The sequence below is a fragment of the Aegilops tauschii genome, chromosome 6 (assembly GCF_002575655.3).
Source record: "Aegilops tauschii subsp. strangulata cultivar AL8/78 chromosome 6, Aet v6.0, whole genome shotgun sequence".
NCBI classification, from domain to species: domain Eukaryota; kingdom Viridiplantae; phylum Streptophyta; class Magnoliopsida; order Poales; family Poaceae; genus Aegilops; species Aegilops tauschii.
Genome location: NC_053040.3, coordinates 6,524,073 through 6,595,525, shown reverse-complemented (window position 1 = coordinate 6,595,525; position 71,453 = coordinate 6,524,073). Strand labels below are relative to the sequence as shown.

The 71,453-nt window shown below is 46.0% G+C and overlaps 6 protein-coding genes across 6 annotated transcripts; 2 read left to right on the top strand and 4 right to left on the bottom strand.

Moving 5' to 3' along the window:
* Positions 1–13,156: 13,156 nt before the first annotated feature.
* Positions 13,157–13,859, bottom strand: LOC109737796 (flavonoid 3'-monooxygenase CYP75B4-like). The gene has a single exon (XM_020296923.3). The coding sequence runs from the start codon at positions 13,811–13,813 to the stop codon at positions 13,157–13,159; it is 657 nt and encodes a 218-aa protein (XP_020152512.3). The 5' UTR covers positions 13,814–13,859.
* A 6,889-nt stretch (positions 13,860–20,748) lies between these two features.
* LOC109737789 (flavonoid 3'-monooxygenase CYP75B4) lies at positions 20,749–22,731 on the bottom strand. The gene is given in 2 exon segments (XM_020296919.3): positions 20,749–21,539; positions 21,784–22,731. Coding segments are annotated over 2 exon segments (1,584 nt in total). The 3' UTR covers positions 20,749–20,903.
* Positions 22,732–25,343: 2,612 nt separating this feature from the next.
* On the top strand, positions 25,344–27,286 carry LOC109737788 (extradiol ring-cleavage dioxygenase). Its single transcript, XM_020296918.4, has 2 exons — positions 25,344–25,632; positions 25,982–27,286. Exons 1-2 carry the CDS (start codon positions 25,393–25,395, stop codon positions 26,615–26,617), a joined length of 876 nt encoding a protein of 291 aa, XP_020152507.1. The 5' UTR covers positions 25,344–25,392; the 3' UTR covers positions 26,618–27,286.
* Positions 27,287–39,922: 12,636 nt separating this feature from the next.
* On the top strand, positions 39,923–41,512 carry LOC141025658 (uncharacterized). Its single transcript, XM_073501572.1, has 2 exons — positions 39,923–40,287; positions 41,086–41,512. Exons 1-2 carry the CDS (start codon positions 39,923–39,925, stop codon positions 41,510–41,512), a joined length of 792 nt encoding a protein of 263 aa, XP_073357673.1.
* A 19,890-nt stretch (positions 41,513–61,402) lies between these two features.
* Positions 61,403–63,655, bottom strand: LOC109737795 (protein FAR1-RELATED SEQUENCE 5-like). The gene is made up of 3 exons (XM_020296922.3): positions 62,054–63,655; positions 61,508–61,864; positions 61,403–61,423 (listed from the first exon to the last, which is right to left on the bottom strand). Exons 1-3 carry the CDS (start codon positions 63,653–63,655, stop codon positions 61,403–61,405), a joined length of 1,980 nt encoding a protein of 659 aa, XP_020152511.3.
* Positions 63,656–64,993: 1,338 nt separating this feature from the next.
* On the bottom strand, positions 64,994–67,773 carry LOC109737787 (cytochrome P450 709B2). Its single transcript, XM_020296917.4, has 5 exons — positions 67,202–67,773; positions 66,757–66,980; positions 66,280–66,530; positions 65,781–66,192; positions 64,994–65,562 (listed from the first exon to the last, which is right to left on the bottom strand). The coding sequence occupies exons 1-5, from the start codon at positions 67,458–67,460 to the stop codon at positions 65,134–65,136; spliced, it is 1,575 nt and encodes a 524-aa protein (XP_020152506.1). The 5' UTR covers positions 67,461–67,773; the 3' UTR covers positions 64,994–65,133.
* Positions 67,774–71,453: the final 3,680 nt, after the last annotated feature.

Here is a 71,453-nt window from a genome sequence, read left to right as displayed (position 1 = left end):
CTCTTGAAGACACACTATTCTTGCACAAGAAGCAGCCACCACTTGGTATACCGAGCTCCACCGTGCCGGTGAGTTTAGCCCACGCACGTTCCACACAAGAATTTTCGGAGTTGTGACTGATAGGAATATGCAACTTGTATTTCCAGGTGGCCATAGGCCAGTATATATACATGTACAGGTGTGGAATATATGCAAGAAACCCCTTATACAATAGGGTAAATACGAAAGGTTACATGGCTATATATATAACTCTAACACCCCCCCCCTCAAACTCATGGTGGATTAACAACACTGAGTTTGGAGAGATAGAAGCCATGCTGTGCTCTAGTCTGGGCCTTCGTCAGAAAATCCACCAACCGTAACTCGGAAGGCACATACTGAAGAGCAATAACCTGATCCTGCACACCAGCGCGCACATAGAAAGCATGAACACCAATATGTGTTGAGCTCATGCTTCACAGGATCGCGCGCAATGCTAATAGCACCTGTACTGTCACACAAGAGCGGAGTAGGTGTAGTAACAGAAACACCAAAATCCTAAAGTAACCACCGTAACCAAGTCACCTCTGCCGTCAAAAGAGCCATAGCTCGTAACTCAGCCTCTGCACTCGAACGGGAAACTGTAGTCTGTTTCTTCGTCTTCAGGCAATGAGAGAACCACCAAGAAAAACATAGTAAGCAGAAAGTAAACGGCGATCGGAGGGATCACTAGCCCACATAGCATCCGAATAGGCCTGAAGCTGTAAAGAAATGGAGCGAGGAAAGAATAGACGGTGAGAGATCATGCCCCGAAGATATCTGAGAACACGAAGGAGGTGACTATAGTGAACCGAAGTGGGAGCGGAGACAAACTAACTCAAAATATGAACCGGATAAGAGATATCCGGACGAGTGACAGCTAGATAGACAAGACTCCCAACAAGATGACGATAACGCGTCAGGTAAGGCAAGGGGTCACCATCAGTATCACGGAGGTGAACATTGAGCTCCATTGGAGTCTCAACAATGCGCTCATCGCTAAGAGCAGCACGAACAAGAAGATCATGTATATACTTTTCTTGGGATATAAAAAAGCCATCAGAGGTAGAAGAGACTTCAATCCCAAGAAAGTAGCGAAGAGGTCCAAGATCGGACATTAGAAACTTCTCACTAAGACGGGGCTTTACAAAGGCAATATACTCGGGGTCGTCGCCAGTGATGATCATGTCATCAACATAGAGAAGAAGAAGAGTCCCACCACGAGGAGAAAGGTGGACAAACAATGCTGGATCATGAGCACTTGCTGAAAAACCAGCGGCAGTCACCACAGAGGCAAAACGCACAAACCAGGCGCGGGGGGCTTGCTTAAGGCCATAGAGAGAGCGACGAAGACGACACACCATGCCATCAGGAACAGAATAACCAGGTGGTGGCTGCATGTATGCCTCCTCACGCAGCTCACCGTTAAGAAAGGCATTCTTAACATCAAGCTGAGATACAGACCAGTGGCGTGCAGAGGCCACGGCAAGAAGTGTGCAGATATTGGTCATATGGGCCACAGGAGCAAATGTCTCATCATAATCACGACCATGCTCCTACTGAAAACCACGAGCCACAAGACGAGTCTTAACCTTGTAGACCCACTTACAAGTGATGGGACAGGACACCTGGAGGAAGAGAAACAAGATCCCATGTACCAGTGCGTTCAAGAGCAGCAATCTCCTCTGCCATCGCAAACTGCCATTCAGGATGAACAACAGCCTCACGATAAGAAGTCGGCTCAAGAACAACAGCACCAGCGGTTGAAAAACCAAGGCGATCAACAGGCGGAAGCGGACGAGGACGCAAGCCATAGGTAGGCTGAGACGAGGAGGAAGGCACGTCAGCAGACACATCCACATTACATGAACGACGAGTGTAATACTGAGGCAAAGATGGAAGAATACGAGGAGGAATAGCCAAGGTAGAATCAGGAGGTGGAGACGAAGAAATCACCGGGGATGAAGGTGCAGAATCTGGTGACATGCGAGGTGAGGAAACCATGGGAGATGGTGGCGGCAAATCGGCAAGCGATGGAGAAGTAGAGTGAGGAGGACGAAGAGACAAGGGCTCAACTAGAGTGATAGGTGTGTCAGGAAAAGTGAGGAAAGAGATATCCTCCACAGAAAAGGTCGAGGAAGATGGACGCGGGTAGAAGGGATGAGACTCATCAAAAGTCACATCCCGAGAAATACACATCCAACGACCGATAGGATCCCAACAACGATAGCCCTTATGCTCATCACTATAGCCTAAGAAAACACACTCAACAGACTGAGCGGTCAGTTTGGTGCGTTCCCGAGGGGCAAGAAGAACATAGCAAACACAACCAAACAAGCGAAGCGTCAAATAATCAGGAGAACGATCAAAGAGACGCTTGAAAGGAACACCACCGTGGAGAGCAGCGGATGGCTGAAGGTTCATGAGATAGGTGGAGGTGAATATAGCCTCGGCCCAAAAATGAGGTGGAAGAGGAGCGGCGATCATCAACGCACGAGCGGTCTCAAGAAGGTGGCGATGCTTTCGCTTAGCCACGCCATTCTGAGCATGAGCACCAGGACAAGAGAACTGAGGAAGACTGCCCTGCTCAGCAAGAACACCACACAACATCTTGGAAATATACTCGCCAGCGGAGTCAGCACGGAATACACGAATAGGCGAAGAGAACTGAGTGTGAACCATGACAACAAAACGCTTATAGATGGGAAGAACCTCACGGCGAGAAGTCATAAAATAAAGCCAAGTGTAACGAGAGAAATCATCTATGAAAATAATATATTATCGATGGCCCCCTTTCAAAGCGAAGGAGCCATACCCCATACATCAGAATGGACCAAATCAAAAGGTCGCTGAGACACCGACTCGCTAGTAGGGTAAGGTAACTGAATCTGTTTTCCTAGTCTACATCCCTGACACTCTAAAGAGACATATCCTGACACAGACCCCAGAAGACCTCGACGAACTAATGACGACAAGCGAGACCCACAAAGATGACCAAGTCGATGATGCCACTGCTGGAAGGAGTCGGTAGCTGAAGCGACAGAAGCGGATGGACTAGCGATAGTGGTGGCAGTGGAAGGAACATGAAGCCAGTCTAGCTCCCAAAGACCCTGAGAGTCACGGCGGCGAGGGCCAGCCCCAACCAAAGTGTGCGTTCGACGATCCTGAACAGAACAAGAGTCAACGTCAAGGATGACGCGACAACCAGAATCAGTAAGTTGACCGGTAGAAAAAAGATTCATGGTAAGTCGAGGAACATGAGCAACATCAGGAACAGAGTAAGAAGGTGTGGAAAGATTGCCTCGACTAGCAACAGAAAGAGGAGTACCATCAGCAGTGAGTACATGAACAGGAAAATCAAGCGATTTAAGAGAGGACAAATTTGAAGAATGAGAAGACATATGAAAAGAAGCTCCGGAGTCCAGAACCCACGAGGATGTACCTGACTGTGTAGAGGGTGGTTGCTCAGTGTGGGGAGCATCAGTCACAGAACCTATAGTACCCGACGAAGGAGAACCTGAAGCGGCAAGTAGACGCTTAAGTCGCAGAATATCCTGCTCAGTCAAGGCGGTGGCTGAAGATGTTGAAGTAGAAGAAGTCCCCGAACCTGATGATCGCGCCTTACGCAGGTGTTTCTTCTTCTGGAAACACTGAGACTCAACATGACCATCCATCTTGCAGTAGCCGCAGTGAGGACGAGATTGACCCTGGCCGCCCGTAGGAGTAGGCAAGAGCGGCGGAGCACTCGAGTGGGAAGGAGTCGGTGCAGCAGGCATAGTAGGAACTCGAGTAGCGAGCACAGAGGGAACCTCAAGTAAACCAGCGCCACGGAGGCGAGTCTCCTCAGCACGGATCTCAGAAAGCGCCTCCATGAGGGAGATACGACCACGAGCAAACAATTGAACGCGCCGGGGCTCAAACTCCTTAAGGAGTCGAGACAAGAACTCGGAGACACGATGAAACTCCAAATCAGCCCGCACAGCCTGGCAACACTGACAAGTACGACAACTAGCCGTGCGAAGAGAATCAAGTTGGCGCCAGATAGCAGAACTCTGTGCATAGAACTCATCAACAGTGGAGTCACCCTGCTGAATTGCATGCTCCTGACGAACCACAGACAGGTATAAGGCATCACCAGAGGGCTGATAGCGCTGACGAAGCCGAGTCCACATCTCAAATACAGTAGAGAGGCCGAGAAACTCAAAGGCAAACTGAGGCAGAACACTAGCAGTCAAAACAGCTGCGGCACGAGCATCATCATCAAGCCACTGAGTGTAAGCAAACAGAGCTGCATGATAAGTCTGAAGTGCGTCCTCATAGGTCTGAACCTGCTCATCATAAGCAAGAATGACAGCGTCATCAGCCAGCTTAGCTGCATCCTTTGCAGCCTGATCAGCGTCGGCAGCAAGAACCGGTGGCATCGGCGGAGTAGGAGCCACAGGAGGAACTGGACACGGCGGACTGGGGACCTCGCCAGAAAGAACGCCCCATGGACGGATGCCACGCATATGAGTGCGCATGAAGCCAACGAACTCGGTGTAGTTAGTGCCATCAAAAATCACCGGACAACGAGGAACAACAACATAGCCCGATGCAGCAGACAATTTTTTTGTTGGAAAGATGCACCTCTCCCGCAAAGAAGACGAACCAGAGCCGGGTCGGGCGGGAGGACGAGCGGGAGGACCTGGCGACGGGCGATCTGAGCCAGGTCGGGCGTGGTCGGATTGTGCGATCTGGCGAGCGGGATCAGGTGAGCGATCTGGCGAGCGGGATCAGGTGATCGATCTGGCGAGCGAGCTGGCGATTTGGCGACGGCAGACCTGGCGATGCGGGATGCGCCTGGCGAGCGGGATCGGGCGCTGCTTGCTCGGGCGATCGGGGCGAACGGGAGAAGCAGGCCTGGCGATGGCGAGTTGGAGGAGCGGGCCTAGTGGCGGGGAGAGAGAGGAGAAACCGGCAGCCGGACCAAAGGAAACACGGCAGCGGCGGTGAAGAGGATCAAGCACAAGTTGTAAGTGCTAAAAAAATCTATGCTCTAATACCATGATAGGAATATGCAACTTGTATTTCCAGGTGGCCATAGGCCAGTATATATACATGTACAGGTGTGAAATATATGCACGAAACCTCTTATACAATAGGGTAAATACGAAAGGTTACATGGCTTGCCTTGATGTGGCAGTCCAGCAATGGTTTGTCAAATAATTCCAGGTAGGCTTCTAGTGCCGCGTCACTGATCACATTGCCCTCATTTACAAGAAAAAGCTTTCGGATGAGGACTGCCTGCTGCTTAGATGCCCTGGACCCACGCCCAGCTTTGGCCAGCCGAACTCTACGACGCGGTGTGGTAATTTGCGGCCTCTTCTGCCTAGGCCTCCTTTGCGGCTGCGCAAGGAGTGGGGTGAAAGCTTGCCACAGTCCCGAGCATAACTGGTCCACTTGGTCCTGGAAGGACGGCTGTGCCTGTACCTGCACCACAGGGGTAGCTGGCGCGTCTGTATTTTCAGATAAACTGACCAAAAACCAGCCCTCCTTCGACGTGCATGGTTGTGTCCCATCTGCATGCCTTGCGGGCCCCAGCGATGTTGGAGTTGATCCCACCGAAACAGCAGCATCCTGGAAAATGTCCACCGGGTACCAGAGCGCGTCCACCTCAAAATCGGAATGGCGAGATCGCTCGCTCCTGCGGTTCGGCTCCTCCACGACAAGGATTCACCGGTCAGGGCTACGCGCAGGATCATCAGTGCGGAGCCAAACCCTGAATCCTGCCATGTCACACTGCGATTCCGTGGCCTCAGCGACCTTGACGACAATGCCCAGGCCGTGCAGGAGGGTTTTCGCCGTGCGCCTAGTCCATGAGTTCGCCGGAACCCCACGAAGGACCAACGGCACGAGGAACGACATGGAGATGCCAGTGGCGCCAGAGAGGCGAGACCAGGGAGAGAACAACAGATCAAACAGAGGCGACCCGCCCCGGCCCCGGTGTAGCATCCTGTTCCTCAGCTCCACGAAACGGCAGAGGACAAGGAAATCCTGCGGGTAGTAGCACCTGATCGACATATGCAAAGGCATGAGCTCGAATTCCTCCACAATTGCCGCAGCCGCCGCGGCGAGATCCGCAGCCTGGCGAAATCCCACGACGGTGACCACGACCGCGCGAGAGAGCTCCTCTTCCAGGACGCGAATGTCAGGCCCTGCCTCCATGAAGCAGCAGTTAATCTGATCCTCCACCACATACTGCGAGTCCACCTGGGGCGCCGGCGAGGCCGCCGGGCCGAACGGCACAGAGAATGCCGGACCAACAACACTGCCCGTAGACTCGGCACGGGCAACCTGGTTCCACGGAACTCCCACACGGATGGCACCTCGCGGCGGCGGGCCCGTCGGCGGTGGCGGCAGCCGCGTTGGGGGCGAGGGGACACCGCGCGGGGGGAGCGGCGGGAACTGCAGAGCTGCATCAGCAGGGGAAGGCGGGCGGGGGCGAAGTGCGGGCGCCGGGCGGGCATCCACCGGCGACGAGCTGCGATGGCGGGGCGCGTGCAGCCCCGGGAGATGTGGTTGCACCCGCCACATTGGACGCATGTGGTTGATTTAATATCGTAGTTGGTGCATCAAATCGGAACTGCGAACTCTCACGTTTTTCTTATCTTCCAAGTTTTGATTGCTATCTTCAAAGTTTAGATTCCAAATGTAGCAATACAGGACAGAAGCTTTTGCCTGCTTGTGATGCAGACCAAACAAAAAACAGAGGCTGGTAACTGGTGGTGTGCTCTTATCTTGTGGTACAGGCAGTTGCACATCTGGCCACATAACAAATCTAAAGTCAGATTAAAGAGCATTCTGTTGCTGACCAAAAATGAAACAACAAAAATAATTTTTGGGGTCTGTCAAAATAACTTCTCAAATTGCATCAACCAGACTACAAGTAAGGCTTTTTGCTGCATATCGACAGTCCCGAGATCATAAGCTAATCACGCCTCTTATAGACTGGTGAGATGGTATTAATCGCGCCTCCTATGTTCCTCAAGTGACTCAGTCCCATTGCCTCAAGTTCCCTCTTGTTCTAAAATCTCTCTGGTTCATCTCTCACCTTATCCATGATATGTATATGTGCTTCCGTCTATTTGATGTCTACAAGCTAGCGCTCTGAACATGTTGAACTCATCAAGTGGGATAACGGAGCTTCATCCCTGAAGGTTGAGTGGTGGTATAATTAAGGGGCACCATATTATTCACATATGCGAGTTGGCGGATAATCCATTTCCTGTGAGGTGAATGCATGTCGTGGTTTAAAATAGGTTTGCCCATACTTCATATGTGGTGAAAAAAACATTAGTTCCTTGGTTGTTGCTCGGCAAGATTTGGCCTCTAGAACTTCAAAACATGCAATTCAATTCTTAACGGTCAAAATAGTACACACCACATCTTCCAAACCATCGCAAATATATAGTTTGGAACGACTTGAGAGTGGTTTTACACAAGTAACAACAGATCAGCACAAAGGATCAAGAAAAGCTGTAAACATGCAAGGGAAAAAATTACAAAGAGCATACTCAGAGACAAGGATAATTAAGTGGGACAGTAGACAATATCTTGGACATGAAGTATATGTCAACCGGAAGTGGGTTTCTGTTGGGCTAGATGGCATGCAACTATGCATAACAGAAAAAATTCGTACCACGTAGATCACCCAAGAGCATGCTTACAAGATAGATCATGAGATTACCACTAGACACACAATACTCGCAGCGTAAGAGGAATCGGAGCAGCGCATCACCATATCTCTCTAACAGGTTCACCATAGCAGTGCACGTGCAATGCCTCAAACATTATCCGCGCGTACGGGATGAATGCGAGACGGTCGACTGCTAGGTCCAATCGCACAACTGAGCTTAAGGGAGGTGGCTAGATGCAACACATGCAAACTGAAGAGATTAAGCAGGAGCAATGATACAGGCCGAAACGAGCCCACACGTGAGCCAACGGTGCGACCACAACGCACCCCACCTGGCGCAACCGAACATGCCCCGCACGGACGGATGACGCCGACAGGTGGGTCTGGCTCCCTTCCCACGCACGGAGTAAGCCAGCAACGGATGGCTCCAAGGGGCTCTTCGCCCACGAGGAGCCCATGGAGGCGCGTACACTCCAACATCCTGTATAGGAGTAATATATGAATTTGGCTCATAAGATAACAAACTCTACCTTGAGAAAAAATCCAACTTGTAGCATGAAAGAGAACCTTTTCCCTGAACGACAAAGGAAACACTTTCGGTGCCAAACAACCACTAGGGCTAAATAGTTGTACCAACTAAGTTCTGAACTAGCTTTACCATCATATCAGCAGGATTATCATCAGTATTAATCTTGCATACCTTCAGTTTACCTTGATCAGCAATGTCTCAACATAATGGTATTTGACATCAATGTGTTTTTTTCCTCTAATGGAACATCTGACCCTTAGTAAGGTATATAGCACTTTGACTGTCATAAAACAGATTAATGCAAGAGTTATCTTCATGAAGCTCAATTACAAACCTTTTAGGCAAACTAATTCTTTAATGCTTCTATAATAGCTATGTATTCTGTTTTAGTGGTAGATTAGGTAACTACTTGCTGCAGCCCTGCTTTCCAACTCATGACATAACCACTAATAGTGAACGCATAACCTGTGAGGGACCTCTTCTTATCCAAATTGCAGGAAGCAAAATCCGGATCCACATAGCCAACTAGTCCCTCACCATTCTTGCCGAATTTCAAACAAGCATTGAAAGTGCCATGAAGGTACCTGAAAATCCACTAAACAACCTTCCAATGTTCTTTGGCAGGGTTAGCCATGTATCTACTCACCAAACTCATTGCAGATGACAAATCAGGAAAAGAATACACCATGGCATACATTAAAGAACCGACAACTCTAGAATATGGAACTCTTGACATATACTCAACATCTTCATCCGTACCAAGGTTTTGGTTACCGAATGAGGCATTTTTACCGAGGGGGACTGGTAAACGCGGTTACCACAGTTACCGAGAAATATCGAGAATATTTCGAACGAATTTTATAGTTGAATTTTGAATTCAAATAAGTGAATGAACGAACATTTGAGCCAGAGACCTCTCAAAACAGGAACTAGGTTGCTACCAACACGCAGAACCAACTCTCATGGCATTAATTAGATTTTACGTACTTTACTATAAATTGAGTGTTTAAATTCAAAAAAATTAAAAAACTGGTATTTTTTGCTTGGTACGGGGATTTACCGAGGGGCACGGAAATACGCGGTAACCATGGAAAGTCTCGAAATTTCGACCGGTAACCTAAACCTTGATCCGTACTAGGACATTGAGAAGATGAAAATTTGAAATGAGGAGCAATAGGAGTGCTTACTGCCAGCTACAAGGAACTAATTTTGTTGCTCCACAATAGGGGGTGAGTGTTTCACAACATCCTTATCATGAATCTATGTATCTGGAGCGTCATTATCATTAATCCAGGCATCTGCAGAAGCATCATCATTTCAACAATTACATTTTCATGCCCGTCGTAATTTTTCTGTGTTGGGTAACCAAAATGTTGGCTATACCCAACAAAGAAAACAAGGCTCACGGCCCGCGTTGCCTCGGGCCTGGCGCCGATGCTACTCGGCATTGATGGTGTAAGCCAAGTATGTTTTGTTTACTGAGTAGCTTTTAGCAGGCTCTTAACCTCGGCATGTCCGCGCCCTGTCCTACTCTTTGCCATGAACAACACTCGACATACAGAGTGTTTGCCGAGAGTCCACAGTTTGGCACTCGTTGTAGATGAAAGCACTTGGCGTAGATGTTTATTCCAGTAGTGACCCTTTGATCCCAATCATGGAACATACTATGCATCTGATCGAGTCCATCATGGATTTGTTTATTGTCGGATGAGCCCCACTACATTCTATGCCTCGTGTACAGTTTCACTTAACATATTGTCCTTAAACCACCGAGCCTCAAATTAAACCGTTTCACATGGCCAGACCAGACGAATTCTGAGCATAATATTCAGTATCAACTATTAGCGGCGGTCATCAGAGTGATTACAGTTCATGTTCTAAGAGCCGCCTAAGGGTGCATCACAGCCCACTCATCATTGATGAGCGGGTCTATAGGTTTAGTATTTCCTCCATCCCAAATTAAATGTTTTATATGGATGTCTCTAACACTAAGTCAAGTAAGTCGGACGAATGGAGTATTATCTAATCCACCCATTATGGGCTCCAGAAAACGCCGATCATTTGCGATTCTTTCAGATCACGCGGTGGAGTATGCAGGTACGGGGAACAGCTCGGCTTCCACGATCAGTGGCCACCATATTTCTGTTGCCTCGTCCACTTTCAAGCACCGTGCAATAATCAGAAAGTATTCGAGATGAAACCATGTCCTGCAAGCGTACGCCCAAATTCTCTTTTGTATGTGTATGTGGTACTGTGAATGATAGATCACTCCTGCCTGCCCTCCATCTCCTGGCCCTGGGTGTCCAGAGAACAACTGAAAGGAAACCATGTACGGAGCTGAAAGTTGTTTGGTTTAAGCTGCAGTTCATTATTTCAGGCCTGAACTTGAAAAAAAGGTTGGACGAGCATTACTAGCTACCAGGAGAAGATGCTTGCTGTTCTCCAACAGGGAACGGCAGGTGCACTGTTGCTTTGGAAAATAGAAGGACCGGAGAAGCAGCTAGCTAGAAGGTTTCAAGTGGTCACAGACCTTTATCACAGCCACAGACCTAACCGGCATTTGGATGTGTTCAGTTAGGTGTCTGCTGCTAGGTGTGCGTCTCCTCTCTTGTTGGACCTCTTGCATGTTAGGTTTGGCAAAAAAAGGCATGCAATCATGCCATGGATTGATAAAGATCTCCTTATTCTTTCTGCTGGTGCTTTACATCACTAGTGCTTTACGTGCCGGAGACTTGATCTGCTCAAGCAAGAGAAAAGTATCCTTTACTGATGTGAACGGGGGCAATGATCATATCAGATTTATCATCGTCCAAGGGACATGCATGCATGGTTGACAGCGAACTGATATGAACTATATTATCGGAAGTCTCAGAGTTACTGTATTTTTCAGGCTTGTCGTATCTGTGCTTCCCTCTCTAACTCTACCTGAGGCTAGCAGTTCAGGAAAATCTAGCACTGATAGCGTACCAAGGCGCTAAAACAAGAACTGATTCTCTCTGATCTCAGTATACTAACTGTAATTTTAGTATTTAACAGGAGAGAATAATGTGTATGTATTTTACAACATAGCCGACTGAGGGAGCGGTATGTACACCCAACAACTGAAAATGATGTCCAAGTGGTTTACAATTTTTACGCTTTTCTTGTGAAACTGAGATCGGTTGAAAGGGCAATGTCCTCAGTTTCATTGAAGCAAACGGATTACTAGTGTCACCAAAGGAAATTTTGTCTTCATATGTTTTTCATTCACCTTTCTTTTCAATCAAAAGGCCCTTATTATTTGGAATAATTAGTCCCAGGTCATTTCTAAAATCAGAATATTAAGAAATGACTACAAGTAAAGATAAAGTTGAAACATGTCTATCTTGCATGTGATACTAGTTGAAGATACATGGTATGTTAGCAAATCATGAATTCTTCCATTGAGTTTGTTGGCTGGTGTTTATGTACAATAAGAAATATTGACAAGTTAGTGTAAGACAATTTATGCCTAACTATGACGATATATTGGTCCAAGGTCCACAATGTTAATATATGTATTTATTTTTATTGTGGCATTTTCTAGCCTGGTTTTGTTTTGTTTCTTTAATCCTATGTTTTTTTTATGTAAAAAAATATCGTTTCACATGAAGATATGTGCAGATTGAATTTAAGAAGAATAAAACCTGTGGAAAATCAAACAAAACTTTATGAGTATTTATCCGGTACCTAGTGAACCTTTTGAAATTCGGATGGTCATTTGAATCGAATAAGAAATTAATGATTGGTGAAGTGAATAAAAAAACTTAATATTTGTCCTCTGTTAAAGGTTTTACCTATTCTTTCATCTTGTCTGGATCTCCACGTTGTTGTTTACTCACTTGTTCAAAATACATGAATTTACACACACACACACACACACACACACACACACACACACACATATAGTATTACTATATATATATATATATATATATATATATATATATATATATATATATATATATATTAGTTAGATAGTTATTCCATATATATGTGAATATTTTGCTAAAAGCAATGCACTTATGGAGATGTGAATCTCTGTCTGAAATATATAATAAGATTATTTTCACTGGACTGGTCTACGTACTAAATTAAATATCTAGTATTTCGGGTAATAATCCAACCAGTCGTCTAAGGTGAAAATTGTAATTTCCTACATTAGATCTAAGCTTTTGAATAGTGATTTAAGTTAGGGCCTACATATTTTCCAACCGGATATTTCTGATTAATGTGGGACTTTCTAGCCAATTATATATTTTTATTATATAATAGATAGATATCGATGATTTAATTCATTTTTTCTTAAAAGAAGTTTGTTTTAGTTTTTGACTAACACGTAGTTTTTATTTAGTCAGCTAATTTTTGCTGACAAAGGGTGAACTTTATTAGTTTATAAAATGAAGCATAAGGGGTACTGATACAATGATCACACACCCAGCCTCTGCATAGTAAGGATGAAAATAGTCAACAGTAATGTACACACATAAAAATAATACAAGTAACCTGAAGCAGTAAAAAGGAAAATGGCTAAGCATAATGTTCTGTTGCTTAGCTAAGTAATACCAAATCGCATAATGGCTAAGTAATGAAATTATTCTATCCGCAAAAAAAAGGCCCAGGATGTGCGTTGGTGACTTGGTGGAGTAAAAAGGAAAAAAAACCTGAAGCAATGAAAAAATGATAAGAAAATATACAACAGCAATCATATTCGCACCAATCCCAATGATCTCTTATTCGTGACAGGAAAACGAAGTTGTTTTCCCAAAACAACAAAGCAGATCTTCTTTCGTACACAAGCTAACCCTACAAATGTTATTTTCCTTGTCACAGTGGCTTATTAAACTTGTCAAAACAGCACACGATGTAATTTTCCATGTCACAGTGCCCGGCCGCGAAGGCTAAGCAACAGAACATTATGCGATTTGGTATGCCGATGGGAGCAGCCTAGGCACCGGGTGGACCATCAATGGCACGGCCAGCTGCAGCAGCAGAGAAAATGTCCCCTCCATGTCCGGCGTCTGGCCTGCTGGCAGCTCCCAGTTGAACGAGTGCACCAACGTGGCGGTGGTCACGGCAACCATCCTAATGCCCCTGCTGAGGCCCGCGCATATCCTCCGGCCCGCCCCAAATGGTATCAGCCCGAAGTCACCTCCCTTGACGTCGACGTCAGCATGCGACCCTCCGGGGAGGAACCAGGCAGGCCTGAACTCCAGCGAGTCGGGCCACAGGGCCGGATCGTGGGCGATCCCCCACACATTCACTAGAAGCTCTGTCCCCTTGGGAATGCGGTAGCCGGCGGTCTCACACTCCTCAGTGGCCATCCGCAGTAGCAAGAGCGGCGTCGATGGGTGCAGCCGGAAAGTGTCCTTGATGACCGCGCTCAGGAAGGTGAGGCGCGGCAGGTGTGACTCCGAGATGAGCCTCTCACGGCCCACGATGGTGTCCAGCTCTTCCTGCGCCTGCTTCAGGGTGTCCGGGTGCCGGATCAGCTCTGCCATGGCCCACTCCACCATGATCAATGTTGTGTCCGTGCCCGCCACGAACAAGTTCTGCATGCATGTAGAGTGCATTAGACGAATGAGGTTATGAATTTGCCATGTTGAGCTACCACCAAGGAAAAAAATAGCATGGTACAGCAAAATAGCGTCGGCCTCATAATAAGTTATTAGCGTGCTATAAAGCTTTATAGTGTGCTATTAGCGAGACGTTGTACACTGATTTATTTAGCGAGGCAATTCTCAATTCATATTTCATGTGTCATTTTTATCAAGTAACTACATCTCTTCATGCATAGCAGAATTCCACTTCTTGCGGTCACCGGAAACAACGGCTTTAGCGTATGTGGATGTCTCATGATAGTTCTCAACTTGTTCAGCACAACTAAAAGCATAATGAACAAGGTAATGCTATTCAATTAGGCATTTAGGTTTGTTAATGATCCTCTTTCGCATGCTAGCTGCAAGAGACTGATTTTATTGCTGCAAAAGCGGGGTGAGTGCTGCACAACATCGTTATCATGAATTTGTCTATCTAGAGCGTCATTATCATTAGTCGATGCATCTAGAGCATCATCATCATTATCAACAATTACATTTTCCTCCTCATCAAGGTGCCGCACCTACACAGTAACTTGTTGTGGCACTTCAGAAGTATCTGACGAAACATCTGTGGACAAGCTGTTATGATACATAACAGATTCATTGAAAACCTTATGTTGTAATCCAGCAACGGTAGATCAGAGTTCATCGATGCCATGTCATCGAAACCCTAAACAGAAACAAGACTGTGATGCCACTTATTAATGATACGCAGGCAAAACCAATGACAAAGAACGAATCAAACCCAGGGGACACGATGATTTTAATGTGAAAAGGCTCCCTAACATGAAGGGAAAAAACTACAGACACCAGCCACCAAATCTTCACTGTATAATGAGAGTTTACAAATGCTGGGATTTACAACGATGATCTCATCTCATGCAGTGGCTTACAAAGGATATATATAGTAGATGTGACCTATGCCGGTCGCAACTGATCTGTACCGCAGGGGTGCTTCTCCTTGCACCCCCCTAGGCGTCTCTGGCATGGGGCGAGCTCTTGACGACAGGCCTCCACTCCGCTTTGTCAGAAGATAGGCTTTATACTTATATATGAATTTGGATCAAAACATAACAAGCACTATAGCTACAGTGCCTGCTCTAGTGTTTTGGTTACCAACGAAATTTCAGGATTCGAGCAGTTGTCGAGAATTTCTTTGCCCCCGGTAACTGGCCCTTCTGAGCAAAAAACACTCGGATTTTATTAATTTGAACAGTTGATATGTAGTTAAATAAAGCGGAAACCAGCTTTGAACACATGTTGAGCGATGACCTGGTCGTTCTTCTCTACATGGGGTGCTGAGCTAGCATGTTGTTGCGTCGTGCGTTCCAATCTCTTCCCTGTTGTATTTTTTTTGCCTAATTCCGCAGGGTATTACAATAAATAGAAATAAAGTGTTTAAGTGGGGCTCAAACCGGAGACGGTCGATGTCATTTGCAAGGGGAAAACCACTGCCCCTTCGGCAAGTTTATGTGCAAATAATAGTTCCGCGGCTATTTGACTGGATCAAATATTTGAATTCAAATTTCATTTGAAATTTTCAAACAGTATTGGTTCGGTATTTCGTCGTAGCCACCGTAAACGCATCCCCCGCCCCACCCCCCACCCCCCAGATAATTTTTCTGTGTTCAGTAACCAAAACATAGGGTACAACCAACAAAGGAAACAAGGCTCACGCCCAAGGCAATGGCCCAAGGCTGCCTGGGGCCTCGAGCTGCCGCTGCTCGGCATAGATGGAATGTCCTACTCTTTTCCGAGAACCACACTCTACATAGACAGTCTTTGCGGACACCCACAGTTTGGTACTCGGCGTAGGTGAAAGCACTTGGCGTAGACGTTTATTCCAGTAGTGACCCTTTGATCCCAGTCATGGAACATATACACTGTGCATCTGATCGAGTTCATCATGGATGTTATTTATTGTCGGATCAGCTCCACCTCATTCTATGCCTCTTATAAAGTTTCACAGAACATATTCTCCTTTAACCACAGAGCCTCAAACCGTTTCACATGGCCAGACCTGACGAATTCTGAGCATAATATTCAGTGTCAACTAATAGCGGGTGGTTATCAAAGTGATTAGAGTTCATGTTCTAAGAGCCGCATGGGGGTGCATCACTGCCCACTCATCAGAGTGATTACAGTTCATGTTCTCGGTTTAGTATTATCTAATCCACCCATGGGCTCCGGAAAACGCCTATCATGAACGATATATTTCAGATAAGAACAGTTTAATCTCTACAGGCCCCCACGCGGTGGATGAGTATGCAGGTACGGGGAACAGCTCGGCTTCCACGATCGGTGGTCACCATATTTCTGTTGCCTCGTCCACTTTCAAGCACCGTGCAATAATCAGAAAGTATTCGAGATGAAACCATGTCCTGCAAGCGTAAGCCCAAATTCTCTTTTGTGTGTGTATGTGGTACTGTGAATGATAGATCAGTCCTGCCTTCCCTCCATCTCCTGGCCCTGGGTGTTCAGAGAACAACTGAAAGGAAACCATGTACGGAGCTGAAAGTTGTTTGTTTTAAGCTGCAGTTCATTATTTTAGGCCTGAACTTGAAAAAAGGTTGGACGAGCATTACTAGCTACCAGGAGAAGATGCTTGCTGTTCTCCAAAAGGGAACGGCAGGTGCACTGTTGCTTTGGAAAATAGAAGGACCAGAGAAGCAGCTAGCTAGAAGGTTCAAGTGGTCACAGACCTTTATCACAGCCACGGACCTAACCGGGAGAGCAAATGTAGCATTTGGATGTGTTCAGTTAGGTGTCTGCTGCTAGGTGTGCGTCTCCTTTCTTGTTGGACCTCTTGCATGTTAGGCTTGGAAAAAAAAGGCATGCAATCATGCCATGGATTGATAAAGATCTCCTTATTCTTTCTGCTGGTGCTTTACATCACTAGTGCTTTACGTGCCGGAGACTTGATCTGCTCAAGCAAGAGAAAAATATCCTTTACTGATGTGAACGGGGGCATTGATGATATCAGATTTATCATCATCCAAGGGACATGCATTCATGGTTGACAGCGAACTGATCTGAACTATATTATCGGAAGTCTCAGAGTTACTGTATTTTTCAGGCTTGTCGTTTCTGTGCTTCCCTCTCTAAGAGCATCTCCAGCTGTTCGGCACCCCAGGGGCTTGAAATAGCGACGCCTGGGGGCGCGCCGGCGATAATTTCGGCGTGGGGGCGGTTTGGTTTCCAACCATCACCCCAAGCCCCCCCCCCCCCCCCCACACACACACACACACACACACACACACAAACACGTCACAAAATCATCCAGATATGGCGATTTTATTGATATTTGTACAGAAAGTAAAAAATAAACTAAAAACTTAACTTAAACCTACAACTACGCCACGCACTACTACGCCGCTGCCGTCGTCCGCCGCCGCCCGGCTTCTACATACCGAGGAGTCTGTAGAACCGGGTGTAGTCCCCGCCGTCGTCATCGTCATCGTCGCCATCATCCCCGCCATCCTGCGTGCCGCCGCCGTCCCTGCTACACCCCTGACCAGCGTCGCCAATTCATGGGGGGTTGGACGACCCGGGGGCATCCTCGTTGTCGCTGTCAAGGATGATGACGCCGCCTTCCTTGCGTCCGGGGCGACGAGCGGCGATCTCCTCGAAGGCTTGGCGCTGGCGCTCCAGCTGCTCGCGGACGTACTCCGCCTTCGCCCATTTGAGGGCGGTCTCGTCGGCGGCGGCCATGTCCGCGTGTTCCTTCCTCACGGGGAGCAACCCCGGCTCGGTCTTCAGCCTGACTTGCCGGGAAGAAGAAGGAGAGGGGCGGCCACCATCGTGGATGATGAGGGCGCCGCCGCGAGTACGGCGCCCGAGCGGCGTCTCCTGTGGCTCCGGCTTGATAGTTCGGAGCGTCGGTGAACCGGAGGAGAGGGAGCCAGAGCCCGATGACGAGGAGGTCGCCGTCTCCATCCGCCACGCCGTCTAGGAGCTACCGAGACAGTGCGAGAAGCTGGGGGCGTCGGGTACTCCAGGCGCGGCGTGTTGCCGGCCTCGATGTGCTCGAGGACGGCTTCGAGGGTACGTCCGGGGGCGCCCCACCATCGGCGCCGCCCCTCGAAGTTGTGGCGGCCGCGGAGCACGATGCCATCCGAGGAGGCGAGCTGCTCGGCGTGGCGGCGTTCGAAGTACGTCGTCCACAGCGTGTTGCTGTCGGGGGCGTACCTCTGCTGGTTACGGACCTCTTCCGTCAACGAGGACCACATGCACGCGATCTCGGCGTGCCGGGCAGCGCCGGTGGGTGCTGGTGGCACCGGGACTCCGCCGGCGCTCAGCTTCCACGTGCCGGCACCCGCATGTCCGGCGGTGCCGGGTAGTCGGGCTCGTAGAGGAGCCGCGCCTCGTCCTCGTGAAGGTGACGGCGGCCGAAGCCATTGGCCGCTGCGCCGTCGCCTGGGTATCGCTCGGCCATTCTCGTCGGCGGGGAGAAAGGGCGAGGAGAGGCGAGCTCGGTCGAGGGGGGCGTCGGCGGCGAGAGGAGGAGCTGTGGCGAATGGAGTGTGTGCTCCCCGGCAAGGGAGGGGCGGCTTCTTATAGTCGGGCTTGGGCGGTGGGAGGGCTTCCACCGTGTGTACGCGTGGCAGGTACGCGCGGGACGCGCGTCGCCGCGCCTTCACTGCGCCGCCCGTGAGGCATCAATGGAGACTGACCGGCCGGCAGCGCGACAGCCTTTGCATTGATTCCCCACGGGAATCAAGGCGATGAGGACGACAATGCGCCGGGTCGCTGACTCGGCGGTCCCACCGGGCGTTCGTGCCAAAAAAGCTTCCCGGCGCCCCCCAGCGCGTCGGGTTTGGCCTGGGTCCGCCGGCGGCAATTTCTGGCCGAACTGGTGAAAATTGGGCTTCTGGGGGCCTCGGGGGGTCTGTTGGGGGCACGGCTTGAGATGCTCTAACTCTACCTGAGGCTAGCAGTTCAGCAAAATCTAGCACTGATAGCGTACCAAGGCGCTAAAATAAGGACTGATTCTCTCTGATCTCAGTATACTAACTGTAATTTTAGTATTTAACAGGAGAGAATAATGTGTATGTATTTTACAACATAGCCGGCAGAGGGAGCGGTATGTACACCCAACAACTGAAGCACGTTGGATTGGCATCATCACATACTTGAAAATCTTTTCCTTTAAGATATACCGGCTTTGAGTAGCTCAAGAAAAGGACAATTGATTTGGTAGAGCAGTGCATCTTATTCGTATGGTAGGCTGTCAACTTTACGCAACGCTGATTCACCGCTTTGGCTACGTCTAGGGTTAGGGTTCCAAAGTTTTTATTATCATTTCTTATGAGCTTTTTTATATATTTTTCTTCCCGCTTTATGGTAACTAGAATAGTGGCCCTCGCAAATGCGAGGACATCATATTTAGTACTCTTAAATGCTTCGATAAATCTTATTTTCGTAGGTACTCATATTATGGGGCTGGAAATTTTTGTTTGAAATTAAGTCTTATTTTTATAGGTACTCATATTATAGTTGATTCCATAGCCATCGCTAAACAGAAAATCCTAATCAAACAAACATATTTAGAGCCTCTTGGTTTGCAGATTCTTATGCCATAATAATTTTACGTATGGGATGAACATATGGATCCTCATAAAAGCGGTTAAATAAATGTCAAATGACATGAACAGGGTACAAATAAGATGTTACTATGCAATGAAATACCTCAAAATCATTTCTCGTGTGTAGGAACTAAAAAAAGTTGTCCAAGTGGATTATAAATTTTGTGCTTTTCCTATGAAACTGAGATCAGTTGAAAGGGCAATGTCCTCAATTTCTTTGAAGCAAATGGATTTCTAGTGCCACCAAAGGAAATTTTGCTCTTCATATGTTTTTCATTCACCTTTCTTTTCAATCAAAAGGCCCTTAATATGTGGAATAATTATTGATATGCCATTCCTAAAACCAGAATATTAATAAATAACTATAAATAAAGATAAAGTTGAAACATGTCGGTATTTTGCATGTGATACTAGCATAGATTAAAATCGCGGGAGAAACGATTTCACGGCGGCCTCTCCCAGCAGCTATAGCGGCTGCCATAGCGCGCAATCGCGGCAAATAGCGGAAATTTTTCTGACGGGAGAGATGATTTCCGGAGGATTTTGCTCATTGCTGAACCATTTACAGGGAGTTGCGGAGGATTTCGCGGCAGCAGCCATAGCGTAGCGGCAAGGCTCCTGGGCAGCTATAGCGCAGCTATCGCGGCTATTTCGCGGGCTATTTTAATCTATGGATACTAGTCGAAGATACATGAATATCTACATGATGTGACTGTGGCAGAAAATCATGAGTTCTTCCATTGTGTTTGTTGGCTGGTGTTTATGTACAATTATAAATATTGACAAGTCATGGTCTACTAAAAATAAGACATTACAATTAGTGTAAGAGAGTTTATGCGTAACTATGAAGATATATTGTTCGTAAGGTCAATCATGTTAATATATGTATTCATTTTTATTGTGGAATTTCCTAGCCTGGTTTTTCTTTTGTTTGTTTAATCCTATGTCTTTTTAATGTAGAAAAATATCGTTTCATATGAAGATATGTGCCGATTGAATTTAAGATGAAAAAAATCTTGTGGTGAAGCTCGTTTGTGCGGTTTGTACATGAGACTGGCCGATGCTAATTTGTATGCGAGACACTTTGTTTGTAGGCGTGTGTGATGTTTGGGTCACAAATTAGCCCGTTGGTCATTCTCACTAAGTTCTAATGTACGTTCAGTGGGAGACGTTCCCGTGGACTACAAAGACGTTTGTGATGACTTCATCAATCTTAAGATAATGTGCCGGTGCTCAGTCTTACGTGTATTCATAGGGATGAGTGTATGTGTATTTGTATGAGCGTCTGCATCGGCACTATATATGTTAAAAACACAAGCAGCATTCCAATGATCTCTTATTTGTGACAACAAAACGATGTTGGTTTTTCCAAAACAACAAAGCAGATGTTGTTTGGTACGCAAACTCACCATACGAATGTTATTTTCCTTGTGACACTGGCTTATTAAACTTGTCAAAAAAATAGCACACAAGCAACGCTATGCGATTTGGTATGCCGATGGGAGAAGCCTAGGCACCGGGTGGACCATCAACGGCACGGCCAGCTGCAGCAGCAGAGAAAATCTCTCCTCCATGTCCGGCGTCTGGCCTGCCGGCAGCTCCCAGTCGAACGAGTGCACCAGCGTGGCGGTGGTCACGGCGACCATCCTAATGCCCCAGCTGAGGCCCGCGCATATCCTCCGGCCTGCCCCGAACGGTATCAGCCCGAAGTCACCTCCCTTGACGTCGACGTCTGCGTGCGACCCTCCGGGGAGGAACCGGGCGGGCCTAAACTCCAGCGGGTCAGGCCACAGGGCCGGATCACGTGCGATCCCCCACACGTTCACTAGAAGCTCCGTCCCCTTGGGGATGCAGTAGCCGGCGACCTCGCACTCCTCGGTGGCCATTCGTGGCAGCGAGAGCGGCGTCGACGGGTGCAGCCGGAAAGTCTCCTTGATGATCGCGCTCAGGAAGGTGAGGCGCGGCAGGTCCGACTCCGAGACAAGCCTCTCACGGCCCACGATGGCGTCCAGCTCTTCTTGCGCCTGTTTCATGATGTCCGGGTGCCGGATCAGCTCAGCCATCGCCCACTCCACCGTGATCGATGTCGTGTCCGTGCCCGCCACGAACAAGTTCTGGATGCATGCAGAGTGCATTAGACGAATGGGGTTATAAATTTGCCATGTTGAGCTACCATCAAGGAAACTGCTATGCTACAACAAAATAGCGCCGGCCTCAAAACTATATTGCGCTATAGCGTGCTATTAACGACACGTTGTGCACTGATTTATTTAGCGATGCAATTATTAATACGCGATGCTATAGCGCGCTATTTTTTTCAGTGGCTACCACCAGTGACAGTCACAGCAACAAGTTTACCAGTATAAGCGCCTTGACGTCTGTGTCTGTGATCTTGTTCTCCTCGGCGCCGGTGAGTGACTTGTCTTCCTGAACCATTGCGAGCAGCAAGCCAATCAGGTCCTTACCGCCCTCCTCGCTGGCCGTGGTAGCAAAAGCACCGGCCCTTCTCTCGGCAATTATCCTGTTCATCATGTCGTCGAACCTGCGGTGCAGTTTCTTCATCTTGGCAACAACCCCCTGTGGGTCGAGCCACCGGAGCGCCGGCACGAAGTCCCCGACATTCAGAACCCCGCCCACCTCTATCAGCTTCAGCACGATCTCATTAAACTCCTCCGCGCCAAGCTCGCTGCCGGCGGTGGCAAACACCCGGAGCCCCACCGTGGCCCGCGAGAGGGCGTTGGTCGTGCACACGTTCGCCGCCTTTCCCAGCGCCACCGCCATGCCGGCAGCAGCAGCATCCGCGAGGCACCTCACCATTAGCGCGGCCTCCCACTCGCGGAAGGCTCGGAGGTCGTCAAGCGCGCGCGCGGAGAAGAGGTTCACAGCGCACACCTTGCGCATGGCGCGCCACCGGGGGCCATAGGGTGCAAACACCACGTCCTGGTAGTTGTACGCCATGTGCTCGCCGCCGGAGTTGGGCGGCCGGCTGCTGAACTTGGCGTCGTGGGTGCGGAGGAACAGCTTCGCCACGTCGGCCGATCCAGCCACCACCACGAGGGAGCTGCCGAACCGGAGCCGGAGCATCGGGCCGTACAACCTTGCCATCTCGTGCAAGGTCTTGTGAGTCTTGCCGCCGAGCTGCGGGAGGTTTCCCAACACCGGCCAGCCCCTTGGCCCGGGCGGCAGCGGCGCACGCCCCATGTCGGCGCGGAAGAAGAGGATGACATAGCATATGGTCACGGAAATGGCAAAAGTGGAGAGAAGCAACGGGAGAGGGATTTCCATGCCGCTACGCTATGCTTGCATGCAAATGTTCGACTGTTCATGCATGTACTACCTCCGTTCCTAAATATAGGTCTTTCTAGAGATTTCAACAAGTGACTACATACGGAGCAAAATGAGTGAATCTACAATCTAAAATATGTCTATATACATCCGTATATGGTAGTTCATTTGAAATCTCTAAAAAGACTTATATTTAGGAACGGATGGAGTATAATGCATGAGATTCAATGAATCAATAATAAGAGGAGAGTACTAGGTAGCTCGGCTAGCACTGACTATAATGTGGGTCGCTTGTAACTTTCGCTTATCTACCACTACTTCCCCTCAAAAAAAAAAATTTCCATCATTACTTTTTTTTGGGGGTGTTTATCTATATCTAGCACTACTAGTAAGCGTATGCATGTAAGGGCGCTCGTTTACTTTTTGAATTTGTTAGTCATAGCTAGCAACAATTACTCCTTCCTCCACCCCATACATATTCTATGGTTCAATACCATTTGGCCGTATCATATATCTTTATGACTCGTGTACAATAGGCTTGACATGGTATCATGCAGTCGACTCAATATGTTGTCGCTAAAATTGCAGCCAATCGCACACAATTGTGCTGTAAGATGCTTAGAATCCAAAGCATCTCATAGGAACAAGCATGGTTTTCAAAGAGACTGTGTGATGATTGAAGGTGAAACGGCAGTTACTACATCGTTTGACCTTCAAAACATTTCTACACTAATCATAAACCATTAAATGTTTAAGTTAATATTGGGCATTTTCAGGGTTCGTTTCGTCTTTTTAAGATGTTAGTAGATTTCTAGTTATTTAATGTATATAATAGAAACTTGAACCGTAAGTACCTAGAGTAGTCCTGCAAAATGTGTTCAAAAATCATATTGATGTTCTTGACCATATGTTTAGCCGTCCCCAAAAAATCAAGGTAAATTTAAACCAGCTGAATGACAAGAGTCAACCACAAACATGAAGCTTATTGGATTTCGAAATGTGAAATATACAAATATGACCTGAAAAGCCTGAAACCTAGGATGGTGTGCTGAAATGACCTCAATATGTTGTGATTAAAAATTTAGCCGACTTCACAAAACTTATGATGTAAGCTGCTTAGAAATCAAACGTGGCATTCAAAGGGAATGCGTGATGATTGAAGGCCAATGACAGTTGCTTCATCATTTGACCTTCACAAAAAAAATCATGTTCCATGTTGAAATTCCGTATCATTTTTATGATTCAATCCTTCTTTCTGGATCCATAGGTGGATTTCTAGGCATTAAATGCATATAATGGAAATTTGAATTGCAACTACATGGAGTAGTCCACAAAAATGGGTTGAAAATCATATGAATGGTTTTGGGTATATTTTTAGGCCACAAACAATAATTAGGCTGAGTGGCAAGAGTCGACCACATACATGGAACTTATTAGATTTTAAATCGGACAAAATGCAATTATATTTGAAAAACCAGAACCTGGCATGGTGTCATGAAATGGCCTCAATATTTTATGGTTAAAATTTCAACCGATTTCACTGAAGTTGTGATGTAAGGTGCTTAGAAACCGGAACATCTTAGAGAGACAAATGTGTGGGGAATGCGTGATGATTGAAGGCCACGTGACAGTTGCTTCATCGTTTGACCTTCCAATTTTTTTTCTACACTCAACATACATCTACATGTTTCATGTTAGAATTTGGCATTTGTAGGGTTCATTTCCTATTTTTAAGTCATTAAGTTTTATTCTAGCCATTTTAAATGGATATGATGGAAATTTGGGTTGCAACCTTTCAAAAAAAAAGGTTCATGGACTAGTCCATCAATATGGGTCGTACAATCATATGTTTGTTCTTGGGTACATTTTGAGGAATGCATGTATAAAACAGATGACTGGGAAAAGTGTGCCTTTTGCAAAATTGGGTGTTTGGTTCACAGGAATTGGAGAACATAAGAATCCCATTGAAGAAAGTCAAATCAAAGTAAAACCTGATGGAAATCAATAATTAGCATGTTATTATACTAGGAAGGATCTTAGTCTCGTTCCTCGTGCGTAGGAATTTGAAAAGAGCCCCGAGTGAATTGTAAAATTCCTATGTTTTTTCCTTCTAAAATTGTGACGAAAGGAAAAGTTTCCTCCATTTTTTCTTTGTTACATGTCTTTGAAGCAAAGCCTTGAACTGTGCCACCATAAGGAAAAATTCTGTTCTTATGTGTTTCCTTCACTTTTCGTTTAAAATAAAGGAGGCCTTATTGTGGCACTAAGGATCTCATTCTCGTTCTTCGTGCATAAAAAATTAAGAGAAAGGTCTAAGTGGGTTATCAAATTCTTGTGTTTTTCCTCTGAAACTGAGATTATTTTTCCTTTGCTAGATTCCTTTGAATCAAAGGTTTACATAGCCACCGTACGAAACATTATTCCTTTAAAGCAACGGTGGCCTCTACCAAAGGTCTGATAGCACCAGGCATCCCTAGGCCCATGTTGGCACAAGAAGGAGCTTGACCACAGACCAACCCAGCACGCCGGACAAGTTCTGGCCACCAAACCAGGCCCCAAACCGCCGAGGTAGCACCGTTCAGCTGTGCGCTTGGGCGATGGTGTGCGTTACACGGGCAACGAGATTATTTAAACAGCAGGTCGGGAGCATGGGAAGGAACGCAGGATCATCGATCCTTGACGATGGCCATGGACACGTTCTACATCTCCCACGGCTCGCCCACGCTCTCCATCGACGACTCGCTGCCGGCGCGCCACTTCCTCAAGTCGTGGGAGTCGGCCGGTCTCGCCGGACCGCAGCCGCCAGGCGCCATCCTCATCGTGTCCGGCCACTGGGAGACGGACACCCCGTCCGTCAACGTCATCCGCGGCACCAACGACACCATCTATGACTTCTACGGCTTCCCCGAGCAGATGTACAAGGTCGCCTTAATTCATACTCCCTCCGTTTCTAAATACTTGTCTTTCTAGGCATTTCAAATGACTATCGCATACGGATGTATGTAGACATATTTTAGAGTATAGATTTACTCATTTTACTCCGTATGTAGTCACTTGTTGAAATGTCTAAAAAGACAAGTATTTAGGAATGGAGGGAGTAATTCTATATCCCTGTCTATAGTAGTACTTTTTTTTAAATATTTGTCGAAGAAATAGATGTATCTAGACGTATTTTAGCTTTAGATACATTCATTTATGCGACAAATAATTCTAGAGGAAGGGAGTATATGAATACAGATTAAAGTGACATTGCCCCTATGCACATATGTAGCTGACGTACCCTGCGCCGGGCGCGCCGGACGTGGGCATGATGACCAAGAAGCTCCTGGAAGACGCCGGGTTCGGGCCGGTGAGCGAGGACCACGGCCGCGGGCTCGACCATGGCGCGTGGGTGCCACTGATGCTCATGTACCCGGAGGCCAACATCCCGGTGTGCCAGCTCTCGGTGCAGACGGACCGCGACGGCACGTACCACTACGACCTGGGCAGGGCGCTGGCGCCGCTCCGGGATGACGGCGTGCTCATCGTCGGCTCCGGCAGCGCCACGCACAACCTGCGCCGTATCCTGCGGACGTTCGCGCCCACCAGCGGCGAGCCCGTGCCGGAGTGGGCGGCCGAGTTCGACGCCTGGCTCAGAGAGTCTTTACTCAACGGACGGCACGACGACGTCAAGCGGTACGAGGAGAGGGCGCCGTTCGCCAAGTTGGCGCACCCGCGACCAGACCACTTCTACCCGCTGCACGTCGCGCTCGGTGCGGCCGGGCCGGAGGCCAAGGCGGAGCTCATCCACCGCAGCTGGTCCAACGCCACGCTCTCCTACGCTTCCTACCGGTTCACCACCAAGCAGCAAGATACACTGATGGAGCCACCGTGTGACGGCGCTACCCCTGCTCTTGTATGCGATTAAATCCCCACACACAGCAAATGGGGAAGTGCAGTCTGTTGGAACAGTGGCAGAGGCAGAAATAATTTCCGCATGAGACGGAGTTTATGAAGAAAAAAAACATGTTTTAATAAAATTATGCATGAACTCACTCGAATACTACATATACTAGTAAAATGTGTTAGGATAATCATGATTGAGTCAGTTGATTAGGTCGTGTGTGTCATGCACGTAGGTTGGTTAGACTCCAGATTTGTTAGGCTAGCGTGCGTATGTGTGTCGTGATGGTGTATGTGCACCTGAGTCCACCATGTAGGGCACTAGGGCTGCGGCCGTTGGCGAGCGGATCGCACGCGCTGGCGAGTCCTCAGGCGGTGCGTGCGTGCGTGAGCAGCCGAGGGCTACAAAGCCGGCCCATATCCAGGTGGTTAGCGATCTGAGGCGTCCAGTTTGTTAGCTTGTTAGCCAGCTATAGTGGTGGCTGGATTACTACGTGTGTGCGTGAGTTAGTTGCCGGCCAGGTGATATGCATCGGGAATAAAAAGCCCCTCCTTGTACGTGGTGTGAGCCACAGTTTGAGCTGAGTAAAAAAAGAATAGGTCGTGCGTGCGGCCGAGGCGCCGTTCGTCGGCATGGCGCCGTTTGTGCGGCATGGCGTTCGTCGCCTGAAAAATCCAGTGTGCTGTGCTCCTTCTTCTACCTCTGTTCGAGCTGGTGAAAGAGAGAGAGGGGTTCGTCCGGCGTTCGTGTCGCCGGAGGGTTTGTCCCAACAAAATGTTTGTGTGTTGCCTCCACATTATAACGGTTTAACATCAATCATGTCTAACAAATCTATAATAACTAAATAGATGATCCCCACTAACCTATTTCTCTACACATGCAAGCTAGACACATCAGCAAGCTTCTGATTGGTCCATGTCATGCAGCCAAGCTTCGTCATCATACCTTTTCCTATTTAATTTTCCTTTTTGTTCTGCCGAGCGACGGAAAGAAAATCTCATTACCTTCCCTCCACGTCGTTGTCTCGCCTTCCAAGCACCACCGTCTATTCATTTCCTCCATTAGATTCCTCTTGGTCTCCTACACTATCTGTGTGTTTCTCCTGTCTCACGCATCACATTGATGAATTCCATTCCTCTTCGTCTCCTCCAAACTGCAGTAACTGATGGAACAATCCCAACACCTTCGCTGCCCTTAAAGTTGTACACCTGCGTCGTCCCCGCTGTCTCCACACTAGTTGGGAGCCAGTGCCCGTGCTCTGACCAGAATCACCACCAGTAAGCCATACTCCTCCTCAGTTGTGTTGTTCCTGTCACCTCCACCATAGCTGGGAGCCTGGTAAGCAGTGCCCTCCGTTCTGAATCCCCTCCCCATTCTACAAAAGCTCGATGAGTTTCTTTCAGTTTCTGATTTAGCAGGTTTTCGCCCGACTGGACAGATTTGCTGCCCTGTGTCATCCACTCTCATCGCCTTGTAGTACCTGTGTGCTGGACGGAACTAATCTCCAGCCCTTGCCGGCGCCGACGGCTCACCAAATAAGGTCAATATAGATTTCCCCCTAATGCATGTCGTCGTCTACCTATTGATTCTTTATGTCATGTCTATATTCAGTAGGCTGATTTTGTTATAATGGTCTTCTGATGCCACAGTTCGATCCCTGAATTCATTGATAGGAACGACACAAAAGACAGATTCTCAGGTAGACACCAAGAAGCGAAGCCGGTGCAAGAAAAATAAATCGAGACCAAGCACCACTCAGACTTAGCGGCAACAAAACGAATGTCAGGACATGACTAATCACTGACATCACAGATTGGAGGCACTTCAAGGAAATCCAGGCATGTAAAATGCTACAACTGAAAATTAGTCGTGTGATATTATATTACTCCTGTTATCTGTATGTATATAGATTCGAGTCAAAGCAGTGGAAAGTCTTCTCAGGACATTAGACTATATCAGGTATGCCCGAATTGCTTATGTGGTCTGGTGTGTCGTTCCTACCACTGATTTGCTTGCAGGACATATGAGGTATGGGTTGCAAACAAGAGATATTAACATGTGTGTCTTGATAAGTGTACGCAAGAAACTAATGTTGGAGTAGGGAGTTTTTCTATCTTCTAATCAGTTACATCCTCCGTTCCGAATTATAAGAAATTGTTCATTTCAGTCCGTGTGTAGTCCATATTAAAATATCCTAAATGTCTTATATTTCGGAATGGAGGTAGTATATCTTTCAATGTCGAACCCTTTTCTTGATCAATAACACAACCTGACCAGTGCAGATTAAATTTACAATGCATAGAGATTGCTTCGATGCCACTAATTATTCTGTTTCTATCTTTTTGTCTACACCACGGTTGCCTTTCAATTATAAGAGCTAAAGAGCCATCTATTTTTTTATCAAGCCTTCGGAAGTTCGGATGTTCAAACAAAAGCACGTGGGTGCTCATGCTTTTCTCTGTGGCTAGATTCATGTATTGCAGGTGTGCTTTGCTGCTCCGGTCGATTTCAACTTTCAAATGTTGCATAAATATCTGACGCACTCTTCCTAAGCAAAAGAAATCTTCTCTATGACCCATGCAAGGTTACAGCTTTTGTTATTTTCATACTGATGTACTCTTCTAGCGTTCCTTCTTTGTTATGCCTACTGTGTGTGTCTATCAGGGCCAATGGAAAGTCTTTCATCCCCCGGTGCTGCAGAACACACTCTCAGGTGATGTATTCCCTAATATGTGCATAGGACATTATTTTTTGTACAATTCATCTCATCTCGCTTTTATAGTACAAAGGTTATATTGTCTTCATGCCAAATAGCCTATATATCATGAGAACATGCCATCTCATCATACAATTGTCAATGGGATAAGGCTCACCTGAACATGCAATCATGCATGTGAAATGACACACCATAACATTCAACATGTTGTTTTCCATTTAATTACTCTACCTCTTTCAATAAATATTGTTACAACTATACATAATCAAATATAACAAGTTATATGTATTTTTAATTTTGGTTCTCATTTATATTAATCCAAATTTCATCAACCAATTCCCGCAGCAACGCGCGGGGAATCCTCTAGTATCTTTAGAATACTTATAGACATTAGATGGTATTGTCGATTCTATTTACCGTTAATTAATTCCTCATCCTCCATCAACCCCTCTCTCCTCTAAAAAACAAATACTTTGATTAACCTCATTGAAATAAATCCAGTGTATAGAGGGAGTAGAGGTGAGGACGAACATGCGTGAGTGGTTGTAGCGGGCCGATTTTCCTCCAATTTTTCTTGGTGTGCTAAGTGTGGGATGGAGGCAGATGAAGGTTGAGCGAAATGGGGTCGTTATGTCTTTTTTAGGTAGTCTAGATGTAGACACTACTAGAATCAGGTTTTGCGTTGAGTTCACTCCATCGGGATCTCGGCAAACTTATGTATCTACAAAGTTTGTTATAAACATTCACTTGGCAGTTTGCCAAAACTTGATATTTTGCCTAGTACATGCGAAAAAGGGTCAGAGAACAAAAGAAACTTGACAATCCCTCAAGTTCACAAAGTTCCTCCATATTAAAATGCGGCAAAGTCTGGCAGGTGGGCCCCACGGACGAGCAAGCAGTGGAGCCGTGGCGGTGGTTTATGTTTGCCGTGTTTCTGTTAACCAAAATTCGGCAAACTTTTCTATTTTTCTTTTTTTATTACGAAATTCCAAGGGCCACAACTATGTAGAATTACCTTGGAGCAAAACTTAGCATTATATGACAGGTGGGCTAGCGTGTAATGTGTCGTTGACTAGCTAACAGTTGGTCTTCCTATGCCGAGTGCCAGAACACGGGAAAGGGCTCTCCTTCGTTGATGGACCGCCACCGCGTTGCCTCCTCTGTTGTTCCCAGCCGTGCCGATGCCTCTCGATCTTGATAATCCCCACGTGCACGGAATTGTCGTAGCAATTTTCAATGATGGAAGTGGAAAGTGTGGAGCGTCGAACCCGGAAAGGAGCTAAAGGTATGATCAATATTCTCTCAGGTCCTATCTGCCACTGATACAACCCTAGGTACACTGAGTGTTTGTTTTATCTAGAAACAAGAAATAAAACTTATTGGTATAAAGAGGTAGCTTTGCAAGATAACACAAAACATAAATATAAAAGTAGGTGCTGCTTAAGTAAAGATAAAATATAATACACATTAATTCAAACAATAGTGCAGGAACCCCTTAGGGCATCTACAACGCGGGCGCTATCAGGGGGCGCGAGGATAGACTTCCCAGCCGTTATGCTCGATTCCCGTTCGATCCTGGGATTTCTCTTTGCGTCGATGCAAGAGTTGTCGCCCGACGCCTGTGTGAGACTCTTCTCTAGTACAGATTTAGCAGGAGGCGGGTGCTAACCGAGGCGCTAAGGGCACCTACAATGGAGGCGCTTAGCCCGGGCGCTAGGGTCAAATCCCCAGCCGTTGTGCCCCAAATCCCAGCCCTTTTTTCTGTTCCCAGCTAAGCCCAGGATTCACGCTTGCGTCGACGCAACTTCTCGCGCCGGGCGCTAGACCTCTTTTCCTTCTGCGCTAGGACTGGAAGTGTGCCATATTAAGCGCCTAGCCTTGTCATTAATGTTGGAGGATTGGATGCTACAGCCGCTGCTACGTGATTTAACTTTTCTTTTATTTTCCTAAGCGCTCGTGCAAGCGGCCAGGCATTGGACATGCCCTAAGACATCTCCACCCTCAACGTACAAGCAGTTCTTTTTTCCGTTGTTCGTATGGGCGCTTTAATTGCCTCCGCGTTGTACACAACAGGCACTAGTGCAGCTGCCGTTTCCTTTTTTTTAGTCCTGTAGCGCTCGAGCGTTGGAGGCAGAGGCTCTATTGCAGGCGTTAAACAAAAAAGGATTTTCTTTTTTCTCCTAAGCGCCTATACAAGCCTCTTTGCATTGAAGATGCCCTTATAGGATTTTACTACTAGCAGCATTCCCCAGAAATAGGAAGTTGCCGCTAACTTCACTAACTACCAGCGGTGTCCAAAAACAAATAGTATGCTACAGACGTGAAGACAGTAGCGGCGTTCGTACAAAAGAAACGCTGCCAGGTTGGTTCATGAAATTAGTTGTTGTGCCACAAATAACTAGAAGCGTGCAGGTTGATCTCCAGACGCTGCCAGTTTCACCCTCTATAGCAACGTGTGGTGTCTGACATAATGCTGCTACTTGGATGTCTGACGGACTGAGCACTGACAGACATGTGACTCTTACAAGCTAGCGGCTATTAGTTGTCCTGGATGCTGCTAGCAGGTACAAACTAGCATCGTGCACTTGCCCTACAGGCTGCTAACGTTTGCACCCAATAATTGATCACCCCTTCTTTTGTCCTTTCATTCCGTCTTCTTCCTCCAACCCCCTTCATTCAGATATTCACCCCCTCTCTCTGTGTTTATTTCTTTCTCCCCACAATCTACATAAATCACTATTACATCTACCCCACCCCTCACATTTTCATTAATAGATCTATTTCTCCTCGATCTTCCCCTTGTACTTTTCTTCTATCAACACGAGGTGCCCACCTTGAGCTCTTTGTTGTTGTTGGATGTGTCAGACATATCATCGCGTCGCAACGGCATGCTATCTGTCAGATCCGGTGGCACTTTGTACATCACCGGCAGCGAAGCTGACCTTGATCCGGGCTGTCAACATGTGCTCTTTTACGGCTGCAAAAGCCCTGTAATGAAGAAAACCTCATACACAAAAGGAAACACAACTCGAGAATACATCATGTGTGCTTGCAAGGGAACTGAAGTATGTGCAACAAAACATCCTTTTCTCTTAATTAATTAATTAGATATTTGGCATGTAACTCTAGTTTTTCATGGCATTAAGTATGTACTCTTGCTACACGTGGATATGGCCCGATCACTTAATGCTTATGTAAACAATTTGGTCAAGTACCGCACTTGATCACTCGGAGCCCGATTGGATGACGCTTTGACAGACAAACGAGAGATACAAGTGAAGATGGATGAGGAGCAAGTCAAGATGGATGAGCAGCAAATATAAATTAATGTCATGCACACCCAAAACAACGAAATGCGAGCCAAGATAGAGAAGTTTCGATATGCACTCCTCATTGCTGTAATGATTTGTTTCGTACTCCCAGCTAGATCAGTAGCAAAATTTCTTCTGGTAGCATCCATTGCACTGATGATATTTTTCGCTTAGGCATTATCTAGAGTAGCAATTTCCAGTTATGTACTTCTTTTAGTTCTAGTACTATTTGATTTAATTGTTTCTGGATATTATGCATGTACTCCAGATATGCAAGCAGTACTTCTTCATATATGTATGTTATCGATCATGCAGATAGCACTAATTTTGATATGATATAATAATAAGACAACATGTATAAAAAATTATACATACATGAAGAGTTAGCAGCGTGTACCGAGCGAACGAATGCTACTAACGTTTAAACTTGCAGCATGTGAAGCAACTTGTGGTTGGATGGTTAGGAGTACAGTGGTATCCCCTGCCCACCAGAGTTCGACTTCCAGACTTGACATTGGTGCTCACATTTCCTGGATTTATTGCAGGACTTCTGGTGATTTATGTTCTTTATTCATGGACATTATTATGTTGATATCAATTACTTCATCGTTTCTCAATACTCATATCATAAAAGATTACATGATAAACATGTTGGTAGCATTCAACATAAAAATTTATCTTTGTTTTATCATTTACCTCCTCATGGACGAGCAGGAATTAAGATTGGGGATGCTGATTCGTCTTTGACATATCTATAATTTTTTATTGTTTCATGGTATTATATTATAAATTATATATACTTTATATGCAATTTTATTTCATTTTTTGGGAATTAACTATTAACCAAATGCCCAGTGTCAGTTGTTGTTTTCTGCTTGTTTTTTGGTTTTACAGAAAATCCCTACCAAACAAAGTCCAAATGCTACGAAACTTTTTGACGATTTTTTTGAACCAGAGGTACCCTAGAAGTTTCGGGGGAGGACCAGAAGCCAGAAGAGGAGACGACAAGACAACAGGGCGCACACAGGGGATACTCTGCCGGAGGGGGAATTGACCACGAAGTGCTTCTACATCAACCTTGTTGCCCTTTCAATGATGTGTGAGTAGTTCACACAGGACTTATGGGTCCATAGTTAGTAGCTAGATGTCTCTCTCTCTCTCTCTCTCTCTCTCTCTCTCTCTTTGATCTTCAATACAATGTTCTCTTCAGAGATCGATTCGATGTAATCTTTTAACGATGTTTGTTGGGATCCGATGAATTGTGGGTTTATGGTCAGATTATTCATTGAAAGTAACTGAGTCTTTTCTAAACTTTATTACATGTGATTGTTATAGCTTCGTATTTCTTTCCGATATATCCGTTTGGTTTGTCCAACTAGATTGATTTATCTTCAATGGGAGAGGTGCTTTGTGGTAGGGATTCAATCTTGCGGTGTCCTTACTCAGTGTCAGGAGGTGTAGGGGTGCACGTATTTGTATTGTTGCTATTAAGGGTAAAATAACGGGGTTTAAACATATCGCTTGGTTTTATTATGTCTACATTATGTCATCATGCTTAAAGTGTTACTCTGTTCTTTATGGACTTAATACCATAGATGCATGCACTAGTAGAAAACAGGGCTATCGTTCGGGCCTGGCCAGCCCATTAGTCCCGGTTCCGCACGAACCGGGACCCATGGGGTACATTAGTCCCGGTTCGTGGGCCCAGGGGGGCGGCCGGGCCACTGGTCCCGGTTTGTCTGGACCTTTTGGTCCCGGTTCAAGGCACGAACCGGGACCAATGCGCCTCGCCCCTGGCCCATGACCATTAGTCCCGGTTTGTGCCACAAACCGGGACTAAAGGGTTGGTCCTCGTTGCGGCCAGAGTTTGGTCCCACCTCGCCAACCGAAGGGCGCTCACACCGGTTTATAAGCCCGTCCATCTCTGCCTTGTTGAGCTCCTCTCAAAATGAAAATAGATGCCCTTATAAGGACAAATAATCTTGATTATGTCCTGTTCTGTCAAGGCAGATTAGCAATACATCTTAATAATGTGGTCATGCCACTGATACATGTGCTACATCTGTGCATATATATCAATCATCTTTGCACAGCGGGATCCAGCACACTCAGGCGGCTTATTCTCTACTAGCTACTCTGCTAGTACATCAGAATTCAGAAAAGCACCCACCTAGAATTAGTTACTCTGCTAGTACAACAAAATTCAGAAAACTCACCTACCTAGAATTCAGATCTTACCTAGAATTTATACCTTACGGTTGATGTAATGGAGGGTTGCAGCCAGCACCCGGACCTATCAGTCCACGAAGGTGCTGTCTAGCTTCCGCACCTGCACCTTCAGACGAATGCTGCTATTGTATGGGACGAGCAGGGCAAGGACGAGCTCGGACGTGTTTACAAGGAGGAGTTTCCTCGCTCACCTCAAAAGGAACAAGCAAAACAGGGACGAGCACAGATGGGAACCAGAACAACGACGATCTCGGAGGTCAGCTCAGACGGGGAAAGCGGCCAAGCCGGCGGTGTACGAGCAGAGCGGCTGTGAGGTCGAGGACGAGCGGCGGAGTTGAGATCGAAGTCGAACGACTGGGCGTTGATGGAGAAGTCTACGGGGACGACCGGCCCGGCCGGCGGTGAGATTGAGGGCGAGCTATGGGATCGAGGTGGAGGAATACAGAGTATTGGCGACGGCGGCGAACAGGAGTTCCATCTTATCGCGGCATGGTGAGAGAGGAAAGGAACCGCTTGACTTTGGTCGTACGATCAAAAAACTGATGGCATCCAGCTCGTGCGTCGGATTTGAAATGAACGGCATCCAGGTGGTGTGGCGTTTTTGCAATCTGTCACGGGGTTGCCAAATACATATTTCGTACATTCAAATACAAAGTTTTTCTCTTTTGAGAACATACTTGAATAAGAAGTTAGGAACTGGTGACAGGCACATATAGTATGTATCCAGCAGCAAACCAACGAACGCCCTAGATTGATCGACTCCATCTCCACCATCCAGCAGCCGCCATGGACCAGGCGCGGTGGGCGGACCTCCTGCCGGACTTGCTGTGCGAGATCGCCGCATGGCTGGACGACGTCGCGGACTTCGTCCGCTTCCACGCCGTCTGCAAGCCATGGCGTGCCTCACGCGACGAGGCGCGGCCGCCGTTGTTCCTGCCTTGGCTCCTCGCTGCGGACGGCAAAGATTCGGCCGCCCTCCGATTCAGGTGCATCTTCTCCAAGTCCAGCTACCGGTCCATGTTGCCGTCCACGCCACCGAGGTACCGGGTGTGCAGCGCCACCGCCGTCAGATACCTCACCATCGAACATCCCCGCCATTGTCTCTACGATCTTCTCACCGGAGAAACCGCCCATAAAAACATGCCTCGTCTCCCGTACAACGTCCGCAGTCAGTGGGACAAGAATAATCCCCAGGGCATTATCTACGGCGACGGCACGATCCTGGTCACTATGGGGGCCGGTAGTATCTTGCAGGTCATCACGCGAGAAGCCGCCGCCACCGGTGACTTGTTGGTCCCTGGCGAATACGAGTGCAAGGACTGCTACGTCTTTGAGTCCCGTGGCGAGCTGTTATGGGCATCGGTTCGCACCTCGTACAGTGTTTCGTGCAAAGAAGGTAGCCGCAACGTTGATGCCCTATGGGTGTTGGTGCATAAGCTAGAGGAGGAGGAGGACGCGGCGGCGCAAGGGACGAAGACGCGGTGGGTGAGAAAAGATGAGCGTAGCCTGGCGGATCGTGTGTTGTTTCTGGGGTCGCCCAATAGCTTCGCCATAGACGCCTCGCGGCTGGGCAGCCATGGGGGCTGCGCCTATTTCGTCTACGACAACAGTACGGGTCAATGTAAGGCCTTCCCGCCTGGACATTGTGGCATTTTCAGGTACAACTTCCTCAATGCCAAGACTGATTTAAGAGCGGCTACCTCCAGGATGGGACGACGAGAGGTGCACGTGGCTCGTCCCGCAACCCGCTATTGCTCCAATTCAGGTATATACACTAGTAAAAGAGTTCAAATTGATATTTTTGATAATAGAAAATTTCATTAATTTTGTGGTCACATCCATATCAAGTTAATACAGCCGTACCTGTAAGAGTTTAACCCTTGAACATATAAGCCGCTACAAGTTTTATAGTAGTTGGCATTTTTTGAAGCCGTTCGTTTGTCTCGATCTAACGGCGCATACATACGTAGTACTCGAAAGTACGCGGATGAAAGTACTCGAAAGTACTATTAGTCTAGGGGCATTTTAGTCCTAGGAAAAATATGACAAGGTAGGGCCCTCTCGTCCAATGCAAAACCGCCGGCCCTCTCCTCCAATGCAAAACCGCCGCCCCTCTCGTCCAATGCAAAGCCGCCGCCGTGCTCCTTCCCCTCTTCCATCACCATTGCAACCGCGGCCATCTCCTAGCCTTCTCCTCCTTCTCGCGGCCGCAACTTTGCTCTTCTCATCTTCCACATCCACCCCCCTCTTCCATCCACGCAAGATCCTCGATGGAGCAGCAGATTGAGCACATCGGCGGCGGCGAGAACGCCGACTTCGTGGAGATCGCCGGCGGCGAGAACACCGACTTCATGGAGATCGCCGGCGGCGACCAGGTCAAGATGGCCAGGTTGACGGAGATCCGTTCTTGGTTTCACAACATATTGCAGATGAACTGGACGGCAATGGCCACTTTGAAGCAAATGACGAGGAGGGAGAGGGCAAAGCTTTCCCCCCCACCCGCACAACCGATGCACAAGGTCGAGATCCTCCTCTGGGCGATGGAACAGGCCGATTCGTCCAGCCCGTGGACCAGGCGTAGGTGGTGGGCATTCAGATCCAGGGTAGAGCATCCACTGGATCAGGAACCCACGGTGCACGAGGTGCCGTTGCAGATTGTGGAGCCTCCAACCGAGTCGGAGATGACTCCGAAGCGCAAGAGGAGGAGGACAGTGGTCGTGACATCGCTTCCCCGCCATTCTCCACGCTTCCCTCGCCGCTCTCCTCGTCAGAACGGCGGCCGTAGCTATGTTTAGGGTAAGATTGCTGAATTTCATTCATCATTACTTGCCACTTGCTTAATTTGATTCTCTGCAATATGTTCTTGCTACCTGTGTACTTGAATCCGTAGCCTCTGGATGGCAGCTTAGTTTGATCGACGAGGCTGTAATGAGTCTAGGCATATAGCATTGCTATGTTTACTTGCTACGTTTTGATGTGCTGGAGTTGTATCCATGATAGGAAATTTTGTCTGTCACCTCAAGAGTTGTGTTCAAATGACGTGATGCAATCTGTGTAAATTGAACTTGCAATATTTTGGCTGCAAGCAGTGCCTCCAGAAAAGTTCAGTACATAGTTTAGAGTGATAGACTCTAGGTTGACACTGAAATATTTCAATACTGCAAGTTTAGTAGATAGTTGTAGGCATTGAAATATTTCAGTACTGACAGGTTCACACTGAAATATTTGAGTAGTGCAATTGCAGTACACACGGGTACACACCGAAAAATTTCAGTAGTGCAATGCAATTTCAGTACACACGGGTAGACACTGAATATTTCAGTACTGCAGTTTCAGTACACGCACGCAACCCCAAAAATATTTCGGTGTAGCAGTTTCAGTACACGCGCATAGCCACTGAAATATTTTGGTGGTGCTGTTTTAGTACAAGCACGTAGCCTCTAAAATATTTTGGTGGTGCACTTTCAGTACATGCGCGTACCCACTGAAATATTTCAGTGGTTCACTTTCAGTACACGCACGTACGAAATGAAATATTTCAGTGGTGCTGTTTCAGTACACGCATGTAGCAACTGAAATATTTCAGTGGTGCTGTTTCAGTACACACACGTAGCCACTGAAATATTTCAGTAATGCACTTTCAGTACAGAGATGTAGACACTGAAATATTTCAGTAGTGCCATGTCGGTGATCTTGCATCCAAATATTTAGGGCTTCCTAATGATTCAACAAAAAAATAGACATAAGCAGTGAAATAATTTTTGTAGGGATGTTGGCTTACTCATGTTTTAGAGTGGTTGGGCTTTTTTAGAACCGTTCGTTGATGTCGATCTAACGGCAGACAAATACGAAGTACTGGGTAGTACTCCGATGCCATATCAATGTTGCTGATATGAATATGCATGTTTTCACCAAGTGTTGTGTCTGAATTAGAACTGAGCATTTTTTCTTGATGGTATCCATGGATCTAGAACTCCTATGAATTTGCTCATGTTGGATGTTTTGTTCTCCATCATTTGTATTAGCATTCCGTGCGATTAGCTGCCATGAAAAGACCCCTAGCAAATTTATTTTCTTGCCTCCAACATCCCAGGTGTGTTTTGCAGGAAAAAACCTGGAGTTCACCAGGCTGGCTGAAGTTGTGAGGCTGGGAGGCTGATGGTGCTGCTACTGGCTGATCCTTCTTATTTCAGTTTTTGTTCGTCCTTTCTCAAGCCGTTGGACCAGGGCTACTTCCCTATGTGCCGTTAATGTATTAAGTAGTTCCTTCGAATTTGTAGTATTAGTTAGTTTGAATGTGGAAGTACCTTAATATTTAGGAACGAAATGTTGCTTTGTATGACCAAGGGTTTGATACCTTAATCTTTGGATAATTAATTATGTGAATTGTTGGATGTGGCGCACAACGAAACGCCTCTACCATTGATACTAGTTCAACATGTCGGTCCAATTAGAGACCAACCACTACCATATAGAACAGTTAGCATTTCATACTACAACCTGGCACGTACAAAACATCACACAGTGGAATAATCCCAGCGAGTAGACCACTAAATACCGAAAACATCACAACATGTCAGAAGTGTTTTAAGTATTTTATCGTTGCAAAAACCTTAGAAAATCCGTACAAATGCCGACAACCTTAGCAAACTAGTCATGATTGCTTTTCATGTTGATACAAAGATGTAGAAAAATATTGGGTCCGTTTACAACCTTAGCAAACTTGCTTCTCATGTTTACATCACGGCCGCCGGGTGAAGGAGGAGAAAAGCCCACCTACCTAACATGAGTTTTCTCACACACCACGGCCTGCATACGACTACAAACCCAGTGATATGGGCCACGATGCAGGCCCGTGGGTGGTTACAGAATGGAACACGAACAACACGAGCCCCACGACCCCCACGATCACGATAACGACGAGCGCCTCCCTCACGCGACGAACCGCCTCCCCCAGAACTCAAAAAGGCACCTTCTCCTCCATTCCTCCCTCATTATGCGAACCACGTCCATCTACTCCACAAACTGCAACCACCGTCTCTGTCTCAAAACCACCGTCGCTGGAGAAGGGCAATGGCGGAGGAGCCGTCTACCAAGCGTCGGTGTGGCGAGACGTCCGACCAGAGCATCAAGGAAGAGCAGAGCATCAAGGAAGACGACGTTCAGGTCCCTGGTGAGAAGCGCGACTACACCACCAAACTTGACAAGGTGGAACTCCACGGCAAAGAGACGCTGGAGGTCGTCTGCACTAGCAATCCAGACACTGCCGACGAAATGCTCAGGAGGCTCTTCATGAAAGCCGTCGGCATGTATCCTAGATTCGTCGGCGTTGATGTGGAGTATACCAGGGATGACGAACCTCCGCAGTACGCAGCAGTTCTGCAGTTATGCGTGGAGGAACTCTGCCTGGTGTACCACATCGCTGCGGCCACAAAATGGTGAGCCATCCTACTCATATACCCTAGTTTCTCAACTACATGTACTAGTGTAGATTGTGAAGTGGACGCACTAGTGTAGTTTCTCAAGTACATGCACTGGCATAGATTTTTACCCTGATGCACTGGATTAGTATCTTAAAATCTTGCACCAGATTAATCACCAAACTTGATATACTAGTGTAGTTTCTGCACTTGATGCATTAGTGCTGTGTCTACCGGTGTGGATGCATGAGTGTTATTTTCTGAAGTTGATGCACTGGACTAGATGTATTAGTGTTGTGTCTACTAGTGTAGTTTCTGATATACCAGTGTAGTTTCTGATATTGATGCATTAGTGTTGTGTCTACCGGTGTGGATGCACTGGACTAGATGTATTAAAAGTTGTTTCTGAAGTTGATGTAGTGAAGTAGTTTGCTGTAGTGTTATTTTCAACTGTATGATCCAAAAAGAGAAATAACATCATGTACTTCATGCATTCATCACTCGTATTGTTTGGTTCTGGCACTAGCAGTGTCACACTTTGCCACAATTTTTTGTCAAGTTTGCCTAAGGTTAGTTCATCAAAATGAGGGCCACAAGTTGGCAAGCTAAGGGAATCTTGCCACACTTTTTGTGTGTATGCCATGTGGGACCCAAGTGTGGCTTGCCTAGGGTGTGGCTTGAACCAAACACACACCTAAGTTGGTCAAACTTGCCTAACCTTAGGTGTGGCAATCTTTGGCAAACTTAGTCACAAACCAAACAACTCCTAAATCTTCAAAATTACTACTAATCTTCAATATGTCTCTCCCCTTGAAGGCCCAAGCGCCTCAAGAGCTTCCTCCAGGAGAAGAAGTTGTTCACCTTTGCCGGTTTCAGCATTCATAATGACAAAGAGATGCTGAAGATGTCTGGTTTGGAGATCAACCCCGAAAAGTACATCGACATTCAGAAAAACTATAGAGTTCCATATGGCTGCAGAAAGAAGCCGTACGACTCCTTGGCTGATGTTGCAGCCAGCGTCATCCACCCATTTTACCAAAACATGAAGAAGAAGATCAACAGGACCGAAGACCATAAACTGTGGGGGATCAGCCCGCTGCCAGACTACCTCATCGAGTACGCAGCCAAGGATGCGTACGCCACCTACAAGGCTTGGAAGATAATAGACAACATCAAATCAGGTGTGGAAATTTCAGAAGCACAGGAGGCTGACCCCTACTACCACTGCCACTACGCAGCATGAAGAGAGATCAAAGTCTGCCTTCAAGTTGCTAGCGCAGTGTCCTTTTATGATATCTATGTTTCTTTGTTGTTAGGTGTGTCTGAACTTATGTCCTATGGTGTGTCTGAACTGATGCTGTGCGGTGGTTGATCTGCCGTTTATCTTAAGAGTTTGCATTGATACTAGTTCAACATGTCGGTCCAATTAGAGACCAGCCACTACCATATAGAACAGTTAGCATTTCATACTACAACCTGGCGCAACACTGAAGCGCCACTACCATATAGAACAGTTAGCATGTCTGAAGCAACACTGAAGTGCCATTTGTGATAATTGCACCATCGAAACAACAACTAAACATGAAGGAAGCATTCACCACCAATAAAGTTAAGGCCACACATATAGATAGCATTCTAAGTTACCACCACATGTACCAGGAAGTTCACCACAGATCCAGTTCACACACACACAATACATTACATTACATTACGTTAATAGAAGTTCACCACAGTTTCCAAAAGTAAAACATCATCAAATATAGCGATGATGAGTACGGCTTCCAGCTTCTGATGATTAGCATGATGTACGACTAGAGGTTAGGGTTTTTCAGGACCTTGTGGAGGGCAGAATGCTGAGCACTGATCTTGTAGTCATGACTGCTGATGGATGTAGCCCGACAATGCTCCATCAGATGCTCCTGCAACCCAGACCTGGGCTTGGGCTTGCTGCAGTAGGGGCACCTGTACTTGTCCTTCCTCCAGTTGTAGTACATGGCAGATCCTTGGGCCCTGATCTTCTGCACCTCCTTCTCTTCAAAGGACTTGACGTTCCCCTCGTCCACATCATCTCCAGATTCATACTGCACACATTAATGACTGGCATTAATACATTATGCATTCAAAAAACTATAAACACGTAATACTAACTCAATGCACAAATAACATTTCAACTAGGCCTTACCTCGTACGGCTCATCTTCATCACAGTCATATTGGTAGAACCCAGTCTTGTCCCACTTCCTCTTGTTGCCCACAAGATCCTCCTCCTCCTGCTATATTGTCAAACAAGCACATCAATTACAATGAATTGAATTGCAGTTAACATAATGTCATTACAAACAAAATTGTGAATGTGAACCACATTGGTATGTTGCAAGTGACCAAATGCTTTCCTTATAAATAAAGAATCTAAGCAATCAATCAAAAGACAAATGATTTCCTTCACAAATGCTAATAAAATGCAAGCTGGATTCTTGACATTCCCTGAATTTACCCAACACTTTTCTTTTGAGGGAATTCCCCCCCACACTACTTAATGGAAACATATAGTATATTTTGTTGCTAGGATCCTGCCTTGGAATGTTTACTTCACACTTTACATATAGTATATACTAATTACAGAAGCCAACTACAAATTTCAATATGCACAGATTACTGTTTTTGGGATAATGCAGCAAAGCTCCTACACATATTAACATAATGCAGTAGTTAATTAGGTACAACTTCAACTATAAATGCATACATCTCCAACAAACATCTAAAATTTCATTACTTACCAAAACAACAAAAAATTATACTATAGATGAATCTTGTATCATCTAAATCAATTCATTGGCACATCAAAATTAATGCATTCGAAATCAAATATGTTTCCATCCAGTATCATTGAACCACAGATCAAATCAAATAATCATAAATGTCAGCAGCATTGAACTACAGATCTAATAATCATATGACATCTATCTGACCTTAAATTCCCCCTTAAATAAGGTATTCAACCTCATACTAATTAAAATCTAACAAGCAAAAATTGAACTACTAATCTAATAAGCATCTGAAAAAACCCCAAGATGCTTTTATCTCTGAAGCAACGGCATTGTAGAGGATGTTCAATGCTGTCAATATCTCTGAAGCAACAACAAAATTCCACAACTAACCCAAACTAAATAAGCATAGACTGCCCCTTCCCCTCGACCACGCTTCCCCTCTCCTTCAGAAGCCCCAATCCAGCACAAAAAAATCCAGCCCTTGAGAAGCTCTTTTTGATTAACATGACAACACCCAGTACATGAGCACATCCTTCACTATATTTACAACCAAACTAATGCACCATCTAATCACCTCAGGTAGACAATTTCCAAAACACAAGGCCATGCAGAAATCTAACCAAACAAAGTTCTGGCCACGAACACTACAATCTAAAAACTACCAACTAAAAGTGATAAGCAGATACCTTCTGCTCCGCCTCCTCCTCGCCGGAGCCGGCCTCCACCTTCTCCACCTCGTGCGCCTCGCCACAGCCCGCCCCCACCTTCTGCGCCTCGCCAGAGCCCGCCTCCACCTTCTGCACCTCGCCGGAGATCGCCAGAGCGGGCGCATCTGGCTGGACCGCGCTGCTGCGGCCCGGCCCCGCCTTCTCCAGATCTCCAGCGGAGGGAGCACCGCGCTGGACGCCGGCACGCCCCCTCACAAAGGTGCCCGCAGCGACCTGCCGCGCCTGCTCCACCAGATCTGCGCCCCAATCGGGGCGCTCGCCTCCTGCGTCCGCCATGGCGATGGAGAGGATGCGGTGAGGGAGACGAGGAGGTTGGAGAGGAGAGGGTTTTGGGGAGTGGGGAGTGGAGAGAGGGAGACGATGCGGCGGGGGGAAATGGTGGGCGATGCGGCCGGAGGTGGTTGCCGTCCACATTTATATGATGGGACAGTTTGGGCAACTACCCGTGACACGTGCTGCCCCACGCGCGGGCGGCTTCACGCGTGCACGAAAGGCCGCCGTATACAAACAAATACGTATACGGCCGGGCATACGATCCTATATGACGACCAACACGCCCGAAACCAAGGAAGCGTGCACCCGCCCTCCCTCGTGCGCCCTTAAGGCCAGCCCATGTGAGGGGCGGGAAGCCCCTTTCTTTTTCCTTTTTATTTTTTCTGTTTTCTATTTTTCCTTTTGAAAGTAATTCAGGATTTCTACAAAGTTGCAAATTGCGAAAAAAATGTTCGCATTCCAAAGTTCTTCATGGCTTGAAAAAATGTTCAGGACATGATAAATCTCACAGATTCAAAAAATGTTCGTGATTTCAGAAAGTGTTCATATGTTAAAAAAATGTTCATGAATTTTTAGTAAATGTTCAAAATATTTTGAAAAATGTATGAATTTTTCAAAAATGTTCATGAATTCGTAAAAGATATTAGGAAATTTTAAAAATGTTCACAATTTCAAAAATATATTTCTGAATTTGGAAAATTTTCCTGATTTCAAGAACAGTTCATCGTTTAAAAAATTGTTCCTGAATTCAAAATATGTTTATGTTTATCTTAAGAAAGCGTGAATTTTAGAAAATTTCGCAATTTCTTAATAATACGAATATTTTTTGAAGTTGATGAAAAAATATAATTCAAAAGTGTTCACCCATTTAAAAAAAAAGTTCAAATCTAAAAAAAATCAAAAATTAAAAAAATGTTCTCGAATTTCAGAAAATGTATGTAAATTTCTTCGGAAGCTTCAGCAAACATATATAACAGTTACCATATATAACAGTTACCATGTCACACTACAGCCTATAAAACATCACACAGTGGAATAATCATAGCTAGTAGAGCATTAGTTACCAGTTAATAATAGTTGCAATCCATCCCAAGCAATAGTACCTAGATATGAGTAGATATAGGTACGGTAATACACGACAAGTACTCGCAAACAAGAGCTAACATAACAAGTTCATTTCACATTGATACATGGCCCACCCCAGTTCTAAATGAGGTGGATGGTGATCATCATCCTCAAGTCATGGCGACGGGTGTTCGCAACAGTGAGTAGGATGGCCTGTCCTACCCGAAGATTCTTGGCACGAAGGAACTTTTTCCACCCTGCCCTGCTCAAGACAGTGCGACCGTCCGTGTCCACTGCATAGGCACAGCTGGTGATGGAGCCCGTTCTGGTAAGGCGTAGTCCAGCAGCCATGCCTTCTTCGTCCAGGTCGATGCCACAGCTATCAAGTAACCTCTTAGGTAATTTCTGAAAACAGTTGACATGATATATGATCATGTCACGTGCAATTATCAACAAAGCATACACTTCAAGACACATATATCATTGGATTCAACACTGAGCATATATATCATCACATCACTACACTATACGCCAGCATCAAATTACTACAGTAATTAGGCATATCATTAGATTACTGCGTACACTAAGCATATCATCGCATATTACTACACTACATGCATGTCATAAAATTCTTCACTAAATGAATTCTAAACTAGGCCTCTCATCACAGTACTACAACATGCATATCATATGAACTACTACACTAACTAAGCATGCATATCATGTAATTACCACACTAAGTAACATACCATGATATGCCGTTTAACATTCGTCCTTGTGAGGCGGGTCACGAATGGCTTCCCTAGGTAGTCTTCACGTAGCGGAAGCATGTCCCAGAGGTTGCCGATTTCCTCGTCGCCCAGTCTGAGTCCTTGGGCATACAGGTATTCAGCAAGTGGGTTCTCATCATCATCTGAATCGTCATCATCTGAATTAGCACCATCTTCCTCCTCATGAACTTCATCCTCACTATCCGGAATCAAATTTAGATAGATAACAGAAATCCTGGGCCTATCTCTTCTGAAGGAGAAGCAGATCAATTCACCCCCACTAAGACGCATGCGGGCGATGAAACGATCCCAATCATCTCCTCCTATCTGGGTTATCTTTCGCCCCTTCTCGACCTGCATAGTGTATGGGACCCCAAGAGCGTCGAAGGTCACGGTGTCTCCGATGAGCTCATTGAATGCCAATCTCACATTGCATGGTACGATCTGTGTAAGATAAAAAGAAATAACACACACAAAATACATTAGTGGAAATAGCAAAAAAAAGAATGTACTGTCAGAAGGTTCATATAAATTGTTACCGCTGCAACAACAAAAGAGGCTGGAAGTAGATGCTGAACAGCGTGGCAGTAGAAAGGCTGGTCCGGCACCGTGAGTTGCAGCGTCCACATGGTGCTTCCTCCATTCTACACAGAACATGTTGAACTTTAAGTTGAATTGTACATAGTACAATACAAAGATCATACATATAATAAATCATAGTGATAACCTATACTGTCAATGGCAATGCCCGTCTCATCTAAACCTGGGAATAGTTCGGCATCCAAACTAAAACCAGTCCAATCCACGGCACACATCAAAACTAATCTAGACCAAACCGAACTATACATGCTCGTCATCCAACCCAGTCAAAACCGTTTTCAACTTTTGGATTGAATCCAAAGGTTCAAACCATGGACAAAGCCATATGCGAGGGCACGTCATGAATCTAGATCAGACATGAGATCGAGAGATCTGACGAGCTCCGGCCGGCAACAGCCAATCGGCTCAGATCCGCCTCCGTAGGGAGACGCGGTTGGGGAAGGGAAGAAGAGGGGAGATCTCACGTACTTGCCGGAGTTGGTGGCGGCCGCGCACCGGCAGCGTAGAGAGGGGTCGTCGGGAGATGGCGGCGGCGGCGGCGCTGGTCGAGAAGGGGAGAAAGAAAGATGTGGAGTGGTCGAGATGGGGAGAAAGAAAAATGTGGTACATGTGGTGGCGTGGTTGTGTGGATGACAAGGGGACCCACTTGTGAGACCGATAGCAATGCAAACCGCAGGAGGTGCACGACCGCCACGTCCCCACGTGGAATGGGGACGGCCGGGTGGGTGTGTCAAGTCAAATCGGCACCCGCGGCTTCTCGGTAACTCCAACAGGCAGGAGCAGTGCATTTCTTCGCCAAATCGGGTAGAAATCGGGTAGTGCTCTGTTTTTTTCATGACATTGGGGTTTTTCACACAAGGGATACATTAATGAAAGAAGTGGGGTAATGAACCCAAATACAAGAAAATGTTCATGGCAGGGATACATTAATGAAAAAAGTGGGTTAAACAATGGATATATGGCAGGATTCTCCATTGGCTTCCCCAGGACAGTGACAAAATGCTGCAGTTCCTGATTCATTTTAGTTTATGTAGATGAATTAATTTGCACACATGTTCATAGATGATCAGTTTGCACACATGTTCATAGATGATCCATTTGCAAATTCTGTACAGATTTCCATTTTGCAAAGGAAGTGATTGCTCCCTTAATAATTATGGGCTGACACAAAATCAAAACATTTGATGTAGCCAATTTTAGTGTATAACTCAGCATGATTATAGCTTCACAAAATTAAAGCATGCAAATGATTACCGATTCCACCTATTGCCAAATCAAGCTTTGTACTGATGATGCATTAGATATTGCTATAAGTAGAGGATGCTCATGATTGCCAAAAGTACCTATTTCCACTTTCTGATAAGAACTAAACGTGTATGAAATGATGCTAAAAGTAGAGCATGAGCATGAGCATTTATCAATTGATGATCAATTGATGCTACCTATTTGTGTTTGAATGGGCTCAATAAAGCTGGTGCTGGTTTATGCTCTCTGCGTGACCGTGATGGTAACGAAGACACTTGGTTGGCTATGGTCTTGCTGTCAAATTTACGTTTCTGTTCTTTAAGACTCTTTGTTTTTGCTGCTTCGTCGGGATCGACTAGCTTTCTCGGGCGTCCACATGCTCTCTTCCTTTTTGGGGAGTTGGGTGCACCACTTTTGGGGGAGTTGGGTGCACCGGTATCCTTCTGAGAGTTGGATGTGTCGGGTTCGTTGGAACCATCAGGATTGTTGACTAATTGTACGTCGTCTTCTGAACCATCAGGTAGAACTGCTTGCTGGGCATCGTACACCTCCTTCTGTATAAGAGAGAGTGCTGCGTTAGTTCTAATCATGAGACTTATGAAATAAATGATATATTCTTGATGTAGCACTAACCGTTATGGGGAACTTATATGATTCGAGACGAAGCGCGTTGCAATTTGAATGCAATAAGGCTGTACATATTTTCCACCTGAAAATATCTATCCTTGCCTATATTTGATAACCGACACTTACGTCAGGATAGCTTTCAAGCTAAACAAAGTACAAATGTAAATTAGGCATTCAATTACCTGGTTAAAAATATCGGTCATTTCATCCCCGTTCCATGACAACATGTACTGCAGTGTCCAAACCGCACAGGAAGTCCTGCGATGTTTAGTTAAAGATCAGTAATCTTATTCATGTAGGCAAATAATAATTTATGAGGCCATGCGTACCCATCGGTCTGTTGTGGTATGTTCTCATAGCGTTTTTGTCCATTCGGCAAAATTGATGTTCTTAGCTGGTGATATCAACCCATTCTTGACAGCTTCGTCGATGCAGAACTGAATCGAGTCCACCTAGGGTACGACGAGTTATACATAGGGTTATGGTACTTTGGGAGCTCATGTGCCATGCGGATCAAAAGAGGCAGCAAGAGAACACTTACAAGAGAATCTTCCTTGGTCTTCTCGCAATGATAATTCATGGAGTTCAGAGTCTGAATTTCTTTTTTGTCAAAATTAAACATCATTAGCATCCAATGGTTTTGCTGTACATTCAGTGGGACATGCACCTGCAGTAACATTTGGGTTGGGTTGAGAACCGAAATTTGTCATGTACAGTGTGTACATAAACTATGAAAGTGAGGAAAACATGTACCTTTCGGCGCCCTACAAATTTTTCTGCTACACGAGCTAACCATGAGGCTGCACGTCCAACAGGAACCACCCCCTTCATTTGTAACAGCTTTTCGGTTTCTTCAGGGGATATGATTGAGGTAGTATCATTCTCAATTTGGCTAATGCGAGCATATGCCATAATAACCTGCCAAATTTTCAATCATACAATAATAAGAAAGTTGTTGCAGTAATGATGTAGACTAGAGTATAATGGGCTTACATCACCAATAATGTATTCGTCGTCCAGATTTCGCTTCAGTTGTTCTGCTGTGAGGGTAATGTCTCCGATTCTAGCTATTTCAACAGGGTCGTATGTTCCGCGGATGTAAACGGCTGTCTCTATGTCCTCATCCGTGAACTTGTAATCATTACCAAAGACAGGCTTCATCGGAGTTAATTGTGGTTTCTCATTGTTTTCCGTCATATGTCTTGCACTTGGTGTAGTCGAAGTCCCTGCCGTGAATTGGCTAGCCCTAGGAGTTCCTGTCAGGGATGAATTGCACACATTGACTTGATCCTACAAAGAACAAAGGTAGTTCATCATTAGTTTGTTACTTTTAGATATTAACGTGTTGGGCCATAAAGATCACCTGCACGCCTCCTTTCTGTGACACTGATTGTCGGTTGCTTGTAAATTCGTATTTTAATTCCTGTAACAATGCAAACAATAATGAACATGAAGGAACATATTCATACAAAATACAAAATGCACAGTATAACATACATGTAGTTCCCTCCTTAAGTCTTTAATTTCGTCCTCGGCCTTCGACAACCTAGGATTAGTGCCAGTTTTAGTCTTCATGTCGATCAAGTCTTCACCTAGCGTTTGGTATTTGACATCAAATCTGTGCTCAATTTCCATTAACTTCCTGCCTACCTTCTTTTCATGATCAGCTAAGCGTGCATTCATGGCTTCAACTACCATGTCAATCTGTGTAAACAAAATAAAACACCGTTGATAACAATAGCTAAATGAATGAGGTTCCATGACACCTATTTGCGATATTGCAAAAACAAATAGTCTTTGGAGTACATACTTGCTGGCTACTAAATTGTTGTCCTTGTGATGGTGCTCGATACGAATCATGTTTTATGCACATGTTCATCATTTTCTCTTGGAAAATTATTAGAATTCTCAGACGGTCGTTGAGGAGCACAAATTTCCATGACAGCCTTTTTTTATAAAATATAATGAACCATTAGTACCAAATAAAAAACTCGGATATAGAAAGTTCAATTGTAGATAGGTACCAGCCCGTTATGAAGACCTCCTTTCTCGTAAGCATCGCTTCTTAAAGTAGCCGTCATTTCGTCCCATCGTGCGATCAATGGAGGGGGTCTAGAAGCATACATCAATCGGCCACTACGCACGTGCTCCCAGTACCAATACTACACAATAAATTAGTTCATGACCATACAGATATGCAATAGAACAATAATTAAAGGACATTAAGTAGTGATCTAGCACTAACCTGGAGCAGAATTAGATTTCCTTGTAGATTTACGTGATCTCGATTTCTAAACTTGTGAACGGACTTGAAGAAGTGATTAAGTGTGAAACATCCCCAGTTAAATTTCCGAAGGTTTTGAAGATCTGTAACAAGGTTGAGAAATTTCGAGTCCACATAATGTTGTGATGTTGGTGCTAGAACAGTACCAATTGCGTAAAGAATGAACCGTCTCAGGAAATCGCCATCTGGGGCTTTGGAAGGTCGGATCGCCGTTTCAAGGTCAGAAATCAAAATTTTCCCATTGTTTGCATAGGCGGTAAACAATTCTGTGTCGGTTTGCATTTCCAGATGTGGCTCTATATCCTCCCCTTCTATCGGAATGCCAAATATACAGTGCACGTCCTCTTTTGTTATAGGAATTGGCATTTTTCCGATGGTAATGGATTGGGTGTCCATATCTATGCTCTTGGCTAGTCTAACCAACATTATGCGCCGTAGAGTCACTTCATGCATCTGGGTTAGACTGCCAAGACTGGTTTCTGATATGATGTACTTTTTGTGGTCTGGTGACAACAGTTTCATGGTTTTTCCGAACCTTGTCTGTGAGCATACTAACTTCATATGACCATGCTTTTCGCCGAGTTCCTGTTACATGCCATTAAATTATACTGAGTACACATGAATTATGTGTACGAAACGATTGTACACAAACAGTCAATTACTTACCGCATCGGTAATTTCGGAGATGGGCTTTCTCCATTATGAAGGTTCGTATCTGAAACTGACATTGCTGGCTCGTATGCAATGATAAAATCCGGCTAAATTAATTTGAACAAAATTGGAAAATGTATAACAAAATTAGCAGCAAATTAATTTTAACAAAATTAACTGGGTCATTTAACATATGATCCACTTATGGGTTTAGCACAGAACCTATTTGGGTGCAAAACCTATGAGGGTTCAACTACTAAAGGAGCGGCCGACAACGATTATAAAGAGTTACGATCAGGTAATACCTGCTCTCGGAGACGGTGCCGCCGAGTCGATGGCGGCGGTTAGTGCGTCGCAAACTATAAGCGCCGGTATAGCGCGGTCGACGGCGCAAAGGAAAAACGGCGCGTTCACGCGAGGAGGAGGCGGCGAGAAGAACACTGACGTCCGACCCCTCAGATCACGTTGGCGGTGGGCGGCGAGTGGTGGCCGCCGACTCCTGTATTCTGTGGGCGACCAGCGTCTCCGATCTGATCTTGCAGCGGTCGTGGGAGGTGCGGACGGCCCGGGTGGTTAGAATGCGGAGTTGTAATCGCGGGATTTAGGGAGGGGTGGGCCGCGTGAGTTATGTGAGATTTGGATAAATGATATAAAAAAATAAGAAAATCTTGTCAACTCGTTTAGGGGTTTAGGGTTATTAGGGTTTAGGGGTTTAGGGGTTTAGGGTTTAGGGTTTAGTAGGGGGGGTTAGGGTTATCAGGGTTCAGGGTTTATTGGGGGGGGGTAGGGTTATCAGGGTTTAGGGTTTAGTGTTGACATGCAAGCCCGGAAATGCGTGTGTCAGAGATCGTACTTGCGTGTACATGTACTAATGATCCCAAACTTTCTTCATGGCATCCCATGACCACATAGAGAATGCATGCATAATGGTTTCCATGTGGGGCAAAATTTTGAATGTTTTTACGGTTTAGTGGGGGGGGGGGGGTTAGGGTTATCAGGTTTTAGGGTTTTAGGGTCGATGGAACTATGTTTGTCTTACAGTGGACGTAGCACACACCGGACATTGGTGGAGCGTTGGTCTACAATGGATTCCCTCCGGTAGCATCGATCTGGTCCATTGACTGGCTCGGCCGACAAACTTCGTGCCACATAGAGCATGCATCCATCCACTGGACCGGATCGATGTTGGGTTGGTTTCATACAGGTGAGGAACCCAGCTAGTGCTTTCGGGGTGTTGACATGCTAGGCCGGAAATGCGCGTGTCAGAGATCGTACTTGCGTGTATAATCCCAAACTTTCTTCATGGCATCCCATGATCCCATAGAGAATGCATGCAAAATGGTTTCCATGTGGGGCAAAATTTTGAATGTTTTTACGGTTTAGTGGGGGGGGTTAGGGTTATCAGTGTTTACGATTTTAGGGTTGACGGAACTATGTTTGTCTTACACTGGACCTATCACACACACCAGACATAGGTCGAGCATTGGTCTACAATGGAATCCCTCCGGTAGCATCGATCTGGTCCGTCAACTGGCTCGACCGACATACTTCGTGCCACATAGAGCATGCATCCATCCACTGAACCGAATTGATGTTGGGTTGGTTTACATGTACATGTACAGGGACCGGAAATGCGCGTGTCAGAGATCGTACTTGCATGTACATGTACTAATGATCCCAAACTTTCTTCATGGCATCCCATGACCCCATAGAGAATTCATGCATAATGGTTTCCATGTGGGGCAAAATTTTGAATGTTTTTACGGTTTTGTGTGTGTGTAGGGGGGGGGGGTTAGGGTTCAGGGTACATGCCACATTGTTCACATTGTCCAGTTAACACTTTGTATAAAATTTTTCGGTAAAAAATGACCGAAATAATGCAACTAATCTGAACGTAACGTTTGCCATGTATCAAACCAAGTAGCCAGTATTCCTCAAAAAAAACCAGTTAGCCACTAATTGCGCCAAACATATCACGTAATTACCAACGAAACTGGGTTGACAATTATTTCTGGAAATTCTTGGAAGGAATTTATTGCTCTTCCTTTTTTAGAGAACAATAAGTTACAAATTTTATTTTGGAAACAAGAAATCAGTTTTCAATTTTATTTGTCCTTTCCAATAGATTTCAAATGAGCTTTTCCTTGGTCTGGTCATACAAGGCATTAAGCACACATGACATTGCTTATACAGAAGCTGACTGAAATAATTTGTTAACAACTACTAACGACTGATGATCAACAAGTAAACAAATCCCACAACAATTCTTGAAAAATAAAATCCCGCGGCCATCAGATTTGTGTGCTTCTTTAGATCGATCAACTGCCTTAAGTTCTTGTTGATCTTCTTCAATTCCACCTTGAGTTCCGCATCCGCCACCATCGGGGGAACATTGGCATAGCCCTTATTATCCACCGCCGATGGCAGATCTACCTCTCAAATCAATTAAGCCATCCGTTTGAAGCCTCTCTCAACGTATTCATCCAGCCACTCAAAATGCTTGCATGTTTTCAGCTTCTGAAAAAGGGAAGGGAAACCCTAAATACCAATTCCGAGGAAATATAAATAAATCTGGGGTCAGAATTCATAGCAAAAAGACACAACAGAACATAGATTTAACCTTCCCCGCTTCTGGTTTGCTCTCGCATTTCACAAATTCCCGCCCATGGTTTCCATTCTTCTCCGATATGGTTGTCAAACGCTTCAGTGGCGCGATGCGTGGGCAGTCGGGGCATCTGGTCATCGGTAGTGAACCATACCGCGGCCATGATGACGGAGAGGCCGAACTGGACATGGACATCTCTCGTCTCTCACCGTCCGCCGGCGATGGCAGGCTTCGTCGCCGGAGAAGAATAACAATTTGGTGGGGCAAGGGAAAGGGAGGCAATGGTGGGCCGCGGGTTGGCACGGGCACGGCGATGGCTCCGGCTTCTGTGATATGTGGTTGGACCCGCGGTCAGTGCACATGTTTTGGAAGCCCCCAAAAGATCGTGCTCGTTAAAATGCGGAGCTGTAATCGCGGGATTTAGGGAGGGGTGGGCCGCGTGAGTTATGTGAGATTTGGATAAATGATATAAAAAAATAAGAAAATCTTGTCAACTCGTTTAGGGGTTTAGGGGTTTAGGGGTTTAGGGTTATTAGGGTTTAGGGTTTAGGGTTTAGGGTTTAGGGTTTAGTGGGGGTTAGGGTTATCAGGGTTCAAGGTTTAGGGTTTAGTTGGCGGGGGTAGGGTTATCAGGGTTTAGGGTTTAGTGTTGACATGCAAGCCCGGAAATGCGCATGTCAGAGATCGTACTTGCGTGTACATGTACTAATAATCCCAAAGTTTCTTGATGGCATCCCATGACCACATAGAGAATGCATGCATAATGGTTTCCATGTGGGGCAAAATTTTGAATGTTTTTACGGTTTAGTGGGGGGGGTTAGGGTTATCAGGGTTTAGGGTTTTAGGGTTTTAGGGTCGACGGAACTATGTTTGTCTTACAGTGGACGTAGCACACACACCGGACATTGGTGGAGCGTTGGTCTACAATGGAATCCCTCCGGTAGCATCGATCTGGTCCGTCGACTGGCTCGACCGACATACTTCGTGCCACATAGAGCATGCATGCATCCACTGAACCGGATCGATGTTGGGTTGGTTTACATGTACATGTACAGGGACCGGAAATGCGCGTGTCAGAGATCGTACTTGCGTGTACATGTACTAATGATCCCAAACTTTCTTCATGGCATCCCATGACCACATAGAGAATGCATGCATAATGGTTTCCATGTGGGGCAAAATTTTGAAAGTTTTTACGGTTTTGTGTGGGGGGGGGGGGGGGGGTTAGGGTTCAGGGTACATGCCACATTGTTCACATTGTCCAATTAACACTTTGTATAGATTTTTTCGGTAAAAAATGAACGAAATAATGCAACTAATCTGAACGTAACGTTTGCCATGTATCAAACCAAGTAGCCAGTATTCCTAAAAAAAAACCAGTTAGCCACTAATTGCGCCAAACATATCACGTAATTACCAACGAAAATGGGTTGACAATTATTTCTGGAAATTCTTGGAAGGAATTTATTGCTCTTCCTTTTTTAGAGAACAATAAGTTTCTGGCTCGGGCTTCTGTGAGATGTGGTTGGACCCACGGTCAGTGCACATGTTTTGGAAGTCCCCAAAAGATCGTGCTCGTTAAAAAAAACTTGCATCGAAGCGCATTACTTCAAAATAACTAATTAACCCTACAATCACGGATATATACCTTCCCATTCTACCGCATATCAACCCTATCCTAACCACCCCCATCTACCTTGTTTCTCCTCACATAGCCATCGCCGGGATCGCGCCATCGCTTCTCAAGCGACCACGCCGACACCGGATTAAAAAGGTCTCCTCCACGGCTCCTCCCATCTTCGATTGCAGTGCTGATTATTTTTTCCATTGATTCGACCAAGAAGTCATTTCCGAAGAGATTAGAAAATACAGCCTTTGCCATAGTTGAGTAGTTCTGGTGTAATTGGAGTACAGGATGGCATGCAAGAGCTTTTTGATTGATAGTTTGTAGTAGTTGTTCGTACGAACTGGTTATGAATATATTTTCTCGGTGGTAATCTTAGGAATTAGTTGGATGAGGTTGTGGATACAGTTTTCATACTATGGGTATATGTGTTGTTGTAGGGACCATGGTCTCAGAGGCGCATAACAACCGTGCGGAGTACGACAAGTCTTTGCATGAAGCGCGCCGGGAGATCGACCTGAAGGTGCAAAAGGATCGCGCTGAGGTAGATAAGAAACTCAAAAAAGAACGTTCATACGTGGACAGGATGATAAAGGAGGAGCGTGAGGAGTTTTCCCGTAAGATGGCGAAGATGCGTCTTGAGATTGAAGAAAAATATAAGCAGGACTGTGAGGACATGGAAAAAAAGTTTTTCCTTGGCTACAAGGAAATGCAGCAAACGTTGCAGAAGGACCGGAAGCTTGTGGACAGTATTATACAGACAGAGCGAGTCAGGATGGATGCCTATGTGTTGCAGGCACGTTCGGATATGGACAGCAAGCTGCTACAGGAGCGGTCGGACATGGATTATAAGGCCATGCGGGAGAAGGTCCATTTGGAAGGACATATGTTAGAAGCCCGTGCGATCTCACGGCCACCCCGACAACATGTCTTCAATTTTTCTCCCCCTGTAAGTATCTCGCACCGATTGTATATATTAATGACCTACGTATTCTATGATACAAACATCTTCAATTTGTGGCAACCTTATGTCGGCGATTGTATGTAGGCTAAGCATCATGAGACGGCACAGTCGCCATCGACTCGAGACATTGCGATAGAGTCACCCGTTTAGTGCCACATCACTACACCCCAACAACATATCTTCAATTCTCCCCTTGTAAGTACCTCCCAACGATGCCATACCCAAGATATGGTATGACCTTTTAAAATTTGTGTGTAAACCCACTGTCGACGTTTCATACGCAGGATAAGAAACGTGTGATGGCAGAGTCCCCAGTCACACCACATGAAGGATACAATCCACATAACAAGGTGAGAAGGTTTGAGATGGCACAATCCCCAGTCACTCCACATGAAGGATACATTCCACAAAAGCAGGTAACAACACCGCAATGTTGCTATGCACATAAAAAATTATGTTTGCCCCTTTACTCATTGAATGTATTAACTCTGATGTGAGATACTAGGTGCTGGTCATGGAATTTTTTGTTAGTAGGGATGATGAGATGTCACATGTCCCGAGAGCATTCTTTGATGAACACCCGGCAGAAGTCAGAATTTTTGAACCCGCCAAAGTGACCTACGATCTCATTATGAGTGAAATGAGAGATACTTTTGGTTGCAAACTGGGAGCAGAACTGTACTACTTCTTACCCGGGTCAGCGTGGAAGCTGCCAGAAGGAATGTTCTTGATTGCAGGACCAGATGATGTAGAAAAAATGCTTTCTGATCTGAATGGCAGCAAGACATGTCACCTGTACATTGTGTACAATAGAACTACGGGTTGTTTTCCCGAGGATGACATTGATCCAGAGGTTCAAATTTTACATGTTACATGCATCTAGTTTATGGCTACGTCATTTTTAAGTTCTTCCTAATACAATTCCTATGGTTTTCTACAGGAAGTGAGAATCCAAGAAATGGAGGGTCTTGCTAGAGAGTTGGCGGAGAAAGAACAAGAACAACTTCAGTTGTATGGTTACATTGAAGTTAAAGAGAAAAAGATTGAAGCACATTGGTCGTTGCCAAGCCCGACGCAATCTCCAACGTCGCAACGCAAGAGGTCACTGGATTTTGGCAGTGCAAAAGACCATATGGAGTAGGCTCAATTGTTTTTCAACCAGTTTAAGCTTCAAACCAGGATTATTTTGTTGCAAACAAACATTTTTTCTGTTTCACACTATGTTCGCAATTATGGTACAATTTATTCATGAGACAGTTCTTTGAACAACAATGCATGTGTTTTATGATCAATCATACAGTTGTTTCTGAGTTGTTTGTGAGATGGCATTGCATCTAAAGAAGTTTCCATCTATAAAACTTGTAAAAAATCATTTATGTTGTCTTTGTTGAAACTGTTTTTTCGTGCCTTTCATCTACACGTGTAATCATTATAGCCTACAAAACCATACAATGTCGCAAAAGAATTTCCAGTTTGCATGGATGCTTGTCATGTTGGTACAAGGGTTTCAAAAAAATTTTGGGTCCATTTCAAGCATGCCGAAAAAATCCGTCTTCCCAGATGGAACACCAATTTTTTCCATCAAGCGCGCAAGCACACCCCCGTGGGCCGCGTGAAATCTGAGCTAACCCCAAAACTTGCTGGTTTTGACGTCAAATAAGATAGAAATATCAAGGGAAGAAGATAGAAATATCAACGGAAGAAGATAGAAATAGCAAGCAAAACACAGATAACCAACGTCGGCCACCCGCGCTCGCATGCATGCACGTCCGCCACCCGCGCATGCAAACCCACGTCGCCGCCCTTCCCATGCATGCAGGCCTCAGGCGCAGACAACGAGATGGCCCAACGGTCCATCCAGCGACCCAACGGGTGAGGCTGGCGTGGGACGGCCCACCCGAATTAGGCCCAAGCGAGCTTCGCGCCGGGCACATCCCAGGGCTGCAGGGAGTTTAGTCCCACCTCGCCGAGCGAGGGGAGCTAGCACTGGTTTATATAGCGCGCTGAACTTTCCCTCTCAAGTTCCTTTCTAAAGCGGGCAGCACATTGCCTAACCGTCTCCGTCCCTGCCCTGTGGGGCCTACTTGCTACCTGTTTTCACAATCTGGCCGGCCTCTGCATCCTGGTCCAATAAATGATTGGGTTACTAGTCGTATGCAGGCCGTTGAATTGTGAAAGCGGGCAAGTAGGCGGGCTTTTCTTGCACCGGCCCGATTACTTTTGTACACTGGGGGTATACATGAATTAGAAAATGTTGAAAATCTTTTTTGTCAATGTTCATAAGTTAGCGTGATTGAAACTTCCATTTGAAATATATTATAAGAATTAGAAAATTTTGAAAATCTTTTTTTGTCAATGTTCATAAGTTAGCAAGATTGAATCTTCCATTTCTAATATATTTTAAAAAGTGGAAATTTTGGAGGTGGTCGATAAAATCACCGCCTTCTGGAGGGACCATTTGGTCAAACTTACATGGTGATTTTTTGCAGTCAGTCTATAGGGCATTTTTTCGACCACCTCCAAATCACCTCAATTTTGGCACACATGATCTCTTGCACAAACAATGCTAGGTTTCCAAGGTTTTGTACTTTTTTGAATTTTTTTGAATTTATAATGCCCTCTAGACTGACTGCTGAAAGCATCGGTCTATGCCTCAAGGGGGCATTGTAAAATAATTTTTTTCAAACATTTCTTTCATAGACATGTTTGGCACATGTTTGTCACCATGTACAAGAAAATTGGGGTGATTTGGAGGTGGTGGAAAATTCACCTTTTTTAAAAAACTGGCTTAAGTTAGACCAAATGGTCCCTCCGGAATGCGGGCATTTTTTCGACCACCTCCAAATCACCTCAATTTTGGCACACATGATCTCTTGCACAAACAATGCTAGGTTCCCAAGGTTTTGTATTTTTTTGAATTTTTTTGAATTTATAATGCCCTCTAGACTGACTGCTGAAAACATCGGTCTATGCCTCAAGGGGGCATTGTAAAATAATTTTTTTCAAAAATTTCTTTCATAAACATGTTTGGCACATGTGTGTCACCATGTACAAGAAAATTGGGGTGATTTGGAGGTGGTGAATAAATTCACCTTTTTTCAAAAACTGGCTTAAGTTAAAAGACCAAATGGTCCCTCCGGAATGCGGGCATTTTTTCGACCACCTCCAAATCACTTCAATTTTGGCACACATGATCTCTTGCACAAACAATGCTAGGTTTCCAAGGTTTTGTATTTTTTTGAATTTATAATGCCCTCTAGACTGACTGCTAAAAACATCGGTCTATGCCTCAAGGGGGCATTGTAAAATAATTTTTTTCAAAAATTTCTTTCATAGACATGTGTGTCACCATGTACAAGAAAATTGGGGTGATTTGGAGGTGGTGGAAAAATTCACCTTTTTTCAAAAACTGGCTTAAGTTATGACCAAACGGTCCCTCCGGAATGCGGGCATTTTTTCGACCACCTCCAAATCACCTCAATTTTGGCACACATGATCTCTTGCACAAACAATGCTAGGTTTCCAAGGTTTTGTATTTTTTTGAATTTTTTTGAATTTATAATGCCCTCTAGACTGACTGCTGAAAATATCGGTCTATGCCTCAAGAGGGCATTGTAAAATTATTTTTTCCAAAAATTTCTTTCATAGACATGTTTGGCACATGTGTGTCACCATGTACAAGAAAATTGGGGTGATTTGGAGGTGGTGGAAAAATTCACCATTTTTCAAAAACTGGCTTAAGTTAAAGACCAAATGGTCCCTCCGGAATGCGGGCATTTTTTCCACCACCTTCAAATCACCTCAATTTTGGCACACATGATCTCTTGCACAAACAATGCTGGGTTTCAAGGTTTTGTATTTTTTTTGAATTTATAATGCCCTCTAGACTGACTGCTGAAAACATCGGTCTATGCCTCAAGGGGGCATTGTAAAATAATGTTTTTCAACAATTTCTTTCATAGACATGTTTGGCACATGTGTGTCACCATGTACAAGAAAATTTGGGTGATTTGGAGGAGGTGATTTGGGTGATTTGGAGGAGGTGGTGGGCAATGTCAGTTCGAAAACTCTAGAGATACTTCCTCAACCAATGATGCGACCCAGGGACCTTCATGCAAAAACTAGGCACCTGCATGCAAGAGTCGGGGACCTGCATGTGAATAGTGATTCATCAAGGACTTGACAGCTGCTCGCACAGCGGCTGCCGCCCGATTTGCATGCAGCAAAGATGAACGTGCATGGAGGTTTCTCAAATATTTCCAAGCACACCCTACTGGGCCCCGCTTATTTAAAAAATACGTCAGTCATTAATGATCTCTAAATGAAGAATATGCATGATGATTATGAATATGCATGACAACCATAGTAAGGGTGAAGAATCATATTCATCCTACAATGAGGACCAACGCTTGCTAAAATCACCTCGATGAAGGTATTTAAGCAAGTAAAGGAGCTGGTCGAGGGGCGAGGTGGGACTATTTTTAGTTACACGAGAACAACGCGCGAGATCGTACGCGACGTGGGCCGTCCGGAGCTGCAACATCGGATGGGCCGGTGTTTGGGTCGACGTAGGAAAATGGCCTGCCATGCATGAGCCATGCAGACCGTGGGATCGCGCGGGAGATCCGTCTGGCGGCCGTGCGTGCGTGCAGAAATACATCACAAAAATTATTCTACTCGAAAATAACAAGTGCTCCATGCTAGCCCTTATTCCTGTTCGAAATACATCATCATTCTTAAAGTTGGACATCAAATGATACACACAGAAAATGAAAACGAAAGATGTCGAACTAATACAGTAACATGGCAGTACAACCGCACTTCACTAAATTACTGTCACGATGAAATAGAATGTAAAGACCACGTCACACAAAGCTGAATGGCACACGACTTTCTCTGGCTCATCGTCAGTTCATGCTGTATGTAGACATCACAGTTCAGCCTCGAGATCCTACACAGAAGAATAGAATAAATCACATGGACATCAATTATGAGTAAAACACATGCAAAAAATAAATATGAACATATTTCGTACCTCTAGCAATTTAGCGCATTTACGTCGATTGTGACCAGGATTCTTGCAATAGCCACAGATATTCTGTGATCTTGACTTCTTTGTCTTTGCCTGCAGCCTTTTCTTCGGTGCACCTCGGCCTAGCACATGCACGGGATCCAGAACCTTATCAACTTTCTCCGAGTGCGGCATCAACGGGCCAAACCTAATGCTGTTATGCTGAGCATTAGTTGACTCCTTGCTGTCAGCTTGTTCAAAACTTGATTGCTTGCCATGATGTTGTGCTTCCAAAAGCATCTTTAGACGGTGATAGTCCTCATCAGAGTGGCATGCCTTGAAACTTGCGGCGTGACTACAATTCTGCAACTCGCGGTACCTCTGCAGGCTTACCGAATAGTCATACATCTGGTTTTTCCTGGTAGGTGCGTATGCACATTTTGCATTCATAGTCCACCTAGTGGGAACGCAACAACTGGGCAGAATTGTTTGTTTTAAAATCCCCAATATGTAAAAAATGTGGGAACATGGTGTGCCTGCGCATTCCAGCTTACGGCAAGAACAACTCACCCTGTGCAAAAGACCTCCTTGCTCTTCAATGCGCACTCCAAACTTTTTATCCATTCTTTCCTGCTTGGACACAACATAAGTGGAATCTTCTGATCCATCTAGTATCTCTCTGATCTGACATTTGCTGACAGCATCTATGCTCCATAAGACCATCTTAAAGACACTAGGTGTGAAAATTGTTGCGGCGTGTTTCTCAAGCGGCGAAGCATTTTCCTCTGTAAATGGAACGGACTGCAAGGCTTCGACGTCTTGGAGAGCTTCGTTAATCCATCGCGACGCAAGGCAACGCTCATAGTGCTCTAGCATTTCAAACAACGACATCTTACCCTCAAGATGCGTATGTAGCACAGAGTTCAAGCTCTCACTCCTCTGATTGCTGCTCAATCCTAGGTAACAACGCCCCTCAAGATATGGAGCACACCACAACTTTCTCATCTGATACATCTGATGCAGCCAAGACTCCTCACTGGTTACTTTATTCCGTTGTAAGAATTGTATCCATTTTATCTCATGCTCTTCAATGAAAGAAGTATCATAAATGAAAGATCTGAATTCCTCCTTTACGTCGTCATCATGCAGATGGCGTACAATGTTCTGCTGAATGTGCCATATACATAGTCTATGGTTTGAGTCTGGCCAGACCACCCTGATTGCTCTCTGCATTGCAAGGTCCCCATCTGTGATCACAGATATCGGATGCTTCTGTGCCATGAAATCAAAAAAGGTCCGCAACATCCACTCGTATGCCTGGCTTGTTTCATGAGAAATTATACCACAGCCAAAAATAACAGTGCTGCGGTGGTGATTCAACCCGACAAACGGCACGAATGGCAGATTGTATTTGTTGGTTCTGTATGTGCTATCGAAAACAATGACGTCTCCGAAAGCCTCGTAGTCAAGTCGCGATTGACTATCAGCCCAGAACAGTCCCTTCACATGGCCATGCTCGTCTACCAAGTACTTGAAGAAAAAATCCACATCTCGCTCTCGCCTCGCCATCATGTGCATGATCACCGTATTAGCATCACCGGCACTGATTGTCTCCTGCTTATTAGCATGGCAGAAATTATAAATGTCCCTCTTTATGCATCCAACCTTATCAAATCGACCGTATTGAAAGCACAAAATATCCATAATACGGTATTTGCGGATCCCACATTTTTCCATGTCCGCAATGTCCGCTTTCTGCTCATCGCTAATTCGTCTGTGCGAACGCATCAGACAAGAAAGATCCCGTGGGGCTAGAGGATGGCTGTGCTCATCGATGAAATCCTTGACAAACCACCGACCGGTTTCCTCCTGTCTCGTAATGACCAATTTAGCATTACACCCAACACGAGTTAAACTTCGTGGCCTCCTCTTTCTATCTTCCATCTTTCTTTTCATGTGCTTCTCTTCGCGAAACCCTTGACGACTACACACAATTTTCCTTAAAATTATGTATTTGTTGGATCCATCCCACTCAACGTAGCTTCTCCGCACACTAAAACCTTTTTCAAGAGCATATTTGTTGTAGAATTCATAGCCTTCGACCTCACTATCAAACATCTTGCTGACAACATTTAGATACTCGAACATACTCTCATCACTTGCATACGCCATGTCTTCCTGCATATGACATGTGAGGGAAACCAATCATCAACATCTTTCTGTTTATCAATGTTGCAGGTGTAAAATAGCTCATAGGCAAAGACAAGTGCATGGAAAAGACTTTGCTCGTTTGACATGTGAGGGAAACCAATCATCAACGCCCAACAAGTACTATCCTAGCATGGATGATGACTCTAATAAACTCAAGTTTAATTCCCCGCAAGATCGGACGGCTAATAAAAATCAGACGTGATCAGAGATGTAAGTACTGCTAAATTGAATTGCATGCACTAGGAAAACCTAAATCGATGATGACTAAACAAATCTAAGTAGGAAGTGCAGGCTACGAATCAAAGTAAGTTGAGATTCAGGCGATTGATACCTTAAGATGCAAGTCCGGAAGCGATGGGATCAGTGGGGGGCTTTCTCCTATACCGCCGCCGCCGTCGCCACCGACACTGCCGCCGCAGATGTCACGCCTTATTCTTCTTCCTGCCGCCGACCACGTCTTTTATAGTGAAGGGGACCAGGAGGAGGACGAGAACGACGCCGACGACGGTGAATTGGTTCCTCTCGCCGGGCTCGTCGGACAGAAGGAAGAGGACGAGAAGGAGGACTTGACCGAGCTACTAGATCTAGACGTGGTTCTGGTCGTGGACGTGATCGGTTGAAATTTATTTTTACCCTGGACCATTATGCCCTTCTCTGATTAAACTAATTAAGTTAATTCATTTTTAATCCCCCACCAGATCGGACGGCTAATAAAAATCGAAGGGGTAAGTACTTGAAAGTACTCCCAGTACCGCCCCAATCACCGTAAAGGAGCTCATAAGCCGCACCATTAACTGAAAAGGTGCTAAAAATTTATCTTCCATTTTGTTTGGTCAGGAAATCACTAAGAGGTGCATGGCTCTAGAAGTGAAGCAGAAGCAGCAGAAGACAGCTCCAGGCCTCCAGTAACTAGCCTACCAAGCATTATTCATATCTCGAAACATTACGAGCCTTGTTTCAGGGTGATGTTGCGTAATTTGCCTCTCACGGTGAATACCTCCGAGCTGGAACTTAGCGCCGAGGTGCTCTACGACAAAGATACCAAGTGCTCCCAGGGTGTCGGTTTCATAAACATGTCGACGGTGCATGCTCATCCGCAAGATGCTGTAGATGCTTTCGGTAAAATGTTTTTGGATGGATGCAGTCTTGAGGTTACGTTGGTCAAGCAGGGACGGCCACGGTACCACCAACGACGTCGTCTTCCATCATAACATCACAACTACATGTACCTTGATCTTTTTGCTCGTATTTGTATCCAAGAAGATCCGTCTGTTACTCCAAGTTGATATGATCTCTGTATGCATAATTGGCTGCCTCTCTAAATCGATTATGTAGAATGTTTTTACTCATGCGTTACAACGATTTTGCGGGGGACTGAAATTACAATGATTTTACTCATGCGTTACAACGAGCTTGATTTTGCAATCTTTCTCGCCCATCTATTGTAGATTCCTCAAAATGAGAGGCATCCCAAGCCTTGGTGTCAAAGACAGAAGATACTTTGGCTTGTGAACATACTCCGGGGAGAGGGAGAAGGAGAACTTGCTGAGGATCATTGCCATGACAACCTGCACTTGCACGATGCCAAAGTTCTGACCAGTGCAAACTCTCGGGCCTAGAGAGAAAGTCAAGAGCGCCTTGGAGTCTTTGGCAGCCTTTGTAACGCCCTGCTCGAACCTCATGGGGTTGAACTCGTTGGCGTCAGGGCCCCAAACTTCCTTGTCTCGATGTAGCATTCCGATGGGGATTGATATGATTGTTCCCTGGGGTACCGTGATGCCTCCGAGGACGGCGTCCGCGGCGGCCCTCCGTTGTATGTACACGACCGGAGGGTAGAGACGCGATGTCTCGAGCAATACCATGTGTAGCTGCATAAGTAAAACAGGCACAGAGCATGCTCACAAGTCACAACACATTAGTTATTCCCTCTTTGCAAAATTACACTACATACAAAAATTTCAAAAGTCAAATTTTGTAACATTTGGCCAACCTATTATAGAAACAATATGAACATTTACGATATTGAATAATATTCATTCGAAAATATATGAAAAATTAATGATATTGACAGTTGAAATGTACGCACCAGCTTCAGTTTGGCGAGAATATCGGCGTTGGGTATCACATCATCGCCGTCCCCGCCTGGGAACTCCCTGAGGACCTCTTCCCTGACCTTGTCCTGCCACTGGGGGTGCACGGCAAGCAGGAACATGGCCCAGACAAGGAGGGTGGCCGTGGTTTCCTGCCCTGCGGCGAAGAAGGTCTTGCACTCATCAATCACCTCGTCGGTTGTCAGTGTATCGCCGCCGCTCCCTTGCCGGTTCGGCGTCCACGCCTCTAACAGCAGCCCGAGCAGGTCGTCCCCACAGCCGCCGGTGTCTCCTCGGCCATATTTGGCTCCATCTGCGGCCAGCCGTGCCTGCATGATCGACATGATCTTGCTTCTTAGCTGTTTGTTCAGACGTCGAACGTGCAAGTTACGCCGAGTCGGCAGATACCTGAAGTGAACGGCACAAGATTAACATGGTTAATGTCATGAGCTTGGATTCGGAGCTGGTCTGTAAGCAAATACAGTAGTACTCTACCAGAGTATTGGAGCATCCAGCGTGGAGGCAGTGGCGATCTTTTGCATCTCCCGCATCAAGACGATGACCTCCTCGACATCCTGGTGGCTTGTGCCGAAGGCGACGCGTCCGTTTATCTTTGCGGTCAAGTCGTTGAAGGCGTGGATCATGTCAATCTCAGCTGCTTTCTTGACGCCGTTGCTTTGGTGTATCTGCTCGCGCCATTGTTGCATCATCCGCCTTGTGACCTCTGCCGTCACCGCCGACATGCTCTACACACGTGGTAAATCATCAGCCAACTAACCGGTGTAGTGTTACAACACTAACAATGCTCACACCTCGGGTGCATTCATAGGAGAAGTCTATAAGCGCAAGTATAATGAAGACTAATCTAATAGCCAGCCTTGTAATCAACCTTGATGTTATTTAATAATTATCACCTTTTTTGTGCTGTTATTAATAGCTATCACCGGACTACACTATTAGCCATGCTCTAACCTTGATCTTCTCATAGTTGAAAGCAGGAAGGACTACTTTCCGGTGCCGCTTCCAGTCGTCACCGTTTATCAATATGACGCCGTTGCCGAAGAGGGATTTCAGCACGGGGATCATGAAGTCCTTCTGATACAGGCCCGTCCTGTCTGTGAGCACTTGCTTTATCAGCTGCAGGTCCACAGAGAAGATGGCCGGGATCGGCCCGATCCAGAACAGGAACGTTCTGCCTGAACGAACAAAAAACAATTATGAATACTATATTCGAGAATTAATTAAATATGATTAAGGATAATGTTGCAACTAGATGTGCCACGACCAACCATCTCAATCCTAGCTTGTAGGATCATATTGTATCGAAAAATTCAGTTCCTCGAGGAATTTGGGCATAGGTAGCTGTCAATTCAATCTAAAGAAAATGGAAAGTAGTCGTTTACCGTTAGTACTTTACCATAATCAGCGACCCATCTATGGAACTGCGGCAGCAGGATGGGCATGATGTCATGGCACCCGGCGTCGAGGGGCGGCACACCTCTCCGGCCAGCAATCAGTAGCCGCTTCGCCTCCGGCAAGGACCCGGCCAGGAACGTGTAGGGCGGCCCTCGGATCCCCTGCCTCGCGAACGACCGCGCCACGGCGCGCGGCCGCCACACGAGACGCCACAGCACGAGCAGAAGCGTCAGGAGAGCGGCAAGCTGCAGGGCCGCCATGCCACCAGAGACTGGTAAGGCGTGCGATCAAAGGTTCTATCTCACTGAAACCCAGCCGTGCGGCCAGCATGCGGTTGGCAGCATCGGTGCCATGCCTTTATCAGAGAAGGTCGAGCCGAGTTGGTCAGCTGGCGTAATCCTGGACGAAACGGCAGCCAAAGTAATTCCAAACGGATGGCACCTCACACGTACGTATGGTCCGTAGGACTCGCACGCAACAGAATTTAGGATGCAGACAATTTGCACAATTCCAAGATAGGGGCTGTGTGTCCGTCCACTCGCCTACTCTAGGTGTGAGGCCATGGTCACCTCCAACACTATTCGGTTGGTGGCTAACTCTTATCATTTCTGAGGCGTGGTTTACTTAGCGTTACAAATTGATGAATTTCCATGGTGCTTTATTATTAGCTCTACTAGAGTGTGATACACGACGAACTTGATGTATATATATAGATTACAGTGTATCTACCGAACACTCCAAGTCACCACCGCGTGCTTCCTTGCATCCCTTTCTCTCTAACACATTTCCTTATGCATGCACGTAAATAATGACCAACATGTTGATGTCGGCAAAATTCCATCTTATTTCCTAATATGGTTTAGCTCTCAGATGACAAACCTGATTTATCCGTTTTCGCCGACTTATAGGAGTTATCGAACTACTCACAAGTAGTTATCGAGTCCAAAACTACTGTCACAACAATTACTCATACTATAGCACTGCTATGGCGCTGACTCCAACCTAGACATGTGGGTAACTACAATTGTGTCAGGTTGGTAACTGTAGCATGGGCAGCTAGATAAGTACATAGTTGACTAGTTGGTAACTATAACATGTGCAGTTGGGTAACTAAATAACTTGACATGTTGGTATCTCAAACTCGGATGTTGGATAAATATAAATTGCAATAGTGATATGATACTAACCGTCATGTGGCAAATGTAAATGACACAAAGAACTTATTTTGGAACTCAGTAGTTACCAGCCACTAATATGTGATTTAACGGTCAATTCACAAGTAGTGATCGATCGACTAAAACTCATTGGACGACTTATTTTATAACTCAAAAAGTTACTGGCCAGCAATATGTTTGTTACCGGACTATTCTCAGATAGTAATCAACTTCAACACTAGATCTCCTCTTGGATATGTTTGCACAGACTTCTTTTCCTAGCTAAAAAAAAAAGTTACCCGACAATAAGAGCTTGCCATGGATCTCATGGATTGGACAATAGATAGGAGGATACCAAAGAGGGCAAGTGTGGAGAGAGATGGGGATTTAGAGATCCTTTATGGAGGTTAAAGATACGGAAAAACCGGCAGGCTGCGTGGCGAAGATATGGGTGGAGAAGAGTAAGGGCCCGTTCGGAAGCTCGCTGGCTTCCCAAACGAGCCAGCTTCTCGTGGAGCCAGCGATAGCTAGCTTCTCGCGGGAGCCAGCGAGCGTTCGGTAGCAGAAAAACAAGGTAAACGTTTGTGGCCGGCGGACCGGCTAACGTTTCGGCCGGTCGCTGGCTGCTCATTCGATTCAGCCCGCGACAGGCTAATCGTTCGGTTCCGCACCACTTGGTTGTGGGGCCTAATACCGCTTAATCAACCTTATCCCCATCCCTTCCCTCGTCTTCAACCTTCATCTCTCTCTCCCCAACACTGCATCTCCACCTTCATCTCTCTCCCCCGTTGCTTTTGCCTTCACTCCGTCAAGCAAGCCCCGCGCCTGAATTAAATTTGTTGCCCACGCAATCTAATTTTCTCCTCACCTCTCCTTCCTCCCCTGCGTCGCGACATCAAGGAGCTGCAGGGGACATCGGCGACGGGACCGCGTGCTGCTGCTGCGGTGCTTGTGCAGCCGTGGAGACGCCCACGACAGGGTTGCTGCTTCTGCGACGACGCCACGACGGGGCTGCTGATTTTTGCTACAACGGTCGCGGTGCTGCTACGGCCGGCACCCGTGCGCATACATGCCACCGCTCGATGCTACAACCACCCACCTGTTTTGCTGGAACCAGCCATGTGATTTGCTGGAACCAAGAGTCCCCGGTGCTGGAAGCAATTCACAACGCGACTGATGCTGGAACAAACACTGCGGTTTTTGCTGGAACCAGCTCTGCGAATTGCTGGAACCAGCGAGAATTTTTGCTACCATAGGCCGACGCCGGAGCTTGTACCAGCACATACGTTCTGCTACAACCGGTGAAGGCCCGAGTTAGAACCAACAGAAAGTTTTGCTACAACCGGTGAAGCCCCAAGCTGGGACCAGCACCAATTTTTGCTACATTGGCTCAAGAGTTTCTACGGCGGCGACAGTAAGCCTTGATTTTTGTTTCAACCGACCACCATAAAAGCTTCTAGCCATAAATTTTTTGCTACGATGGGAAGCTGCATCTGGCTGTTATGTTTCCTCGATGGCGACGGCGACTTTTTTTGCTTGCAAAGTGCTGGAACCGGACCAAAGCCGGTGCTGCAACGGTTATAGGTGAAAGCTACAACCGGCCATGGGAAGCTGGAACCTCGTCCGCAGGCTGCAGCTGGCGGTGGGGCCTGGCGAGCTGCGCCGACGTGCGGCGGCGGCGAGCCGATGAGCGGCACGACGGAAGCTGCAAGTGGGGAGGATGCGCGTGGCGTCGAGCAAGCAGGGGTAGGATGGAACTGCCGCAGGGAAGAATAAGAATCATGTACGCGGGGGGTAGCGACTTAATCGGGCGGTTGCGAAAGCACATATCGTGCGGGTGCGCGTTGACGGGCCCAAATTTGGGCCGGCGCGCCGACAGCCGAAAAACAATCCGTGCCACACTGTAGCGCGGAAAAACGGTTCATGGGGCGCTGTAGCCAGAGGATAACGCTTCGAGGAGTCACATCGGGAGGGCATTCTCACGTAATATCGAGCAACTCCAGCTTCTCGTTTCCGCGAAGCTAGGCGATCGCTGCTTCTCAAATTTGCACTGCGGGCTGCTCGATCTCCAGGAGCGGGCTTCTTGAATCCCGCGCGTTCGGCCAGCTCCTCGCCCGCTTCCGGAGAAGCGCGGAGCCGGAGCACTTCCGAACGGGCCCTAAAACTGAGCAATCCTTAGGTCGGGCTGGTTTTAGGCTACGTTTGGAAAAGAGAAAAGTATGTTTTTGTTCCCTCAAGTTCCCAAAAAGTACAGACTTGGTCCCTCAAGATTTTTTGGTATACATTTGGCCCCTCAAGTCTCAAAACCGGACAAGTTTGGTCATAAACCAGATTTTGACCCCGTTGACCGGGTTTGACCGCCACAAAACCGCCCGATGAACAGTAAATTCGAGTTAAAAAATACTTCAAAAAAACTGAAATTTTTTGGGGTCCAATATGCTTACAAGCGCAAGGTGTCCAATATGCTTACATGCGTAAGCATATTGGACCGCAAAAAATTTCAGATTTTTTTGAAGTTTTTTTAAACTCAAATGTACTGTTCATCAGGCGGTTTTCTGGCGGTCAAATCCGGTCAACGGGGTCAAAATCTGGTTTAGGACCAAACTTGTCCGGTTTTGACACTTGAGGGACCAAATGTATACCAAAAAATATTAAGGGACCAAGTCTGTACTTTTTGGAAACTTGAGGACCAAAAACATACTTTTCTCTTTGGAAAACCACAGGCATCAAAGATCAGCCTGACCAAAGCTCCAACATTCACCAGTACGCGCAATCCCATGCGTAGCCCAATATATAAGCGCGAGGGCTGGCCCAAAGCCCGGACGCATTTGTTCCCACAGATAAATAATATCATTTCTTTGTCTTAAAAAAAATATCATTTCTGATTTTTTTTCATGGAGATCAGAGAACAAATATATCAAGCATCATGCATCTGCAAACATACGCACATGGTTCGCCCCACAAAAGAAAAGGCACATGGAGCTCTAACTAATTCGAAAGTTGCAAATTCCAACTAACCATCCACACAGATCTAACTAATTGAATGTTGATAACCCCAACTAATCAGCCACACACACAAACATGGAGAATAGGAAACAC

Excerpts from the sequence above, each read along its gene's own strand:
- LOC109737796 (XM_020296923.3), bottom strand. The coding sequence starts at position 13,813 with ATGCACTCTACATGCATGCAGAACTTGTTCGTGGCGGGCACGGACACA.
- LOC109737788 (XM_020296918.4), top strand. The coding sequence starts at position 25,393 with ATGGCCATGGACACGTTCTACATCTCCCACGGCTCGCCCACGCTCTCC. Across the intron at positions 25,633-25,981 it reads TCCCCGAGCAGATGTACAAG|CTGACGTACCCTGCGCCGGG; the intron begins GTCGCCTTAATT and ends GCACATATGTAG.
- LOC141025658 (XM_073501572.1), top strand. The coding sequence starts at position 39,923 with ATGGCGGAGGAGCCGTCTACCAAGCGTCGGTGTGGCGAGACGTCCGAC. Across the intron at positions 40,288-41,085 it reads ATCGCTGCGGCCACAAAATG|GCCCAAGCGCCTCAAGAGCT; the intron begins GTGAGCCATCCT and ends CTCCCCTTGAAG.
- LOC109737795 (XM_020296922.3), bottom strand. The coding sequence starts at position 63,655 with ATGGCGTATGCAAGTGATGAGAGTATGTTCGAGTATCTAAATGTTGTC. Across the intron at positions 61,865-62,053 it reads AAGGAGGTCTTTTGCACAGG|AGGTACCGCGAGTTGCAGAA; the intron begins GTGAGTTGTTCT and ends GTAAGCCTGCAG. Across the intron at positions 61,424-61,507 it reads AATGCGCTAAATTGCTAGAG|GATCTCGAGGCTGAACTGTG; the intron begins GTACGAAATATG and ends TCTTCTGTGTAG.
- LOC109737787 (XM_020296917.4), bottom strand. The coding sequence starts at position 67,460 with ATGGCGGCCCTGCAGCTTGCCGCTCTCCTGACGCTTCTGCTCGTGCTG. Across the intron at positions 66,981-67,201 it reads TAGATGGGTCGCTGATTATG|GCAGAACGTTCCTGTTCTGG; the intron begins GTAAAGTACTAA and ends TTGTTCGTTCAG. Across the intron at positions 66,193-66,279 it reads CTGGATGCTCCAATACTCTG|GTATCTGCCGACTCGGCGTA; the intron begins GTAGAGTACTAC and ends CGTTCACTTCAG.